Source organism: Dermacentor albipictus, chromosome 4, assembly GCF_038994185.2.
Source record: "Dermacentor albipictus isolate Rhodes 1998 colony chromosome 4, USDA_Dalb.pri_finalv2, whole genome shotgun sequence".
NCBI classification, from domain to species: domain Eukaryota; kingdom Metazoa; phylum Arthropoda; class Arachnida; order Ixodida; family Ixodidae; genus Dermacentor; species Dermacentor albipictus.
Genome location: NC_091824.1, coordinates 138,587,084 through 138,645,046, shown reverse-complemented (window position 1 = coordinate 138,645,046; position 57,963 = coordinate 138,587,084). Strand labels below are relative to the sequence as shown.

At 44.3% G+C, this 57,963-nt stretch overlaps 2 protein-coding genes across 4 annotated transcripts in view; both read right to left on the bottom strand.

Annotated features, from left to right (window-relative positions):
• Nucleotides 1-14,133: 14,133 nt before the first annotated feature.
• Nucleotides 14,134-41,186, bottom strand: LOC135895819 (major facilitator superfamily domain-containing protein 6-like). Of its 3 annotated transcripts, none has more exons than XM_065424018.2 (6): nucleotides 41,070-41,186; nucleotides 30,032-30,176; nucleotides 27,234-28,394; nucleotides 23,337-23,567; nucleotides 21,340-21,498; nucleotides 14,134-17,080 (listed from the first exon to the last, which is right to left on the bottom strand). In XM_065424018.2, the coding sequence occupies exons 2-6, from the start codon at nucleotides 30,135-30,137 to the stop codon at nucleotides 16,983-16,985; spliced, it is 1,755 nt and encodes a 584-aa protein (XP_065280090.1). In that variant the 5' UTR covers nucleotides 30,138-30,176; nucleotides 41,070-41,186; the 3' UTR covers nucleotides 14,134-16,982. The 3 variants fall into 3 exon arrangements, with proteins under 3 accessions (XP_065280090.1, XP_065280088.1, XP_065280089.1); XM_065424016.1 differs by lacking the exon at nucleotides 41,070-41,186 and adding an exon at nucleotides 31,311-31,533; XM_065424017.1 differs by lacking the exon at nucleotides 41,070-41,186 and adding an exon at nucleotides 31,187-31,314.
• A 10,973-nt stretch (nucleotides 41,187-52,159) lies between these two features.
• The window catches only part of Rab27 (RAS oncogene family member Rab27), a 139,933-nt gene continuing 134,129 nt past the window's right edge, over nucleotides 52,160-57,963 (bottom strand). The window contains exon 5 of the mRNA XM_065424015.1: nucleotides 52,160-55,917. The gene's annotated coding sequence lies outside the window, so the exon portion shown is untranslated. The remainder of the gene's footprint in view (nucleotides 55,918-57,963) is intronic.

The window sequence follows — 57,963 nt, the reverse complement described above, 5'->3', positions numbered from 1 at the left end:
TATAGCCACCTTCATAGCACCTTGCATTTCCATAAACAAAGCCAACTTTGAATTTTGTTTCTCTTAAAAAGCGGGCAAGTAACAGTGGCAACTGTTGCATCGAATGATGTAGACCACAAATTGATCTGTGGTATTTGTGCAAGAACAGTGCAACGGTAAGTGCAAAATCTTTAAGTGGAATATGCATGTCCCTGTAATTCCAGCCCTTGCGTTCTGACCTGAGTGCATGCCACCAGTCACAATACTGTTGGTTTTTTTTGCTATTCTATGGGGGTCGGGACACTGTCCGAGCATAAACGCAGTTTCAAAACGGGAAATGGTCGCGTGTACTGTCGTTGGTTTCTTCCTAGTCTGGTAAGTATACGAATGATAGAAGCAAGTAGCAGAAGGGCTCGTGGCCCACGAAGTGAGTGCGGTTCATAGTTGAGCGCCATTATTATGATCAATTTCGTCATTCATTCAAGTGGGGCGGACGAAATGCCAGGACTCGGATGAATATTTTCGAATCGGCTCATTCTTCCCCGTCTCCCAGAATCTCGATTGATTAACCGTATTTATTTTAAAGACCGCCTGTATTTTGTAATGGTGAACTTATTTTTTTTCTGCTTTCGCGTGTTTCGCGCAGAGTTGCCGATCCCAGCGGTAGGATATGGAGTATGCCATAAGGTGAAAAGCGCCCAAGCAACATCCAAGGCGCCAATGACGAAAGGCGAAAATAATTTGACTGAATGAATCGTTAGAATATCAATCCCCTGGCTCAACAGTTGTTACCCTCGTTAACAGTTATCAACTACAAGAGTGAATACACGCTTCTTACGAGACAAGTAAACGTTCTCACTGCTCTAGCATTAGTGATCTCTTTCGATACGATTAGGCTTGCAAGGTCATCCGATCAATGCGCGTGCTGCAAGTCTGATAACGAGAGGTATGATGTAGTATAACATCAGCCTGCGAAAAGGGCGAGTGGGTCGGGCACATCGCCGACAGCATCAGTGCGTAGGCACGAGCGTTTCGTAGCGCTACACCCACATACGTATTGCGTCACAGGTCATTCCGTGATTCGACGAGTTCGGCGCACGAAATTCAAAGACTGCTTATTTTATGCTGTTCTTTTCTTTCCGTCACTAGCGGGCTATATAATCCCATGTATCCGCCGTGTTCTACAGTTCCTATCGGAAATACTTCGAACAAAACAGCACTCATATTTATGCATATGAAATCAATGGTGCATGCCGGACATGACAGTTCGCGTTCGCAAAGCGCGCAAACATCATACGGCGCTTCGTCCATCGATGAGGCCACGTGAACACGGGGCACGCTCGCTGCGTGCATTACAAGAATGTCTGCAACAACCAACACTTAAACTTACCTTTCCGGCGGGAATTCTGAGCGAAACAACCGCAAACTCATCGTAAACAAACGCACATGCGAACAAAACAAAAACACAGCGAGGTTATATTGATATCGATGCTGATTGGGCTGTTGCCTTTAGATTGGGGTGCCAAGCATGGAGAGCGTGGCGTAGCCAAATAAATGCACACACGAGCGAAAAACAAAATGAAAAAAAGTACCAAAGAAGAAATAACAAAGGGCGGAAAAGTTAGTTTTCTCCGAAGCATATGAACGTGTGAAAGAAACTCCGGTGTCTGTCGTGGACTTCCTGAATGGTCGTGGAAAAGAAACGAATGAATGGGCATCATTATTGGATGGTTGGCACCTGTGGCTGGCCCTTTGGCCCACGCTTTGGCCTATGTTGGGCGGCTTTGGGAATTCAGGTATAGAGGCTAGAAGGTTTTGTAATTCAGGTGTAATGGGTGGAAATGCAGGGGTAAGAGGATGATGGTCAGACAGCCCTCTGCGTAGGCTTCACAGTCTGAACATCAAACCAGACTCGTCAACGAAGGCCAGAAGCGAGTTGTGAAAAAATTCGTAGTGCCAAGTGGATTCGAACACCAGCTAGCACCAGACGGAGGAACTTGTACCTCTCCGACACCTTGGCCTTTTTCTTTATTACCGCAGTGAAGAGCACAGAGCAAAACGTTCGCTAACTAGGGTCGACAGCTTCTATTAACTGGATTTGCAAGCCGTCATTAATACTGGTGTCTCATGAGCACTTTAGATCGCGATTGAGCCTGAGATTGGCTCCATCCTGCAGCTTGCGCAAAGTGAAAATTTCGATCCCGAGTATTCCTCATGCTGCCATCAACAAAACCAATAGCGGTCCGTAGCGTGATTATCCTGGAGCGCGGTTTTATATCTGTGCACTTGATGGCAATAATCGGGTGCATAACTAGGACTTGTTTTTCTTTTCGAGTAAGAGTGCACGTTCCTAATTAATGTATAATGATATTCTACTATCTGTGTAAATAACTTTCGTGTGTGATGCTTTTAAACGTGTATCAGTTTACCTGTCGCATGTCGCCATGTACGTATGGTCTCCTGGGCCCAGCTGTCAAGCTGTTTTCTTGCAGCTTTTAGCCCAGGAGTCCAGGCAGGATATTTTCTGGTAAATAAAGATAGTTGTATTGCATAGGATGCATTCTGTTCAGGCCCCATCAACGCATCATCACCATCAGCCTATTTTGTATCCACTGCAGGACGAAGGCTCTCCCTGCTATCTACAATTACCCCTGTCCTGCACCAACCAATTCCAACTAGTGCCTGCGAATGTTCTAATTTCATCGCCCTACTTAGTCTTCTGCCGTCCTCGACTGCGCTTTGCTTCTCGTAGTATCCATTCTGTAACCGTACAACTGCCCATTACATGTCCTGCCCAGCTCCATTTTTTATCTTAATGTCAATTAGAATATCGGCTATACGCATTTGCTCTCTGATCCAAACTGCTTTCTTTCTGTCTCCTTAACGTTACGCCTAGCATTCTTCGTTCAATCGCACTTTGCGCGATCCTTAACTTGTTCTCAAGCTTCTTTGTCAGACTTGATCCAAGTCTCTGCCCCATATGTCAGCACTGGTAAAATGCACTGATTGGACACCTTCCTTTTCAGTGATAACAGTAAGCTTCCAGTCAGGAGCTGACAATGCCTGCCGTATGCGATCCAACCCATTTGTATTCTTCTGTGAATTTCCTTCTTATGATCAGGGTTCCCTGTGATTAATTGACCTAGGTAAACATACTCCTTCACAGATTCTAGACCAGGCACGTACCCAGGGGGGGGCCCGGGGGGGCCCGGGGGGGCCCGGGCCCCCCCCGAAATCATGTGGCATACCCACCCCCCCTCCCCACCCACGCCACCACTCCTCACACATTCCTAAAGTGCCGCCAGATCAATGTTGAGACTTCGCAGCTGTTCATCGGTCAGCATTATGCTGCCTTTTTCACTCCTTTTATATGGCGGTAGTTATCGGCATCTCTTGTAATGTGAAGGACAGTTTTCTCGTAGATTCCCCACCCGCGCGATTAACTCGAGATGCGTTCAGTTGTCACCATCTATTCAACCGTCACGCGCATAGCTGTTGCTTTTGTTAGTTCAGGCTTCTTTGTTTAGGCTGATCCTGAGACCAGGAGAGGGATGCGGCTGTTACTCAGTTGGTCTGTACTCTCATGGAACGAGTTGCGGCCGGACAAAACGCCAATTGCGTTTAACTTATCCCTTTGCTTCATTGTTTCCTTGCGTTACGGCTCGCCGCGACGCTGGCAGATGCCTGGAATCATATACACGTGATATGGGTTAGATAAGGTGGGAAATAAAATAATGTGAAAGAGCGTCCATCCTGAAACCCTGCAACAAACCTTAAACCCATAAGCAAGATGACTGTCGCCCGTTGCCTCGTCCGTTTTTCCCTAACTGTGTAGCACTTTTCGTGCAAAATTGGCAACTGGAAACAAAAATTGCAAGGAGTTGAGAAATTAATTGCGATCTACTAAGGGAGAGAGCCAAGGCAACTACCAAACTGCAAGCAAAAGCAAATAATAAAAAAGTTAACCGTTGTTTATGAGAATATTTATGGATCAACATCTTTTTATTTAAAAAGGAAGCAGAGAAAACGCCGCCGGAAGTGGAGAACAATTACTTGTTTTGAATGACGCTTTTACAGTTATCGGTCGAACCGCCTCACATAGCCACTTCTCTGCTGTGCTTATGTGCGTGTTTTTCTAACCATTCGCAGTGAGCGCAGTACGTCTAGAATCGCAGAGTCCTGCGCTCTACGCGGTTGTATGGGACTGGCGGCCGCACAGCGTTACGCAATTCGCGGAACTGTCAAAACTGATCAACAAGGCGAAAGTAACTGATATTCGAAACTATAACATAAGAAAGACTGAAGAAGCCGTATAAAATGAACGCAGCCTGAAATCAGTAAAAACGAAACCTGGCATGAGAAACCATGATGTATGCACCAAAAGATAAGAAGGATAATATCATCAGCAGTCTCGAAGATATAGTAAAAGCAGCGGAAACATTCTAAGCTGACCTGTATACAGTACCCACAGGAGTCACGATAGTTCACTTAGAAACAGTAATGAACAGGATACAGAAACTCCCCTATAACTAGCGATGAGGTCAGAAGGGCCCTGCAAGACATGAAACGATGAAGAGCGGGAGGATAAGGTGGAATAACAGTCGATTTAATCAAAGGTGGAGGAGATATAATGCTTGGAAAACTGGCGGCTCTTTATACGAAGTGTCTATCGGCTGCAAGGGTCCCAGAAAACTGGAAGAATGCAGACATTATACTAATCCACAAAAAAGGAGACATTAAAGAATTGAACAATTATGGGAGCGTTAGCTTGCTTCCAGTATTATACAAAATATTTACCAGAATAATCTCCAATAGAATAGGGTAAACACTGCATTTTGTCAACCAAGGAAACAGGCTGGCTTCAGGAAGAGATACTTTACGATGGATCACATCCATGTCATCAATCAGGTTATCGCGAAATCTGCAGAATACAATAAGCCTCTCTATGTGGCTTATATAGATTACAAAAAGGCATTTGATTCAGTAGAGATACCAGCAATCATAGAGGCACTATGTAATCATGGAGTACACAGAACGATTACGTAAAAAGCTTGGAAAATATTGCTACATGCGTGAGGCATTTGTTTGTTTGAACGAGGCGCGTAGGCACCATCACTCCAGAAAAGAGGAGGAAGAACGAACTGGGCTCGCGCTGTGAATCTAACCGGTCAGCGCTGCAACCGTTGTTGTAAATATGTTCTGTAAATAGTTTCTCGTGTTACTGACTCGTCTTTCGCGTTAGAATATATACAGACAGGCACGTACCCAGGGGGGGGGGGCCGGGGGGGCCCGTGCCCCCCCCGAAATCAAGTGGCATACCCCCCCCCCCCTCCCCACCCAAGCCACCACTACTCACACATTCCTAAAGCGCCGCCAGATTAATGTTGAGACTTGGCAGCTGTTCATCGGTCAGCCTTATGCTGCCTTTTTCCCTCCTTTTAGATGGCGGTAGTTATCGGCATTTCTTGTAATGTGAAGGACAGTTTGTCACCATCCACCAGTTTGTCACCATCTATTCAACCGTCACGCGCATAGCTGTTGCTTTTGTTAGTTCAACCTTCTTTGTTTAGGCTGATCCTGGGACCAGGAGAGGGATGCGGCTGTTACTCAGCTGGTCTGTACTCTCATGGAACGAGTTGCGGCCGGAGAAAACACCAACTGCGTTTAACTTTTCCCTTTGCTTCATTATTTCCTTGAGTTACGGCTCGCCGCGACGCTGGCAGATGCCCGGAACCATATACACGTGATATGGGTTAGATAAGGTGGGAAATAAAATGATGTGAAAGAGCGTCCATCATGAAACCCTGCAATAACCCTTAAACCCATAAGCAAGATGACTGTCGCCAGTTACCTCGTCTGTTTTTCCTTAATTGTATAGCACTTTTCGTGCAAAATTGGAAACCGGAAACAAAAATCGCAAGGAGTTGAGAAATTAAGCGATCTACTAAGGAAGAGAGCCAACGCAACAACCAAACTGCAAGCAAAAGCGAATAATAAAAATGTTAACCGTTGTTTATGAGAATATTTATGGATCAACATCTTTTTATTTAAAAAGGAAGTAGAGAAAACGCCGCCGGAAGTGGAGAATAATTACTTGCTTTGAATGACGCTTCTACAGTTATCGGTCGAACCGCCTCACGTAGCCACTTCTCTGCTGTGCTTATGTGGGTGTTTTTCTAACCTTTCTCAGTGAGCGCAGTATGTCTAGAATCGCAGAGTCCTGCGCTCTACGCAGTTGTATGGGACTGGCGGCCGCACAGCGTTACGCAATTCGCGGAACTGTCAAAACTGATCAACAAGGCGAAAATAACTGATATTCGAAACTATAACATAAGAAAGACTGAAGAAGCCGTATAAAATGAACGCAGCCTGAAATCAGTAAAAACGAAACCTGGCATGAGAAACCATGATGTATGCACTAAAAGATAAGAGGGATAATATCATAAGCAATCTCGAAGATACAGTAAAAGCAGTGGAAAAATTCTAAGCTGACCTGTATACATTACCCAGAGGAGTCACGATACCTCACTTAGAAACAGTAATGAACAGGATACAGAAACTCTCCTATAACTAGCGATGAGGCCAGAATGGCGCTGCAAGACATGAAACGATGAAGAGTGGGAGGAGAAGGTGGAATAACAGTCCATTTAATCAAAGATGGAGGAGACATAATGCTTAGAAAACTGGCGGCTCTTTATACGAAGTGTATATCGACTGCAAGGGTCCCAGAAAACTGGACGAATGCAGACATTATACTAATCCACAAAAAAGGAGACGTTAAAGAATTGAAAAATTATAGGACCATTAGCTTGCTCCCAGTATTATATAAGATATTTACCAAAATAATCTCCAATAGAATAAGGGCAACACTGGATTTTGTCAACCAAGGGAACAGGCTGGCTTCAGGAATAGATACCTTACAATGGATCACATCCATGTCATCAATCAGGTTATCGCGAAATCTGCAGAGTACAATAAGCCTCTCTACGTGGCTTATATAGATTACGAAAATGCATTTGATGCAGTAGAGATACCAGCAGTCTAGAGGCACTACGTAATCAAGAACTACAGAACGCTTACGTAAAAAGCTTGAAAAATATTGCTACACGCGTGTGGTATTTGTTTGTTTGAACGAGGTGCATGGGCGCCATCACTCCAGAAAAGAGGAGGAAGAATGAACTGGGCTCGCGCTGTGAATCTAACCGGTCAGCGCTGCAACCGTTGTTGTAAATATAATCTGTAAATAGTTTCTCGTCTTACTGGCTCGTCCTTCGCGTAAGAATATATACAGAGGTTCTACAGCTACCTTAATTCTAGACAAGAAAAGCAGGGAGATACCTAGGGAAATGGGTCAGACAGGGAGACACAATTTCTCCAAAGCTATTCACTGCGTGCTTAGAAGAAGTCAAGCTATTAAACTGGGAAGGCTTAGGAGTAAAGATCGATGACAAATATCTCAGCAACCTTCGGTTTGCCGATGACATTGTTCTATTCAACAACAATGCAGACGAGTTGCGACAAATGATTGGAGACCTTAACAGAGAGAGTGTAAGAGTGGGGCTGAATATTAATATGCAGAAGATGACGATAATGATAAATAGCCGGGCAAAGGAACAAGAGATCAGGATCGCCAGTCGGCGACTAGAGACTTTGAAGGAGTACGTTTACCTCGGTCAATTAATCACAGGGAACCCATGATCATGAGAAGGAAATTCACAGAAGAATAAAATTAGGTTGGATCACACACGGCAGACATTGCCAGCTCCTGACTGGAAGCTTACCATTATTATTGAAAAGTAAGGTGTGCAATCAGTGCATTTTGCCAGTGCTGACAGACTTGAGAATGAGTTAAGGACCGCGCAAAGAGCGATCGAACGAAGATTGCTAGGCATAACGTTAAGAGAGAGAAAGAGAGCGGTTTGGATCAGAGAGCGAACGGGTATAGACGATAGTCTAAGTGACATCAAGAGGACAAAATGTAGCTGGGCAGGTCATGTAATGCGCCGGTTAGATAACCGTTGGACCATTAGGGTCCATTAGGACCATTACAGAATGGGTATCAAGAGAAGGAAAACGCAATCGAGGACGACAAAACACTAAGTGGAGCGATGAAATTAGGAAATTCGCGGGCGCTAGTTGGAATCGGTTGGCGCAGGACAGGGGTAAATGGAGATCGCAGGGAGAGGCCTTCGTCCTGCAGTGGACATAAAACATGATGATGATAATGATGATGATGATGATGGAGGTGGTGGGCCCCCCCCGAAAAAAAATCCTGGGTACGTGCCTGTTCTAGACGCTGACGGCGATCCTGAACTCTTGTTCCCTTGCCCAGCTATTGATCATTATCTTTGTCTTCTGCATATTAATCTTCAACCCCACTCTAGGGGTTGAATTCGTTGGTTAAGGTCCTCAATCATTTGTTGTAACTCGTCTGCAGTGTTGCTGAATAGAACGCCATCTCCAAACCGAAGGTTGTTGAGATATTCGCCATCGATCCTTACTCCTAAGCCTTCCCAGTTTAATAGCTTGAATACTTCTTCCAAGCACACAGTCAATAACATTGGAGAGATTGTGTCTCCTTGTCCGATCCCTTTCTTTATAGGTATCTTCCTACCTGTGTAGAAATAAGGTAGCTGTGGATTCTCTGTAGGTATTTTCTAAGATATTTATGTAAGCGGTCTGGACTCCTTGATTACGTAATGCCTCTACGACTGCTGGTATGCCTACTAAATCAAATGCCTTTTCACAATCTATGAAAGCCATATAGAGAGGCTGATTGTGCTCTGCGGATTTCTCGATTACCTGATTAATGACATGGATGCGATATATTGTAGAGTATCCCTTCCTGAGGCCAGTCTGTACCTTTGATTGGCTAAAGTCCAGTGTTGCCCTTATTCTATTGCAAATTATCTTGGTGAATATTTTATATGATACTGGGCCTATAATTTTTCAATTCTATAGCGTCCCTCTTTTTGTGGATTAGTATAATGTTTGCATTTTTCCAGTTTTCTGGGATCCTTGGAGTCGATAGACACTTCGTATAGAGAGCCGCCAGTTCTTCAAGCATTACGTCTCCTCTATCTTTGATTAAATCGACTGGTAGTCCATCTTCTGCTGCCGCTTTTCCCCGTTTCATGTCTCGCAAGGCCTTTCCAACTTCATCGCTAGTTATAGAAGGAGCCTCTGCAACCTGTTCATTGCTACTTTGAATGGAGGTATCGTGGCTGCGTTGGGTACTGTACAGGTCAGTATAGGATTCTTCCACTACTTTTACTACATCTTCGAGATTGCTGATGATATTACCCTGCTTATCTTTCAGTACATACATCTTGGTTGTCCTATGCCAAGTTTCCTTCTCACTGATATCAGGCTGCATCCATTTTTTATGGCTTCTTCAGTCTTTCTTGTGTTATAATTTCTAATATCCCTTATTTTCGCCTTGTTGATCAGTTTTGACAGTTCTGCAAATTCTATCTTATCTCTTGAGTTGGACACTTTCATTCTTTATCGTTACTTGGGAGAGCTTGCTTGCTGGTTGCCTTGGTGCTTTCCCTCCCACTTCAATTGCTGCCTCTGAAGCCAGCCGAGTTACGGTTTCATTCATTAGCTCTATGTCATCATCATCTTTCTGTTCTAAGGCTGCATATTTGTTTGCAAATACCAGCCTGAATTTGCCTGCTTTTACCCTTACTGCCTCTAGGTTGACCTGTTTCTTCTTTACCAATTTTGCTCTTTCTCTCTTCAAATTGAGGTGAATCCTAGCCCTCACTAACCTATGATCACTGCTCTTTACCCTACCTATCACTTCTACATCCTGCACTATGCTGGGATCAGCAGAAAGTATGAAGTCAATTTCATTTCTTGTTTCATCATTAGGGCTTTTCCAGGTCCACTTTCTGTTGCTGCGCTTCATGAAAAAGGTGTTCATTATTCGAAGCTTATTCCTTTTTACGAATTCTAGCAGCACCTCTTCTCTAGTGTTCCTAGAATCGATGCAGTAGTTGCCAATTGCTTGTTCACCAGCCTGCTTTTTCCCCACTTTTGCATTGAAGTCACCCATTACTACAGTATACTGAGTTTGCACTTTTCTCATCGCTAATTCAACATCTTCATAAATCTGATCTACTTCCTCATCGTCATGACTGGATGTCGGAGCGTAGGCTTGTACTACCTTTAATCTATACCTCTTATTAAGTTTGATTACGACTACAGATACCCTCTCATCAATGCTGTAGAATTCGTCAATGTTGCCCACTATGTCCTTATGGATCAGGAATGCTACCCCATATTGCTTCTTATCTGGGAGACCTCTATAGCAGAGAACATATGTCCGTTACTTAGCAATGTATAAGCCTCACCAGCTCCTCTAATCTCACTAAGGCCGATGATATCCCAAACAAATGTCTGATACTTCCTCAGAGTCCTGCTAAGCTAGCCTCACTCAACAGAGTTCGGGTGTTAAACGTTGCCAGGGTCAGTTTCCATTGGCGGCTTGTCCGGGTCCAGAAATTCTTGGCACCCTCTGCTGCGTTACAGGTCTGACTGCCGCCTTGATCAGGTGCTCCGCAGCTGCTGGGGACTGAGGGCCATGGGTTAATTGTAGGAATTTTGAGGGAAGCAGTGGCTGAATACGGCACCAGTGAGAGAGTGTCTTTGTTGAAGCTTAGTGGGCCTTCCTAATTTGGTTGTACCTGGATTAGTATAGCCCCATTCACTCTCGGCATCTTTTGCCGGTGTCGGGCATCACTCCAAGCCCACAGATGTAGTGCATTGGAGGAGGTGAAATTCAAGCTCACCATCGTAGGAAAAAAAAAAATCCAGTGCATATATGTCACCCCAGACGTGTGCATGCCTAGATCTATATATCAAGCTGCTGCCTCAATTTTGTCAAAGAATTAAGTTGTCATTGCTGATAGCATTCTTTCCCACTACTTCTGGCCTTTCTTCTGCTGCAGCCTGTCATCTTCTTTAACTTATGGCATGTACCCATGAAACCTATAATCATCACACTGCAAGTTTTCTCAGTCATGCTGCAGATGCTGTTTTGAGCATCACCTTAGCTGTGTGGGTGTATATGGGCGGTAACAATCCCATAGAGTGCATATGCAATGTGCCCACCTTGTTCTGAGCGACTGGTGAAGATTGCATATTATCCAGAACTGGTCTCATGAGATTGCAAGTCATGTAACGCATTGACCCCTGCCTTGTGAGCTACAAATGTTGGACCATTGCATGTCTTCCTGGGTACCTTCCATGGGTGGTCGGTTGATGTACTTCAAGAGCAGCATAAATTATCATATATGTAAATTTAGGCTATCTGATCTTGGCAATATATGTGTACGTTAGCATCACCCAGTGATAACAGTGATGTCCTATGGATATCCTATGGACATCCACTGCCAATACATGGATATCCTAAAAATGTGTCAAATACGTCCTGTGGACATCCCTCACATGATGTTTTGGGCGCACTTTCAGTGTTCTGCGGACATCCCTTGCATGTCCGCGAAGGACTTCGTGAGGACATAATGTGTATATATTTTATGGACATATATATGTTAGGGCCTTTTGCACAGTGTTTGCTATATAACATCTATTAGGGTCACAGCACATGCTATGTGACAGATGCAACTGGCAGAGTGCCTACGCATCAAGAACAGTTACATTGCGTGCACACGTTATGCACACACACACGTGTGCAGAAGCACAGTGCATTCCTCATTGTTGTGCCACAATGTGCACCTACATCGAGGCAACGGGCGCTTCCCCTCTCCCCACCTCATTCTTCTGAAGTGGTTGCCCTTGGTGACAACCGGGAAAGCTCCAGGAAACTGCCGAACCCTTTCTGTGGCTCGAATAAAGGAGTCCGGGAACACAGAGCACCATGATGAATCCACTGGCAGCCTTCAGAATCCCATAGAACTGCTGACCCCTGCCGTGGAGACCAGTTTTCTGCAGCTTGAACTTCTCTTTTGACGAAAGAGGAAAGCGATGCGGTTGACGTCAGCATCGGTCCTGCCTCGTTCTTGCCGACAATGGGTTGCCCAAAGAGCCGGCCCATTGTTAGAAGGGAGAGTCGCCACCAGCCACACTGTCGGTCTGGTGCGCTCTTTGACTCCGCCACTGTATGCTATTACCTGCTATATAGTACATACTGTACAAAGCTTTTCATCTCCTTCTTGTTGGCTCCAAGAGTTCGTCTCTCGTCTATGAGCCAGAGTCGCAATATCATTCTTCTAGGCCTTCCATCAAGCGCAAGCTTATTGAACTAACTGAAGTTTCCAAAGTAGACAGCGTCATAAAACTTGTAAAGTACGGCGTACACATGAGCTGTAGATACAATAGTTTCACATTGTGATTTTAACATGCGAGAATACGTAAATCTGTTACAAGGAAAGACAAAGCATTTGGAGGACAAATATTCCTGTGTAAGCTGAAAAACGTTCAGGTGGGATAACCTTGAGATGTTATAGGATATCTGAAACAGATCCATGTGTAATATCCTGGAACATTAACTGGACATCTGGTGGATGTCCTATTTGTCTTCAAAACAGTGCATGCTTGGACAGTGGGACATGATTTGGATGTCCTGTGGACGAAGTGTTATTACTGGGTGTGGCTCAGTAGTGGGATTCATAAAGCTAAGCTGGTGTTCATAATCTGGTGGCAGCGTGTTAACATTTGCTTGTTCTGTGACAATATCCATTTAAACATTCCACATGTCACTGAGCATAAGTCTACAGAAACTGGCTTGACAGCATCTGAAAGCCTGTGTCACAAACATTGCACACTTAAACAAAGGAAACCATGCTCAAGTCTGATCACATACTGCACTTACATAATTGAAATATCTATTAGTTTTTTTGCTCTCTTTTAGTCGTGACGACAAATTTTTTTTAACAACAGAGCAAGAGGTCAACCAAAGGTGTATAATTTTGCAGCTTTTGAGTTGAGCTCCGTGTTACTGCGAGGTTTAAGAGGAACCATTAGCTCGAGCCAAACTCCGACGCGGTGTATTCAAATACATGTAAAATGCAAAAATGCTTTTCTGAGATACCCCTGGAGCTATTTTAATGAAATTTGTTGCATTTGAGAGAGAAAGTTAAATTCTAGTGACTGTTGGAGGCGGAATTTCGATTTAGGGCCTGAATTTTCTTAAAAGTATTTTCACAAATCTGAAGGTTCGATAAAAAGTAGAAGCATGAAGTTTAGGAATTAATAGCTCTGCATCAAGAACAGATATCGTGGTTCTGTAAACGGGACTTGTTAGAACATTCAAAGCGGACAAATTTGATATGTGAATTTTTATCTTGTGTGAATTTGTAACGCTGTGTACAAGGGTTCTGCGAAAGCTGTATGTCCATATGACAAAATTTTTTTAGATTCATGTGTAACGTATCTATTTTGTCCACTTTAGATCGCAGGTCTAAATTGCAATTCACAGAATTATGATTTCATTTTGCATTGGTGAGTTAGAACACACATGTATCACCGTACTGGCCCTTCATTCTGCGATTAACTTCTATGGGCTTCACACCTCAACTATGCAGGAACCGAAGAACAGAATGCTGTTCCTCCATGGTGCAAGTTGCTGGCAGGGTGGCCATTTTTACATTGTTCCTGAGCCAGCATCACACCTGTGTGATGCTGCCACCTAGTGAACATCCGGTGCACTGTTAGGAACATTTGTTAGGAACAGCTCTTTTGCTACACATTTGCAGTTTTCACTTGACTGGAGCTCGTATCTTCCCCATTTTCACAATCTTTCATCATTATTTTTGTCACATTTCTTGTCACAGACCAGCATCCAGATCACGCTAACTTAAGTCAACATCTTCCTTTCCTGTAATAATTTCTCTCTTCCCCCTGTATGCATTTGGCAGGACATGCCACTAAACTTACAATAATTATTTGTCATTACCCACAAATCTGGCATGATGTTAAAGTTCAACATTGATTGTTAGCATGTACATAAGCTTGCATCGCTTTACATGCAACACACATGCTACTGTTTTATGCTCCCCCGTTTGAGCTTCAGGAGCTGTGTGTAATTCATTTATGGCCAAACTTATGGTAAAACACATCAAAGAAATGTCCATCAAAAGCATATGCACATAGTAAATACAAGAAAGGTAATAAATCACTACTCTGGCGTCGGTGAAAGTCAGCTTATTTAATGAAATGCGGTTAAATGCAACTGCTCTGCTCTGTGTGTCAGGTGTTATTAACCATTTTACAGATAAACTTGGAAGATGGCTAGCAGTTTTCTATTTCATCACTCATCTGTGTTGACGTAGAAGGAAATGGTGTACAGACTGTGTGCAGGTGTGCGTGTGCATATGGTATATTCAAACATGCAACTTCCATGGAGCCAGCCTAGCCACCAATGTGACTGAACTTTGTGTAGAAGCCAACCTGCTGATATTTAACAAAAGTGCAAACACATGCTTGGTTGGAGAGGCGATTGCAAAGAAGTGGATGTGCAACAGGAAAAGTGGGAAATACTGCAAAGCAATTCAGTGACCTTATACACAACACTGACTTGGGCCCACACGGTCTTGTCTTTGCAGATGCAATTTGCTTGACAAGTGAATGCATCTGATCCCTGGAGCAGTGTGTCACAGTCTTGTTAGAACATTGTAGCTTAGCCATGATGATCACAATAATCATGATAAGCTAAACAATCACATGATGTGCATGAGCCCAGTGCACATACAGAGGTGGTCCTGCTTAAACAAGTACTGTTGTACTTGATTTTGCACTGTGCATTGCTCTATTTCAAGCCCGTGTACAGTCATGCTCAGAATTTGCATCTTCTTGGAAATTTGAACCTTTATATAACAAACACAGGTATAATTATAGGGTATAACAAGTAAGTCCAACAATTCTCAGCAGCATCAAGCAAGCAACAAATATACGAATATATGGCATCAGATGAATATAGAATGTAACAAATGTTTTCGCGTCAGATGCGATATCATTATAATGAGTTCTGGTTGTACTCGGGACCTGCGTTAAAAAATTGGACATTACTGGACAACACAAACACAACTCTTATGCAACGATGATTCCCATTACAATTTAAATATTTATAGTTTTCACATTTTCCAGTTCATCAAAAGTTCCCGCTTTCTTTATAATGCATGTTCATGTTATGTGCTTGCAAATAAGGTGCATTGGCTTTGAGGGGCAGTTAACAGCAAATCAACACCATTGTATCATTGTTAATGTAGGAGCATCAAGTCGTATTGCACCTCAGCATTACACAGCATCTCTGAGGAACACAAATTTCATAACCCAAAATGTTTCACTTGCTCTCATTGGGCACACCAGTGTTTCACAAAATGAAATGTGCAATTTGTTCAATGCTAGGTATACTTAGCAATGTGGTCATATAATTCAATTTGTTACTGGCACTCAGTACATCTCGTTGCAGAAGGCATTTTGTGGCATACAGTTGACATCCACTCCACCTTAGTGGATAGAGCACATGAAGCTTTTAAACTGCTTACTTAAAGGGACACTCAAGGAAGATATTAAGTCGAACTAGACTGAATTTTTGAGCTTCTGTATAAAAGAATTCATAACTTCTAGTGAGAACAGAGCTGTTGTAAGTGAAAAACTGACAAAAGTGCAAAATCAGAGTGGCACAGCCTCTTGTGGAGTATGGTACTTCTTTCACGTGATGTGTGGTAAGACGTCAAGGTACCAGGAAACTGCCAAATCCCACTAGCTGGAAGATGGGACTGAGGCGGGAGGTGGGTGGTTCGTGAAATGCTGCCAATGCGAGTTGAGATAGGAGTAGCTGATTTGCAGATAGCAGCAGAGATGGTGTCGTGCAGATGATGTCAAAGCCTCAGTATTGGTTTGGGCGATCCTAACTGAGAAGCAGCAGCAGGGCACTCAGTGAAAATTTTCTATGCAACTAAGTCGTGTATCGGTACTGTTGCGACACCTGTTTCTTGAACCTCGACTGGCGTTACTATTGGCTAGCGTGGCATTGTCGGCAGGCTGCAAGCGTCTGGTAGACCATGGCAACCAGGCAGGGACGAAAAGATTTCTAGTGCAAAACTTGCACTGCTTATTCAGTGGTTGGTGAAGGATATAGACGAAGAGAATTAATGAAAAATACATTGCAGGGCAGCTTAAATAGGCCCACTAAAACCGTAGGCAGGATCTTGCTCACGTCAATGCCACGTGACATGCACCGAGTCTGGTGGGGGATGGGCGGCTGATCCTTTCTCCTAGGCAACGTTGCACATGCTAGCCTCCTCTGGTGGCAACCCGCGGGTCCTGTTTGGTTCGTGGAAAGGGTTTCCCCTAGAGTCGGACAGTTGGCGGAAAGGGTGCTCTCCTAGAGTCGCACAGTTCGTGAAAAGGGTTCTCCCCTAGAGTCGCACACACACAAAGGGGCTTGTTATCACTGCGAAGCGCCTGCCAGACCGGCAACTACTCGAGACAACCACAGCAAATTAGGGATCCATCCTCCGTTTCGATTAGGCATGGTCTTTGAGCATCCTTTTTGCCCGGGGTGTTGCACGCCAATTGTAACATCACACAGAAAACTATAAAACAGACTGAGAAGCTATTGAATTAACTCAACTTAATATTTTCCTTTAGCGTCCCTTTAACAGCAACACTTCCATCAGTGGAACAAAGGAAACATGACTTCTCGGCATGGGTTATAAAGAAAAAAAATTATATATCTTTGTAACATATAAAGCATTATTCATGACTATTAAGAAACATTTCAGCATGTGGTTGCAGCAGCAATATGCTGCTTTAGTAGGCCAACGTTGAGTCACTGGCTTCCTGTGTTGTGGACATATACACAACAAGCAATGGAATTGAAAACAGACAGTGAAAGCCTCGCTTGAAGCTGGGCTTGGCACGACACATTTTGCAATGTGGAACGGTGTAAACAGTGTGACACCCTCGTGGTACCAGCACACCATGCGAGATCCAGCAGCTTGCTCTTTCAAGCTATTGCACCGCTGCCTTGTTCAAAGCTTTTCTACAGCCTGCTGATCCGAGTGGTCTTTTCTGTTGCTTTTGCTAGACATAAAAGGCTGGGCAGATTCCAGGGCCGCTTCAACAACCACTGTGACAGAAAAAAAAAGGAAGTTCTTTTACTTATTTAGAACATGCTGTGGCTAAATAGACCAAGTGAGGTTACATGAGAACAGGTTGTAATATGTTAACATAGTGGTAGTATACATGAAAGCATGAATAATTCAACATGAGACCAACTTTGATATTAAAGGTAATTGCACAACATTAAAGAAAATGAATAGGGATAGAAGGAGGATGTGCTCAAGCATACAATAAAGGCACCAATCATCAGCTACACATGCCAGATGAAGAATGACATTGAGAAAAAGACTACAGGCAAAAAAGAATAAAACTCATGAGAATGTCAACTAAAAGCCCCCTACTAAAATGGTCAACACAAAAATCCAAAGAAGTTCATGATGTACCGCAATTTAGCGTGTATAAGCTGCACTAGAAAACCTGGGGAGGCTTGCACAGACTGGAGTAAAGTATATACAGTTCATTTCTGTTAATTCAATGCAGAAGGGACTGATGAAACTGACTGACTTATCCAGTTGGTCAAATTAAACAAGATGAAAAAATGCTAGAACGCACTGCTGATTTTGGTAGCATTTTTCCAATTCTAACATTCCCGTGAATCAAATGAGTGCCCAATTTCTATGTGTCCTGAGTAGAAAGCTTCTAAAGCACACCCGATATTTAGCAAGAAAAATGGGCAAGGGTCTAATATGTGTTACAAAACAATGGCAGGCTTCCTAAACACTGTGGCATGTTGGGCTTGTTGGAATTCAAGCTTAGATAACATTTTTTTAGCGCAAGCAGACAAGGGCAGAAGGGAGAAGTGAACACAACGATGCACGCTGTGGCATTCACGTCTCTTTTGTCCTTGTCTGCGTGTGCTACAAAAATTTATCCAAGGTTTTGTGAAATCAGCTTCGTTGCATGGCTTTACAAAAAATTAGTGTTGTGTGGGAAAGCATACAAATGTTGCGAAGGCGGTTTTGGCACCGTACCTGATTGCACCGCGCAGACACTTTCCAGCCAAGCTTTTCCGAAAAAAAAAAAAAAAGCGGCAGAACACATCTTATCGTGACTGCCGATGGTAAAGCATTAGCAGTGAATCAATATAGCGACACAATGTATTGCCACCTTCTAAACGAGATATGTGTAAGGTGTGTGCTGCAGCGGGACTTTTCTTTCGCACTTCCCTAAGAACATTCGATGCCACCGCGAAGCCTGCATGTGGCCTCCTAAATGTATGGCTCCTGAGGAGCGCGCCATGTAGCTACCGGCTCCTCTCTCGCACTTCTTCTTGGGCACGCTGCACCACCTAGTGGCATTGCCGTGAATTTCGAGCATGGCCTCCGAGACGAGAAGCATGACCTGCTAGTTCCTGTGATCACTGAGCAGTGTTCCCTCGCTTGCCACACTTGGCGAGGTGTTCATTAAAGAGTGGTACATACCTAGTGCTTTCATGGCAGAGCTCGCTAAAGCGTTGACATGAAAGGCTTTTATTGAAAAGTGGCATGCATACCCAGTGCATTTGTGCCGCAGCCTGCTAATGTGTCGGGTTGCTGTACTTGAGGAACCCTTGTGCTGTTGGTTCGATTCCACTCAGTATCAGAGAAATTTAAGGGATCTTATTCGTCATTGTAGAGCAGCACATCTCCAGTGCCCCATACCTAGTTACCCTAGTTGATGTCAAAGACATTCATTGAGGAGCAGCACACACCTACTGACACTACTGACACACACTCAGTGACTCAAGCTGCCATCAACGAGGTTTACTGAAGACAAGCACACACCAAGTGTTCCAAGTCTGCGTCAAAGAGTTTCTTCGAACAGCGGCGCCTACCCAGTGCCGCATCTACAGTGACCCATGTTGGCGTGAAAGAGGTTTGTTGAAGGGCGGCACGTGTGAACACATAGCCACATACTCAGTGACTCAAGTTGTCCGATGGTCGGTTTCGAACCCAGTTACCTCAGCACAGCTGTCCAATGTACTAGCCATTCCACCACTGACTACCTAGTGAATCAGGTAGGTGGGAAAATGGTTAGATAAATAGAGAGATAGGTACATAAATAATACAAACACAGAAAGACCCAGAAAACATAGATAGATAGAGAGATAGGTACATAGATAATACAAACATAGAAAGTCCCAGAAAAGTACAGGAAGTACCCTAAGAATGCTAATGCATTAAAAGGCACGCGTTGGAATCGAGTAAATACCGCAATCAGACATTGTGGGCTATGGTTATTTACTGAAAATCTTCCTAGGGCAGACTGAAAATTTGTTTTGAACTTGTGCCAACACATTTGCTGTCCCCTAAGCTCAACCGTGACAGACACTGCCACTAAAGAAGCCGCTACTGGGGTCACCGTAGAGGCCAGGCATGTGTGTGCTGACTGGTCAAGTTCGAATTATCTAGAAAAACCAATTTTAGGATCAAAATAACGGAAGTTTTAACCCATAGACATGCATCGGTACCAGCCAGGGCTTTTGGCTGGGATCAAATGAACCGAAAAATCAAATTATTCAGAGTTGAATTAATGGAAGTGTACTGTAGTAGTTCCTTGTGTGGTAGTGGGAAATACCCGATCTGGGGCATTCACCAAAAATCAGGTAGCACAGACATAAGAAATAAATTTTTTTTTTACACAAATGAAAAATTAATGAGACAACTTCTTTATAGGCAAGCTAGCATTTAAAAAAAAGGAATTTGATAATATAGTGAAAATAAAAAATATGCAGATCCGATTCACTTGTTGGAATCCAAGTCAAGCTTTGCTTTGCTTGGGTGATAGAGTGTTCAAACCAATGCATTTATCAAGGTTAATGTAAGGTCGCATTGAAGGCCACATGCAAGTCTTTTGAGCATCCGGTGCATTACCTTGAGAATCAAAGGGACTGTCTTGTAACTGTTCAATGCAAAGTTTATTTAGGGCCCATCTGTGCCATTATTGTTACACACCCACTTTAGTCAGGGTAGAACGAAGGTGCATGCATGGCATATAAGCCTGCCCTACCAATCCTCATATACTATCCATCGCACAACTACACCTTCCACCCTCCAGTATTGTGAAAGGTGGTTTACTGGACCTTTCTGCCTCCACAGGCACTAAAAAAAGGACCTTTTCCCCCACTTGCTTGCTTTAATCATGCTGGTGAACCTGTTTTGTTGCTGTCAGCAGTCACTATGGTACACACAGTGGCTTCACATGTCAGCAGTACTAAAGCACAAGATTTCACTACAGCATTGCAAGCAAGCAAAACAGAGGTCTAGCATTGCTTGTTAGTGATAATGTGCATGGCAGTGCCTGATGTCTGGTTAAAATTCTAGGCACCAGCAGTTCCAAAGCGTTGCTCATTCTCAGTTGCACATGCATGTTGTCATATTTTATACATGACACACAAAACAATGGCCGGTATGCATAAGTGAGAAATTTTGATGTTTTAGAATAGCATGTTATCCGGCTCACAACTGTGGTTTCTGCCTGTCAGATCATTTCTTCATCTGCACAGCTCGTTGCCCTGGCACATACACATTTGTCTCCTCAGGGTAATGCCTTAAAGTAAGCAGAGTTTTCATGGAATTTCATCTACATCCTCCTCTTTATGGTCTTGTTAAACTGTGAAGTTTGGGTTGCTGTTCTCATTGTTCTCTTAGTGTTCCACTACTGTTGAACCTTGTTATAACGGAGTAGCACTTAACACATAAATACCTTCGTTATAGCCGATATTCATAAGCGTATATATTCATTGCATGCTGATACCAATGATAAATATTTTTTATATTGCTCGTCCTCTCAGTGCTCACCATATCAAGGTTTGACTGCACTTTTTTCTTCTGTATTCACCTACCCATAACACTTCAGTTCTTCACATTCACTACAGTAAATTCACTTTGCAACATCTTTTTGTACTTACTTTTGTGTAATCTAACTTTCACCATGTATGGTCCATAAACTTCGAACTTCAAATGCTTACTGAAAGAGTTTTAGACATTAGAAGTGTTCTATAAGCTTTTATAGTGGTCTTGCACTGAAGAAACAAAGAAACCTCACCTTACAGAAATTAATATTAGTACTTTAGTGAAGTTATCACATGAAAGTTACTTCTTCTTATTGGAGTTTGATGACATATGCTGGCTTTACAACTTCTAGTAACTATAAGTACGCAGACATTAGCTGGTACCAGTTATTTTGCTAACGCATGTCAAATCATAGGTTATTAAGCAAGCACCTAAATATTCAGCACTGAAAACACTCCAACATTGTATTCACATTTGGGAGGGAAAGGCTCACCCTTGTCCTGCTCACTGCTGCTACAGCGTGTGATGAGCTGACCAATCAGAACTGTCAGCACCAGCCACACCAGAGGCACAAAACTTGCAATGAAGTAGGTCTTTCTGGCACCAAAGTAGCTTAAACCCAGTCCGCCCAAACAAGATCCAGCTGCTATGCCTAAAAACAATATGGCACGGAAAAGGGTGTACTGATGAAGTGACATCAGTGTGCTAATAACAAAAGGTACAGCACAGTAAGCAAAATTTCATGTCATGTGGCTAAGTTTCATTTCCACCATTTTCCTAGTATGTGTGACCCACCCAGCACATTTGACATACTGCGTCTTATAGGCAACAGTAACCCACATATTCTCAAACATTCTTCAACTCCACACACAAGAGCTGGCATAGCATGATGATCCTATTCCAACCACATTGTATTTTGTACTTTTAGAGTTATCTCAGTGGCACTCTGCCTATTAATTGTCACCAGGATCAGCTGGCCTAACTTGGATATGCCAGCCTAGCTAGCTTGCCTCTAGAAAATGTATGACAGCGCCGCCACTCGACCTAAGTGTTCATTGTGCTTTAACGACACTCTTCAGTGATTTCTGCGCCAGGATTATGTAACTGCGAACATTCAGCATCTACTGGAAGGCACTAGGAGAGAGAGAGAGCTGTTCCTTGAGCAAATCCTTGTCACATACTGCGTTCAGTGACATAATAATTTACCTGCATAAAATAAAAATAGCGCTTCACTTGTACTAAATACGTAAAAGGAAATACTTGTGCAGTATACATTCTTCTATGGACAGGTACGTATTTTGCACCTAAGCAATACAGCACGTGGTAACTCGCACACATATGCGAATAGCTAAAAACAAGTAGTATGCTAGTAAAACAAAAGAAAAAGAATTAGTACACTTTCATAAAAAATGTTTCAGCTAAGCATCACAACCTTGTGGGGCACAGAATCTAAGAAAAAGCTGAATGTTTCAGAAAACTAGGCATGCAGCCTGGTATTTGGATTTCTACTCTGTACTGGTACATGCTAATAATGTAGTGTTGTATGGTTTTACAGTATTTGGTTTCTTTCAGTATTACAGTATTCTTTTTTTTCTCAGAACCCATGCCCCATAAACTTCTTGGTGCAGACTGTACATCTCATAATAATAATTTATTTCCACCAGTATAACTTTGATGGAGGGGTTGAGAATACAAGCAACTATATGCTTGACAAGGTTCTTGCCCCCTGTATACATCTGGCAGAGGCTGAGAGGCCACAGAACATGATACAACACAATAATTATGCATGATGAAGGTAATTAACAGGTCATAACACACCCTTTTCCTAGTTTGCAAGTGCACTTCCCCACAATGCACTTTTGACCAACCAACAGGAAGGGGGGGGGGGTCATTATTTAAAAACAATGGGCGACTCTTGCATGCCAGTGCTCCACTGTTGCATATTATTTCATCGTGGAAGTAATGTCAACATCTTGCACCTCATAAAAGGGTTCGATCACTGAATTAAAGCCTTACTATGTCGCTTAATTTCGTACCCCCACTATTTTAAGGCATGACCACTGCCATTGGCTTGGCAAACTGCCTTGCAGGAAAGGACAGAGCGACAGCTGAGGGAAAGCTTGGCTGTCACCACTCAATTCTAGACAGTGCTGCTTTGACTGCATGATAGTCAGTGCAGCAGTACTGTCAAAGAGCTTGCACTAAACCAAACACTCAATTACTGTCACCCCCAGTTGTATGTACATATGTCTCACGTTTAGAAAATAATTTATTATGTCACAGAAGCTTAAGATCCAGCAGTGTTTCAATGCTCTCTGTACCGGTCTGTCTGAAGTATGTACGTACGTACGTACGTGCCTAAAGTAAGTACACGGCCTGCCCGGAGCTGGCTTAACAATTAGGGAAAGGGCCTACTTACAGGACCCCCCAAGTACAATGTACGATCTGTCATCACAATGTGACATTTGGTAAAGGTAATCTGAGCCTCACCCAAGCAGTCGAAGACCCCCTGGATAATGCTGAGGAAGGTGGCCTCTGTACCGGGCACAGATATGCTGCGTGCGTAAGAGGTCATAGCCACGTAGAATGAGCCATACGTGGGGCCTTGCAGTAGCTCAATGGCAATGGCCCACCATGGGTCGCGCAAGAATGAGTAGCCCAGGAACTTCAGGAAGAAGCCCAGGAAGGCCAGCCGCACCACATTGATGTGTTTCAGCTTGCCTGAAAGAGATATGTATCGCACCCGATTATGCAGGAAACATCTTCGGCTACCATATGTCTGGCATGGCTTCCATGCACTCATGGCGTTCATGGGTCTGCTGGACTGAAGAGACTGCAGTTTCTCGCATTACCTATACTGAGCACCCAAGTGCAAACAATGATGAGTTGTACTGTTGCTTTCTGCTCTTTTATATGTCAGTTATGGTGCCGCTCCTGTTCCGAGCACCACGTTAACAAGCTAACAACGGCATTTTGTGACAGCAATGGAGTTTTAAAGGAGAGATAGCAGTTTATTCCCCTTGCAGATGGGAATACACATTCAAAGTGTTGCTTCACTATCGCAATAACAGAAAAAAAAAGAACAGGAATTTTCACAACAAGTGACATTTGCCAGGTTTAAGCGTCTGTATAGAATTGCAACGGAATTTCATTTTGCCTAAATTGCTAGTAAGTTAGCAGCATACATTACTGAAGCAATCTTGGCAAAGATGCAGGGCTTGGTAATTGTTTACTATTCTTATTAGCAGCCCTTTAATAGCTTCTAAGCAGACAATGCAAGCACCTGGTGGCTAGCAGCTATGATGCAAGTCCCAGGACGTCTCCTCTGCGATTCTTCAGCGTCTCATGGGCAGCTGTAGGTGGTCCCTAATTTTGGAGTTAATGCCCAGGAGTCCATATTATATTTCCTTATGTCAGCTATGGAAGTATAATATGGATATAATTGAACATGCTCTCAGGAACGGAGGAAGCTTAAAAACAGTGAAGAAGAAACTAGGAATCGGCAAGAATCATATGTATGCGTTAAGAGACAAAGCCGGCAATATCATTACTAATATGGATGAGATAGTTCAAGTGGCTGAGGAGTTCTATAGAGATTTATACAGTAGCAGTGGCACCCACGACGATAATGGAAGGGAAAATAGTCTAGAGGAATTCAAAATCCCAACGGTAACGCCGGAAGAAGTAAAGAAAGCCTTGGGAGATATGCAAAGGGGGAAGGCAGCTGGGGAGGATCAGGTAACAGCAGATTTGTTGAAGGATGGTGGACAGATTGTTCTAGAGAAACTGGCCACCCTGTATACACAATGCCTCATAACCTCGAGCGTACCAGAGTCTTGGAAGAACGCTAACATAATCCTAATTCATAAGAAAGGAGACGCCAAAGACTTGAAAAATTATAGACCGATCAGCTTACTGTCCGTTGCCTACAAACTATTTACTAAGGTAATCGCAAATAGAATCAGGAACACCTTAGACTTCTGTCAAGCAAAGGACCAGGCAGGATTCCGTAAAGGCTACTCAACAATAGATCATATTCACACTATCAATCAGGTGATAGAGAAATGTGCGGAATATAACCAACCCTTATATATAGCTTTCATTGATTACGAGAAAGTGTTTGATTCTGTCGAAACCTCAGCAGTCATGGAGGCATTACGGAATCAGGGTGTAGACGAGCCGTATGTAAAAATACTGAAAGATATCTATAGCGGCTCCACAGCCACCGTAGTCCTCCATAAAACAAGCAACAAAATCCCAATAAAGAAAGGCGTCAGGCAGGGAGATATGATCTCCCCAGTGCTATTCACAGCATGCTTACAGGAGGTATTCAGAGACCTGGATTGGGAAGAATTGGGGATAAAAGTTGATGGAGAGTACCTTAGTAACTCAGGGGACCAATTGCAATGCATGCTCACTGACCTGGAGAGGCAAAGCAGAAGAGTGGGTCTAAAAATTAATCTGCAGAAAACTAAAGTAATGTTTAACAGTCTCGGAAGAGAACAGCAATTTACAATAGGCAGCGAGGCACTGGAAGTCGTAAGGGAATACACCTACTTGGGGCAGGTAGTGACAGCGGATCCGGATCATGAGACGGAAATAATCAGGAGAATAAGAATGGGCTGGGGTGCGTTTGGCAGGCATTCTCAGATCATGAACAGCAGGTTGCCATTATCCCTCAAGAGAAAAGTATATAATAGCTGTGTCTTACCAGTACTCACCTACGGGGCAGAAACCTGGAGGCTTACGAAAAGAGTTCTACTCAAATTGAGAATGACGCAACGAGCTATGGAAAGAAGAATGATAGGTGTAACGTTAAGGGATAAGAAAAGAGCAGATTGGGTCAGGGAACAAACGCGAGTTAATGACATCTTAGTTGAAATCAAGAAAAAGAAATGGGCATGGGCAGGACATGTAATGAGGAGGGAAGATAACCGATGGTCATTAAGGGTTACGAACTGGATCCCAAGGGAAGGGAAGCGTAGCAGGGGGCGGCAGAAAGTTAGGTGGGCCGATGAGATTAAGAAGTTTGCAGGGACGGCGTGGCCACAATTAGTACATGACCGGGGTTGTTGGAGAAATATGGGAGAGGCCTTTGCCCTGCAGTGGGCGTAACCAGGCTGATGATGATGATGATGCCCAGGAGTCATGCAATCCAAGTCATGCATTACTTCAAGCGAGCGGCAATGGCAACTGTTTCTTCAGTTTAAATATAAAAAATCATAATTTTAAAAATTCTTTTGTAATGCATCCACTCATATTTCAAACACAATATTTTGCACATAAGACTGTTTTTTTATCCACACTATCTGAATACAGGCTATTCACGTGGCCTAAAATTTAATTGAACTTGGCCTTTAACACTAAGTGCCATACAATAAAGGACCTTGAATGTTTCTGCTAACATGCCTCAAATAGTATACAGAGAAGAATAATTCTGCTGAGTTTATCCTTATATTACTGCATTAGATGTGTCTGCACTAGTCTGTATCTAGCTTTCCCTTGTCACGCCTTCCACCCACACTACAAAAGCTCATTTCAATATGCTGTGCCTCTCAAGCAATATCGCAGAAATACCATTATCATTTGGAAGAAATTAAGTAACTTAGCATTTGTTTTGCTTAACAAGCACAAGTTACACCAGTTTGCTGCAGTGTGAAAGTGATGCTCTGAAATGTGTACCAATAATTTTATATGCAGAGCGTTAACTACTCCAGTGGTTCAGCTGTTTCTTTAGTTTGTAAGTCTAAAAATGCAATGACCAATTGTTGATTAACTCTTCATTAACTGATGGTAGAAGTGATGCCAGAGCTACTTATTATATTACAGACTTTGTATGCTAGGTGGAAAGTAACAAAAACTGTGGGAAAAAAACAAACAAGTGAGAACGCTACACTTTCACAATTTGAAAAAAAAAAAGAATGTTTATATGACATCCTTAAAAGAAACAACGGGTTTATTGTTAAAAAAAAGAAGAGACAAATGGCTATGGTATTCTTAACATTCTAAATGGGGAACTGGTCGACCACCCAAATATTTTGAGCATTTTAGAACTACATAGATGATTCACTTAGGATGAACTGTGGCCAGGTGTAAACTGGGTCTATTTTTTGATAAACAAACCGAAAGCTAGGCGAATTGGGTGATGCTCAGCAAACCGTTTGTTGAAGCACCACAAAAGCAAACAGCCCAAACACAGAGGACAAAAAGAAACACACACACGCTAACACGGAAATGTGCTGACTAGCAGCTTAAGGTGCTTTTGTTATTTTCTGTAGCAATGCAACAAGGACATTCAGTCGGTAGCCAGCACTTGTGTTTTTTTCTATCATTCTCCTGCCCACTTCTCTCACATCACTGATGCAATGTTTGTTAATGCACACTTACTTATGAGCCAGCCTGAGAGGAACATGAACGGAAGGTCCCCCAAGAAGCTTTGCGTCGCTAAGGTGAGCCCCATGAGCAGCTTGCTGGCGTGCAAGTCTGTGAGGTACCAGTAGATGTAGTACCAGTGGATGCTGCTGCAACTTCCCACCACAAAGATGTCCAGTAGGAAGCACAGGTGCCTCGGCTTTCTCAGCAGGCCACCGACATTACGGAGGATGCTCTGGTTGGACTTGGAAGGCCCCAGCCACCAATTGAAGCCAATGATGCACTGTATTGCCATCAGCCCTACCGCCATGTAAAAGCCGGGCACAAAGCTTTTGTAGCCAAGCCGAGCATTGACAAAGTCAATTAACAATCCACTCAGGGGTGCCATGATGCCCCAGCCGATGGTACCCCAGAGCCTCTGTAGGCCATAGTCCTGCGGTCTGTCGCCGAGCTGCTGGAAGCAGGCAGTGTCAGACAGTGAGAAAGCACTTGAGATGGCGATACGGATCAGACATGTTAGCAGAAGAAAGAGCCAGAACTGCAACGAGTGCATGTCTTCAGAGGCGGTGGCAGAGTCTGCAGCTTTCTCTAGGCACGATGAGAGATCCACCGAACAGTTTGCACTACACGTCACCACGGTTTCCTCGAGGCCGAAACCTGCACTCTGCAGTGACTCACTTTCGTTGTTGACTAGATAAAACTCACTGGGCAGTTTTGCAGGAACAGGCTGTAAACCTACGCTGCGATGGAGTATACACGGCTCACTTACATTATCACGTGAAGTGTGGTTGCCTCTCTGGCAAGGGCATGTAAGGAAACAGTGCACACTTGAGTTCCTAAAGTGGTCGGCCATGCAGAATTCACTCTCAATTCCCAACAGCGAACCTGTGGCGTTTGAGGTAGTTAAGTTCAGCTGTAAACTCAGTCCGGTATCTTGCTCACTGGAAGTTTTCAAAGAAGGCACCGAACTGATGAGCAAAAGGGAAACGGCTTCCAACACAATGATAGAGACAAGCACTGGCGTAATCTTCTGCAGTCTGTCTGAGATGCCTGCCACGAGTGGTCGAACAAGGAACACAATGAAAGGAACCACAGTCAACACCACGCCCACGGAGGCGGCATTGAGTCCCAGTTCGTGCCCGTAGACTGAGAGGGCAGGAAGGATTATAGCAGATGCTGAAAAACAAGAAAGAAGTAGAATAAAGAGACCTATAAAAGTTTAGCTTCATGAAAATACCAGATAAAGTAGGTATAAATGTGTGCTTTACATGTGCTCTGGATTGACTGAACTTTAGCACGCGCAAGCAACAATCTTTATTTTATGTGAGTCCATAAGCCCCATTGTCGTGGCGGCTACAGTACCCACCTAAGTAAGCCATAGTATGTGACAAAGCTGCCCATGTAGTTCATCATGCGGTAATCTTTCCTTAATACAGCAGCCTGAAAACACACAGAATGTACAACCTTCATTTATAGTATGTGGACTGCATATCCTGCAACAGTCAAGCTGATTACAGGCTGTTAACGGGAGTTCCTGTTGCATACCTAAAGTTCCAATGCCCTGAGAAAATAAAGTATTATGTATAGTACAGTATCTGAAAACTGTTACGTGTTTTAGTGTTCTTTTTATTGTATCTTCAGTGGTTTCTTTCATGTGCAAGGAAAGTATAGAAGAGTGGCTAGTGGTTGTAAAATCCGATGGATATACTGAAGCAATACAAAGTTGACAGATCCTTCAATAAAGGTAAAAATGTGTGGTCCCTCAATCTTTTTCACTGTAGAATGGAATATACAGCATTGTAGCACTGTAGTATCACACAGCTAAAGCAGAGAACAAGTGAAGAAGATGGAATAGTGCACTGTGTTGGACATACTGTTAACCTCAGCTGTTCAAATGTTAGAACTTTGGAATGAATTGAAAAGTATGACTGCCACTATTTAATGTTGCACAGTGAATTGACATCTGAAATTCATACAAAGGTTCAAAATTATTTATTTCTGATGCAATAAAAGGAGATGGATACCACAATGTGTACCCACCAGGTTAGGCTCTAAAACTTCAGCATAAATTATGAAATGAAATGGCATACTCCTCGAACATAGCTTTAATTTCATAGTTTCACAATTTAGACGCCTAAGTGGTCTATGGATGAACAACATAGCAGCTACAGTGAGGTGCACTGAAGTAATTTCTATCTTTTGGTTTTGTTCCCATTATGAAGGAAGGAGCAGGTAGTAACATGGCGGGTACATTTTCTCCCAAGATAACCTAAGCCTCAAAACTATAAACATGCTACACATATGTACTACAACTGCACCTAATAAACTTTACAAACACCTACCACCCTGTTTGAACAACGTTTTTGCAACCACCAATGGCTTCACTTGATCTGTTAATTAGGCAAAGTTATAGTTGTAGTATAGCACCACAGCGGCTATGCTTTTGTTCGTGAATTGACATAACAAAATGCCAGCAATACCATTTCATGCATGATATAAGGCTTCTGAGATCATGTGAAATTATGTCAGCCATAGCAAACTTTAGCTTTATGCTGTCTGGAAAAATATACTATATTGCATGAAGTATCTGGTGTCAACAAGCACAGCAAAATCGGGCATTTTTCATTCGGTCACTAATGCAGTGATGAAAGCGCATGCAAATAAATAATAATAAAAAAGACAAAGAAAATGCCTCCCCCCTCTTCACCATTGGCTATCATAAAAAAACCCTTCCACCTTCCACTTTAAGAGTGGGATTCTGATATGTCGACAGACGGAGATAAGACAGCGTTATCATCAGCTGTGAAACTTACCTCCGTAAAGGAAGAAGAAGTTCGCCTTAGCGAACAGGAGACCTCCGTTCAAATGGTGGAATGCACGTGGAGTCGTGGACTTTGGCTCTTCGGATCCAATACCCATTGCAAATGTGGGCTAGAAACCTGCCTTTAATAGTAGCACCTACGAGTAAAAGAAGAAGGATGAGCAGTGTAATTATTGACATAGCAATTATCTGTGTGGTTCCGGATACAATAAACAAGATTTATTAAGAGTAAGCACTCAGTAAGAAAATTGAACTGGACCTCATTCAGAGGCACACATAGACAAATAATACAACCCCTTCAGGCACTATGTACACAACTGTACATGTGAAGATAGTGCAGCATCAAAATCAAGAGCACTGATTGAAACATATTGAAACACTTCTAATTGGACATGTGCTGCAAGTTTGAATAATAAATGTGAAGTGTTATAGTAAAATGAGTTGGAATGTAGATGGCTGGGTGTTTGCTTTCGGTGCAAGTTTGTCTTCATGTAGTGGGTTCACTTCTTCGTTGTTCTCACAATGTTTCATATCAGGCACATACTTCAGGTGTCTGGATAGGTGCTTTTCAAGTACGCTAGACATGAAGTAGTTGATGTTCTCATATCTGATGCATCTGTAAAGAGTTCTCGCATGGAGCTAGTCTACATTCCGTAAACCTGACAAAGCTCACTGGAGATTTGAACATTCCTAATTTGTTTTGAAGCTGTATTGTTCTCATAATTCCCAAGGTACAGGAAAAGTAATGAAATTAAGTTTTTCATTGACACCTGCGCGGGGTAAATTGCTTGTTTTAAGAAACAAGTAGCGCTGCCCAGCTAGCTCATATAGGGTACCACGATGGCCATTCAAAAAAGGCTCATGTGTCCTACCACTTGGACAGCTCGAGAGTACATAAATGTTTCAGAACAGCAGAATTAATGCTTGCTTATTATCAACAGCATTAAAAAACAGCACTAAGTATCTACCTACCTGATTTTATTTCGTTCAATGTGCATATATAACGTGCAACTGATGAATTTCGGATGCAGTGCATTAAGAAAATTCGACCGAAGATTGGTACTGAATAACAGAAAAAGCAGGCAAGCTGTTTAGCATGTAAAGAGCATATCGATAGGACCGCTACTTATATGATTGAAGCACGCACCCGACAAGGTCATTTGTAAGTAGGCTGAAAGGAGCACTAATCACAACTGAAAGCGATCTTCACGTTTAAAAACACAAGCGAGAAACACTTGAGCTGCTTGTTGCTCGCAGCAAAGCGGCCTCACCGGAAAGAAACTTCACTGTTTGCGATGCGCTACTGCACTCGTATACCGCGGCAGCTGTTGCTTGGCTGTTGTCTCATGAAGCTTTCCTCGCAAAAAACGCCAAGGCAGCGCGAAATATGAGCGGCGAGAGAAGCACACGTGCGGACGGGAGGCGGAAGAACGAAGCAAGCCGCGACCTAGCGCGTTAGCGCATGTTGCGGACGACGGACGCTCCTCCTTCCGAATCAAGAGATTACAAAAAAATGATGATGATAACAAAAACAGTTTTTGTTTCTTTTTGAAGCTGACGTGCGCTGCAAAACTGCGGTGGCACCCGTAGCAATAAGAGTTATCGTGATTTTCGGGAGAATCGAGTTGCGCAATAACGGTTGCCCTGACTTTTTATTTTATTCCTCAAAGATGGTCGTAGCAGTGGCGCGCTAGTAATCTCTGAGGCAATACTGCGAGCACTTGTTTGATATGCCGTGTGTAGCACCCGTGTGCAACAGTGCTTTTAGCCTTTGATAAACAAACGATGAAGCGTGTAATAAAAAGGACATTTTTTTACCCACCCTAGTGCAGCTAGTGCAGGAAATCGCCATTAAAAAAGTTGGTTTCGAAAAGGTGTAGCTGCACCCACCAACACGAAGTGATTCTTGGTAGCAGAAGCGTAGCATAAAAACTACACTTTCTACACCGCAGTTTTGATAAGACAGTTACATAGGCTGGCTTTGCTAACGTGTGACGCCAATTTGTCTGTGACTGTCGGCACTGTATGTATACATATGTGGCGACGACAGCGAAGGTTCGCTGCGGGGACGGCAGCGAAGTGCTGGAATGACCAAGTGTCACAGAGGAAGGTGAGCGTATCTTCCGAGAAGATAAAATGATTACACTAACGGATGGTGCATATCCAGACTACGCGCTGTATTATATGAATAGATATGTTGTCTTCATGCGCCGCGCGTTCAGCTGCAGTTTGTATAGATTTGTTGGTGAAAGCAAACTAGTACATTGGTTTTTAGTGCTCAGGCAAGGGTATATACCAGGCGCTTTTTTTTCTTAGCTGCACCAAATTAAAAAATAAAATTGTGTATTGCACATAGTGCAATTGTAACCCTTGAATAGAGTGACCTAATATTATAGTACACTCTAGCTTGAGCTAAATTGCTCGTTGAGGTGCCGCCATTACTTCTATGACACATCGATATGTATATTTAAATAATTAGCACATTTGCACTAATTAACTTATAAATAATTACCTTACAGCACATACCTAAATTTATGAGTTGTAAGCGGTGAGTTCGCCAGATGTATCTGCTCGGAAAGAATTCTCAGATCTATAGCAGTTTCGAGATCGTTTTCAAGCATCTTTAGCATTGGCGTTACAGTTACTTTTGCTTTTCAATGCATACCACAGCGTTTCCATTAAAAAGTAAGTGGAACAACACTGCATTTTTACCGCAAGTTTGGCGGCGCATATCCCGAGACTGATGCCATCAGAATTCGTTTCAAACTCGCTAGCTACAGTTGGTAGATTCAAATATGTGCCCTAAAGTAATTAATTAAAATTTATTAGTGTAGTAGATTAATTATCCAATTAAGCATTTTGATTCCTCGTAGAAGTAATGGCCACCTCATCGAGTAATTTAGCTCAAGGGTTAGACTTGTGCCATCAGCTACAGGCAACTTAAAAAAAATTTGGTACCGCTAAAAAAAAAAAAAGAAAGAAATGTCGCAGTTTCACTTCTCCGCACACTGAGGCTTATTGCGGAGAAGCAAGCTATGCCGAATGCCTTTATGGAAGGCTACGCGGGCGCAGGAGCACCTTCCAAACCGCGTCGCCACTGTGAAATATTGACTGTAGATTATTTATGTCCAACTTCTTTATTGCTGCACAAATTAATTCTCGTGCACACCGTGTCTACCAAACTAATCCACCATCACATATTATAAATTCCGTGTATACCTCGAAAATATCGAACTTTTTTCTTGATTATCTAATGCCGATAGTAGGCGTCCCACCCAAGTCGTACAAACATGAACCAACTAACTTAAACCAAATAAATAAACAATATTAGTAAAACAGTGCAGGAACAAGTACACCAATCAAATGCAGAGAGAAAGAGAGAGAGACTAAACAAGAAATTAATTCAGCTACGGAAGAGCAACAGGACTGAGCACAAACTAAGCATATAAACTAAGTCAGAACGCTGAAAATCTAAGAACGTGAACTAAATACAAACACAGCACCAAGAAGTATAGAAGGCGAAAAAAAAGGGCAGATCCCACGCCCTGTAGAAATCGATGTAATGCGAATCACATTGCAAGTAGCTGGCTTTCCAGCATCGTTAAACTCGGTACTGGGGGCCCAAGGTGTAATCCCACAATAGCGCAGGTATATGTTTCTATTGAATAGACCCAAAACGAGGCCGCGAAGTACTTGGTATGAGCAATCTCCGCTCTGGACAATGACCTTACTCTCCGTCCATCGTGCACAAAAGGTGGGAATAATGTGCCTACCCCAAACGTGTTATAGATAATTTATACCCTTCACTTCAAAGGACTGAAACCACCTTCCGGGATCAGTCAGGTTCAGTGGCATAGTAACGGGGGGAGGGGGGTAGTTGCGTGGGCCTCAGGTGCCAGGTGGGGGGGGGGGGGTGTCACATATGTCTGGAGACCCCCTCTTTTCGCCGGCTTGATTGGGCCTAAACGGTAAAGAATGCTCCGGTAACCAGCAGGCCGAGCTCATGTACACGATGTACCAGATTTGTAGTGCCGCAGAATTGTCGGCTGCAGCTTTATCAACATCCTATATATAATGTAATAATTGCACGAATGCGCAGGCTAAAAAAATTTATTCGCTAAGTGGTCGCTAAACTACTCGCTTTAGCGGAACATTTCATGTGCGGTGCGCTCGTGCGGGGAGCTCATGTCCCACTATGGTTTGTGTGTCGTAAGTATGTATACAGCGTTCCATTTATCAGTTTTGTATCGTTTATATTAGTTTTGTATCAGTTTCGCGGTGTTGAATAAAAGCACTGTCATTAGTCATAGCTAACCGTCTCGTTGTCATTTTGTTGTTGTTGTTATGGTGGCGTCCCACAGGGCGGTGTATTGAGCCCTATTCTCTTTAACCTAACTGTGGTTGGCCCTGCTGAAATATTACCCAAAACAATTCACCCATCAATGTACGCCGATGATGTACCTCAAGCCACAGTTTTCAAACTTGTTGCGACACATCAAGGCTACCTTCCGTCGGGCTTTACACCAGCAGCATGACCACTGTACCCTTCTGGTGCCTACGACAGCCACAAGTACGCTTCACGATTCCGGGAATTACTAAGAAGATTCGTCATACAGAAGTGGCTATACGACAGTTGACATTGTCATTACTGAACGAGGCATATGAACAAAGAACGAGCATTTACACAGATGGATCTGTCTCAGCCACCAGCTCCACTAGCGGGGTTATCATCCCGGCCTTACAAGTCACAATTACGTTCAAAGTGTCCCATATAACGACCTCTATGGCAACAGAACTTGCCGCTCTACGCGCCGCTGTTAATTACATCGCACAAGCCAAACCTCGAAAGTGGGTCGTTTTTTTTTTGTGACTCCAAGTCAGCCCTTCAGAGTTTGCAGTCAGCCTTACGACGCAAGACCTATGAATAACCGGTGTTTGAGACCACAGAGGTTCTCCATCAAGTCCTCATAAACGGACATGACATAATCTTCCAATGGCTTCCGGGGCACTGTGGCATTGTCGGAAATGACCTTGTTGATGATGCCACCCGGTCAGTCCATAAAAAAAAAAAAATATGACACTTTATATACCCTTATCAAGGACAGACGCTGCCAGGGTCCTTGTTTACTTGCTCAAACCAAGACTGAAACTTTGCTTAACACCCCAAATTTCTCCAACTGCAATCTCCACCGGCAGTTAGTCAACGGGACGTGCGTCTGGTTGACCTTCCTACCGTTCCTTCCTTCGTTTCCTCCTCCTCTTCCTGTTGTTATTGTTGTTGTTGTGTGACTTCATGTCACAAATACAGTGTCCTGTTTCAGCTGCACGGAATTTTACAAAAAGGTGAATTTTGTGAGGATATTTCTAGATATTCTATCAGGTTATGCGTCTTTGTTACCACTGGGAACTCGTGCAAAATCAGGGTGTCTACCAACCGGGAAAACCGGGAAAACCGGCAATTCTCAGGGATTTTGAGTAGTCTGGAAAAACTCAGGGAAAACTCAGGGAATTTGTGCTTCTATCAGGTAAAATTAGCTGTAATTTTTTTTAGAGGGTCAAAAGTCGCGGTAATGCTGGCTCGAGGAACAGACAGGACTCGTAACGAATCGTCGTCGGCTGGAGGAGTTGCCAGTGTACAGTCAACGACCGACTTTCCGGATTCCCGATAACTCGGACGGCTTCGCGGCACCACCACGTACCCCAAAGAGTCAATGTATCATAACGTCTGAAATTTCAAACGCAAGAACTCTTCGCCGTCCGATTGTCTAAACGTTTTGCGTGATCGCAGGTCCGAGACGGCATTAATGAAAACCACCACCGCTGCTATTTTGATTACCTCGCCGCCTTGAACCGGTGCTCTCGCACGCAGATCCGCTGGCAGCCGTAACCACCACTGCGGCAACGCTAGGCCTAGCTGCTTCGACGTTCACTGTTAAGCTTCTTGTCGTTCGGTGCCGTGTTTCTTCATTTCTCCGCTGACAGTAATAATTTTGTCTTCGAAGCTCGGAAAGCACGGCGCATTGCATAATGCTCTTTCCCGAAAGTCTGCTTCGCCTCATTATACTCATGTAACGCGGTGAAGCGTAACAAGCGTAGGAAGGGGCAATTGTCGCGGGACACTGTATGTATTCCTTAATTTTACACGTGTGCACCCGCCCTCACCTGTCACAGTAGGAGCACCGATATGCCTAATAAGTGCACTGACAGGCATTCAGAGCTTTTTCAGACGTACATGTGTCGATTTTAGCCCTTAAGGGCAGTCAAAGACATGAATTTATTTTTTTCGGACTGCCGGATTTTTCGGAAGTTTTCGCGGCCCCTAGGGGGTCCGAAAAATTGGACGTTGACTGTAAATTGACCAAGAGTATTCTTCAAATGGTCCGTGGGGCGAACGCGCGGCGAAAGGAGGACGAGAACAGAAAGGATCGACGCACTGAGCAATGAACGGGGAATTAAGTTTTGCGTGATTTTGCGTGAAGGGTAAATAAATGAAAAAAAAAGTATGCGACCGCTTCTTTGAAGGAGCCTGCGCTTAAAAAACAAATTGTTGGCTGATGCTGAGATGCAGGTGTCCCTCATCCAAACCAAAATAAACTCTTTAAAGCAGTGAAACCCAACACTGAGGCGTCTTGCGCGAGCTGAGAGTATGTCAGGACAGTTGCATGTCACTGAGCATGCTATCAGTTCATAGAAATAGCTCATATTCGAAAATATTTGGTTCTGTATGCATCTACTTTTTATTTGTACTAGAGAATGTCCAACTAGATTTGAAAATATTTTCGAAGACATTTTATTTCCTGTGCATTTTAATAACCCCTCCCTTATATTCTTTTTTTTTTTGAATAACATAAACACTACTCCTTAGTATTCAAATTGGATTAAGTCGGTTTTCTTTGAAATTTTTTTCATATGCTTACTAGAGAGTGACAGCATAGGGCGATATGATTTCAGCGCGACTTGACATAAAACATAGTTCTGCATCACTCAGGGAATTTCGCAAAAGCACTCAGGGAAAACCTGGAAAACTCAGGGAATTTGGAAATGTCAACATGGTAGACACCCTGAAAATATGGCAGATAATTAATAAGTATATTTTAAATAACTGCTTAATTAGCAATTATATAGGAAACACTGCAATTCGGGAATTGAGGGCCCAAAGTGATGTTATCAACTCGACAAAAACTTAATTAAACAAAATCGTCTTGGGTGCTAGAGCCTGCGGTACTTATGCACTACGGGCGACCCAATATGGCAGTACCGAAAGAAATATGAAATAGTGCACCAGTGACGTCGATATCTCTACCCTCTCCATTGCGAGTGCAGACCAACAGTAGCGCAAACTTTCGCTGGCACGGGCTTCATCGCAACCTTGTCGTTTTTAGCACGGTGATGGCAGGACTCGACGCGGAGCGTGCTCTATTCTGTTTCCAGAATTCTGTGTCAGAAGACCTATGGGCCCCGGGTGCCGGACGACCTAGCTACGCCACTGGGACTCACGTCGACAGTTCATTATTCCCACTTTCATAATATTTTAAACACAAGCATATATTTACGTTGTTTTCGCTTAATTGCTTGACATTTTTGTTTTCCGGCTTGTAGCGATGCTTTCTCATCGTTTTAGCTATCATTATGTTAAAAGAACAAAGTCTGCATCGTGCGTTTTTCAGTATATTTCGCTCCACTCTGTACTTCCTTGTCCCTGAGGGTAATACAAATAAATAAATAAATAAATAAATAAATAAATAAATAAATAAATAAATAAATAAATAAATAAATAAATAAATAAATAAATAAATAAATAAATAAAGTTGCATTAAACACGGAATTCTGGTATGCTCACCCACTCACCCGAGTTCATGAGCTTAAATATCTTGGCTTGATCATTTCACATGACCTAAGATGGGAATCTCATATTAACAGTATCATACCATCTGCTTTGAAACGGCTATTCTTCCTCAGAAGAAGACTTCGAGCTGCGCCACCGGAAATTAAACTGCTATCATACAACGCATTTATTCGCCCAGTTCTCGAATATGGTAACACAATTTGGTTTCCTTATACACAACAGCTTATTAACAAACTAGAAGGAGTGCAGCGAAAGGCAATTAGGTTCATCTTTAACAAATACAAGAATAGCGATTCACCTACTCAACTGCTAAAACAAGCCGGTATTCCTACTCTGCGAAACCGCGCCAAGCTAGCAAGACTAAAATTATTGTTCCAATTGATACACAATGCATTACGAATAAATAGTTCGTTGTATATATCCCTAGCTGACACCAGACCTTCCCGCCATAAGCATTCATTAACACTTAAAGAATATGCATTTCGCACTGACTGTTTTAGATATTCGTTCTTTCCTCTTGCAATAAGAGAATGGAATAGCCTGGACCCCTTCATAACGACTAACACATCGTTGCCGAAATTTATAACCCTTGTAGAAGAGCTGTTGTGCAATAATTAGATTATGTTAGCCGGAAATAACACCACTCAAGTCATTGTATAAAATGAAATCTGTATGAACATTGTATTTGCCTATGTAATGTCACCCCCTTTTGCCAAATGAAATGTACCCTTGTTTTATTTCCTACCATATGTGTATATCTGCTTCGTGTCGATTTCAAATATTGTTGAAATCATGTAAACCTGTTTTTATCGCTATTTGTGAGTGTATAATATATGCCCAACCTGTAAAAATCCCGCTGGGATTGACAGTATCTGAAATAAATAAATAAATAAATAATACTGCTGTCATTCGTAACTTCGAAGGCTACAAACTTCTCCGAGTGTCGTCAGTTTATGTTTGATGCGCGCACGCTGAGAAGACTCGAAAGGGATCATAATTAGAGGTTTACCGAGAACACTTTTGGCTGAAATGAATTAGTTCTTTCTCTTCTCCGCCGCGCTCAGGCAGATCGAGCTCGTGTTAGTCGCTCGTGTATTCATACGTTACACGTATGCAGGCAAAGTCACTCATGAGTCGTCTGATTAACACTCAGACCCATCCCCGATTGTTAGTCCGCGTTCGACGGGGTCCGATTTCTGCAGTTTCAGTAAGTTCGGTGTGATTTAGTTGAGTCTGAGCGAGCTATACGCGAGAGGTATATCTTGTGATTGAGCCCGAACGAGTTCTGTTTATTTAGATGGGACGTGCAGCACACTGTTGGGATCGGCAGTTCACCCCGCGACACCCTTCGGTCACGGCTCGCGCGATTATGGGGAACGGGCCGACGGCCTCGTCAAAATGGTGCTCAAAACGGCTGATTTATGGCCAACACGGGAGTACCTCTGTCAGGAGAGGTTTGGGCAATTAGCAAAGATACGATCCTTTACCGGACAGCCGCCCAAATTGGCATGTCCACGCCAGGGACGGAGTCAGTGCACGATCGGAGTCGATGTACGCTCCCCATTTTCCCTATTTGAGCCCAGTGATGTGCGTGCGTTCCCTACAAAGCTCCCTTCGGAGGGAAACGGCAACAAGCCTCCGGATTGGTGGGACCTGATGTTATCGGTCTCCTGACACCGGATTGGGGGAAGTGATTGAATAATGACCACGCAGGGCATAAAAGGAGCAACGGACGGCGGGAGTGATCGGCTGCTACAACTCCTTCATGGACTTTTTCTGTACTACCTTGAATTTTCTTGTACATACGTAAATATAAACGTGTATGTAAAGCGTCCTGAATATCGGGACCAGCCCCACGTTCACTTACTCCTCCACGAGCAAAGTAGATTCCACGTCTTCGGACCCCCAGTCGCAACAAAACCCGCAAGTGCGTGTCTGGGCGTGCTGCTGAGCCCGCTGTTGACGACGGACTTCTGCCCACCTTCCCCACGCGTTCTTGTCTTCTCTACATAGGTCGTGCACCGTCAAATAGTTTGTACCCTTAAAAGTGACTGAAAGTGCAAATCGGTCTATAACTCACTCCCTTGCACCCTTGAGAGTCTTAGAGTGAGAGTTTTAAACAGATTTAAGCCCTTGTTCACTTTTAAGGATGTCAGTTTTAAGGGTGCTATGGTGTGCTCCGCGTCCTCAGCTGCCGCTGTCTAGCGTAACTTTGGTCGTCGCAGCTTACGGTGCACAGCGGATGTGCGACGGCTTCTTGTTCTATAGCAGCGAAAATTTCGCTGTCGGAAATCGAGGGACCGAAAGTTAAGGACTCCAAGATCAATGAGGTGGGAAATTGAGAAAGTTTATTAGGCCAGTGATGAGGCCACGAAGACTGCATATCAAAGACTGGTGTTACAGCTTGCTTAACAAAGTGACCTGCGGCACCACCAGGGACGTCATGGGCAGATTCCATAATATTGCGTGCAGCTGTGTAATGGGCACAGTCACAACGTGTGTCAGTTGGCTTTATTCGTACCTTGGCTCGGCCGAGCAGGCAACCACGAACAACAGAATGCTAACATGGGCTTGTTGGTACACGATGAAGTTAAACCGAGTAACTGCTCAAGAGACAGGACAGGCAGGAGTAAACGCGAAACACTTACTTATCGCAAATGAAGAATAGTTCTTACGAAAGTAAAGCTTCGTGAGCTCGGACCCTGATGCGTGCCGAAAAGTGAGGAGAGAGAAGAGCAAACCCCATCGAACTTATCACGTTTCTTCGGAGCCTTGTGCGATTTCGCAGGCATCGTCGAGCATCCGGCAAGCCGAAGGGCCTCGCGAGATGCACCTGCTCAAGTACTTATTCTCGAAGCATTATTTTTGAGGGTCATCCACGTGTAACATACTGTAGATAAGGGTGCTGACACTGACCTAACAATATGATAAACCCCGGTTCACTGCTTGTACAGTACGCTAGCGTTAGTACGATACAGTACATACATACATACATACATACATACATACATACATACATACATACATACATACATACATACATACATACATACATACATACATACATACATACATACATACATACATACATACATACATACATACATACAGTACAGTACAGTACGCCAGCGTTAGTACGATAGCGTTATGCTTTTACAACAGCAGCAAACAACACCGTACTCACCACTGTGGAGAGCTGATAATTTGATGTCCCGCACTTTGGACTTTTTACGCTTCTTTTGGCGTGTCAGTCGTTCACGAAAAAAAGCGAGCGTTGGGTATCTGTTGGCGGGAGAAGTAGGATGGAAGTGTCTGTCCTAAACCCTCACCTGGTAGTGTCTGCACGTCGTGTGGGCAGTCGCGCACGCTTTTTTTTTACGCAACCGGTGCAACCGAGCCGCGCGGCGCGATGTCTCTTCGCGCATCCGCCTCCGCCGAACAAAGGGCATCACGCATCGTAAACACTGCTGGGAAAGCTGACGCGCAGCTGTGCGCGTCTCGTGCGATGCGCGCACCGCCGCGGTCTCCCCGAAAGCGCCACGTGACGAGACGACACAGAAATGCTTAGTCACGACGGCTCGCACCGATCTCGTTGGAACCTCCGATGCCGGCGAAAGACCCCCGGTAAAGCACTTAAGTCAGAACAAACCAACTGAGATACGTTTGGAGGTAAATATTTGACTAAAATATGAATGGTATAGCTGCTTCGACTTCGACTTTAGGGTTCGGTGACCAGATGGTGGGTGTTTCGTCACACGTCACAGATACTTCGTTTCGCCCCTTTCCTGCGATCGCTGCGGCTGTCACACATGACGCAGGCAAAGAAAAAAAAAGACATGCTTTTGTGAAGTTCTTTATGAGCATCATAATCACCGCTAAAAAATGTAAGCAAGTTTCGCTCCGTCTTGACGTCACGATAATGTTGATGACGTCAGGTCCGGCATTTCGAGACCAACTTTAGTATCAAATACTGTATCTTATAATTGTTATGCGACATTAATACTTGTTATCATACTTTTGTGTGCGAGAAGTGAGTGGTAAAGTTAGTTAACGATCGAAAATGTGTCTCGGCACTCCTTTAATGGAACCGGGTGCATGGCAGTGTTGAATTTTTTTACATGCGCACCAGCTGGATGCTTATGGAGTGGCATGCCTGTCAACGTTTCTCACTGCGATCTTGCTTTTTGCTGTGACAACTGTTAGTGGGACTTGCCCTACGCTGTAGTCGAAAGCTCTAACCACAATGTCTTCATCGGAGAAGAAGAAATCGGAATACAACAGAAGTACACAGGAGCGTGCTGGACTGTTTCGGTATCATGTCACCTTCGGTGGGAGTCAGATGTGCACGAAAGTCGTGCCATTATCGTGCCGTTGTCGGGCCGTTGTATTCATTGTTAGGGCATATTATTGCCGTTTGCAGCGGTCTGCTTGAAACGGCCCCTTCAAACATTTCCTTAAATATTCTATTCTTTGAGGAAAGAGATTTGCGTTCGATCGGGAACGAAATTCGGTCGGTTGCCAGCTTGGTGAACGGAACTTCTGACGGATTGCAGTCGACCTTTACTGCAGTCACTGCGACTTTCTATTGGCTTGCATGTGGCAACTGCAGCGTAATTGTAGCTGGTGAATTAGGAAGTCTAGTGACGAGTAACTTGAATCCAAGGAGATGAAAACAGGCGTATTTCGTGCGTGTCTTCGGCGCTCGAGGACTACGCCAGAACGACAGCCCGTATGTCTTTCGTGCGTGCTGTCGGGAAGGCAGCCACGCTTAATGAATGTCGACCTATACTGCATATACCCGTTGAGCATCGTACGCTGTCCAGATGACTCTTTGATTTTCTTGATTCAAAAAAAAGAAAAAAAAGAAAGGCCGAACGAGAGGCTGTTCGTCGAGCTGACGTGACATTTCACAAATGTTCTGAGGTCACTAGCAGACAGGACACCAGCAATCCTTACGAAAAAAAAAAGAAAGAAATGCGTACACCGACGACGTGGTTTTAAGAAGCTGTGCGTCATCCTTCAAATACCGTGCGCTGGGATATTAGTCAGAGCAATGCGCGTGATTCATGCCAAATAAAAAAAAATGCAACGGAGAAGGCCATTAATACGACGTTGGCTGTTAATTAAACATGGTCCGCATACGTGGAACCGCGACAGTCACCCCTTCCAAGACGAAAACGATGGTCATCGATCTGTGGCCCGTGTACGTCAGCCCAGTAATGAAGATGCCGGTATATGCCAGCCGTTTGCACTTTGCAAAGCTGATCACAAGTGTCTTGGGCGATGAGGACGTTGATGCCCCTGGATGACATGCATTCCGTAGTCGGAATGATCGAAAGAAAGTGCGAGGACGGTGTAGCTTTCTCAGCTAACGGCTTTCGCCCTTAGCGAGGACGTAGAGAGGAATGCTGTTCTTTAACGAATGCCGGGGATGTCAGCCAATCCGCAGGCCAGGCATATATGCTACTCCAGACGACAGCCGAGCTGGACAGTCGCGCAGAGACAAGCGTGAAAGCTTAATTTCTCCTGTGACACTGACATTGTGGAGAGAGTCACAAGACTAGAACGTATATGTATCTGTTCTACTGCCTCCACCATCCACCGCTCGAGGGTGATTTCTGGTGGCGTGCCAGGTCATGATTATATGACGATTCCCATGACTAAGGTTACTGAGTTAATGTTTCCGAGACATGATTGAACTGGGTCATAAATGCGCAGTTCAAGCCATCTTACATGCATATATGGGTTTCGGCGCGCAGAACAGGGCCCTCGTTGGTTCGTTGCGTACAGTGTTCCAGTGTCGTCTCACATGCCCTCTCGTTCCTTACCTGCCTTCTCGCGACGAGACGCATATACCCGTATATACCCGTATATAGAAACGGGTATATACCTATACCCGTTTCTTTCATTAGGGTGCGAGAGAGGAGACGCTTCTTCGTTGGGTGAGTTGCCTGTGCAAAGCCATCGCGGCTTGTCGGTCACAGCCAACCAAAGAGTGCAGTTCTAGTCATTTCAGTTACCTGCGTCTATGGGCTGTGACCTCGCAGCATAAACGGCAAAACGCCCAACGATCCGATCCGGCTTGGTCGTCGCAGTGGCCGGCATGTGCAACTAACGGCCGGAACACGCGTCAGGGACCTTGAGATAGCACGACTAGGCGCTGCTAATGCCCAGGTGTCGCGAGCTGGTGCGGCCCAAAGTTAGGGAGGAGGGCGGTGTCAGTTGAAAAAGGATGTCAGGAGCTCAGCGGGCGCAAGAGCGGAGAAGAAGAGGGAGCGTGCGCTTGTCAAAAAAAAAAAAAAGGTCACACGCGGAAATCGTATCTCCGTTCATTTTGATTTGCGTGCTGTACGCACTCAGCGCTTTGCTTCCTAATTCTGATTCCCTTATTATTGCTCCCCTCCCACAGTATTCTCTAACCTTATCGCCACTTTCTATCACCTAATGCTCCTTGCTCTTTGTACTTTCATATACCTTTTCCTGGAACGAAGAACGATAAGAAAAACGACCAGAGCAAATGGGCTCTAGGCAAAATTAATCGCTGTAGGCTTGTTCGTTCAACCGAGTTGTCCTGGCAGTGGTATATACGTCAGAGCAATAACGTTAGGCAGTTCATTACCTTGTTTTGTTTTTCTTATTAAAGCGAAGCCTTTATGTGCGAACCTCGCCGGGTTTCATGGCCGTGGGAGCTGCGTGGCTGTTCTGTCGCCGAATAGGTCAACCAATCACAGCAAAGCACGCGCGCCGTTGGGGTTGCTTGCATCACCACCTCTCCGCACATCCGCGCATATGCTCGCATCCGCGGCTGCATGGTAGTGCGGACGTAAACAATTCTTTCGGACAGAATGGATTCGAATTGTGCCACGTATACGTATGCGCATGCTGCCTCTTTGTTGTGTGCGCCCGCACTTGTGTGTGTGCGCGTATCTGTGCGTGCTTGCATGCGTGTGTGTACTCGTGTTTCGGCTATTATTTTTCTTTATTGCCTGCTAGGCATAAAATAAAAGTAGATACAGTGCATTGTCACTTTTAAAAGTGCTGTCACATCACCTTCAGCACGTAAGGGATTAAAAACGCAGTTGTTTCATCATAGAGAGTTCCCCTAAAAGGGGGTACCACTCAGGCTTTTCAGTTTGAACTGTGTACACTTCTCTCAAGTATTCTACACTCTCAATGAAATACTCTCCTGCCGGTCGCGAATTCAAGTCCTCGTTGCGCTCGGCCATCCGCGTCCTCCACACGCTGTGGAGTACTAGTGCCATGAACATGTCGTAGGGCACACCCCCTACGTTCTTGACAGGCAGAAAACGGATGCCGTACGGGGTAATGGGCAAGTCTTTCTTCAAGGTCCTCTGGAGGATGTCCCAGAGAAAGACTGCATTACAGCAATCCAGAAATATGTGTTCAACTGTCTCCGGCTTTTTGTAGATGATGCAGTCTACAGACCAGGCATTTCATACGCTCACTCGAAGCTTCGCTGTATATAGATTCTAACTCGATGATCTGCTGCATTAAAAAAAAAAACTATACCTGTAACGTTTCCGACTGCAGCAACACGTGTGAGCCTCGACGTGCTCAGCTTTAGCTCGTGCCCAACTCCGACGCGGCCGTTTTTTTTTTTTCGCGAGTTTTTTTTCTCTCTCGGATCAAAAATTTCCCGTTTCCCCTAGACTTTTGCAAAATTTGGTTGTTAATTAGTTTGTCAATATAATTTCTGTAAGAAAACTTGTTTGTATTATGAAATTAGAGTTCAAATTTCATTGTTTAAACTTATCTAGTAACTCGTTCGAAAGTATTAAAATAACGAAGTCACTGTACTTAAAATGAACTGGGGCCCTATAACGTAGAACTATTCCAATATATTTTTATTCCGATCTCCTGACGTCAAATTTGCGTAACCGCCGACTCAAGCATCGGGCGGTTACCCACAGGGTTGTCTGAACAGACAATCAAACGCTCTCCTCGTAGGAGGTCACTTTTGTTTGCTTGAAAAACGAATAATATTGCTTACACTGAGAAGCTTGTCTTATCTAATTGGCTGATAAAAGGCGAGGAGCACGCTCAAGTGGAGAGGGATTTTATGGGGCCGAGTCAGTGCACTGAAAGTCAATAACCGGATGAAGAGGGTGGTGCCGGCGTCTGCGACTGGTCTGCTTTCCCTTACTTAGCATGCGGTGCCTCGTCGAGAATCGCGGTGGCATGCAACGGAAGCTTAAGAATGACGCTAAAACGGACCCTCAGCAAATAATAATAATAATAATATTTGGGGTTTTACGTGCCAAAACCACTTTCTGATAATGAGGCACGCCGTAGTGGAGGACTCCGGAAATTTCGACCACCTGGGGTTCTTTAACGTGCACCTAAAGCTAAGTACACGGGTGTTTTCGCATTTCGCCCCCATCGAAATGCGGCCGCCGTGGCCGGGATTCGATCCCGCGACCTCGTGCTCAGCAGCCCAACACCATAGCCACTGAGCAACCACGGCGGGTGGACCCTCAGCAAAGAAGAGTTGGCAGAGCGAGGTCGCAAACGTGCCGAAAGTCCTCGAAAACGTTACATGGCCCCGCAAAAAGTTTTATTATATCAAATAAACGCTTGCTCTCCGGCAAGTGCGAGTAGCCAGCACCTGAGCGATCGGCGGCAGCCATCTTTTAGTCCTTTCGGAACGGGGTAGCCTGCGGCTGTTCAAAAGAGCATTCACTTTTGTTCGGCATATTAATGCATCTTTAATGCGTACACGTCACTTTGACGCGGAAAGTTTTTACGGTTTTGTGACGTCACGCGACAGGCAGGTGAAGTGGGTGCAGCCCGAAAACTTTTGACCAATAGCCGGGGGGCTAATGGCGAAAAGGCGTCTAATCAGAAATAACAGACAGGTGAAGTGAAAGTGGTCCAAAAAAGCTTTTGACCAATCGCAGGGGGCTGATTACAGAATTGGAATAGAAAAGTTTGGAATAGTTTGACGTTATAGCGCCCCTGATGTCGTAGTGTAAGTTCTTATGCTGAAAACAAAGCATCCTGCCTAAACCATATTCAAAGAAGAAGATGTCAGCTTGTCTATACCTTTTCGTTGTCCAAGCTTGTTTTGCATGTAGAGCAAAGTACCAAGATCACACGGAACCTTATTCGAACTGCAAGAAAGTTGGGTGCCTGGCTTCCCTTACAACATGGAACAGTGTGCCACTTCTGCAATTTAAAAGATGTGAATAATTTATCTTTGCATGCCGTGCACTGATTTACCACCACCAAACTTACCCGCTTACGTGTAAGTGCGTATTTACAGCGGAGCATGCAGATACGTGGCTAATTTCTTTCTTTTCTCCATAACAAAATTAACCCAGACACATGACCACTGGCACGCTGTCCAAGGTTGTCCAAGGTTCCCGGTAAACCTTAATATACGCGTGCGTAGACGGCTGTTTAGCGCCCCGACCACATTGTCACGCTCGGGGCTGGGCATATATCTGAACGCTTACGCCCAGGTTTGTCATGTGCTTGTTTGGTACGTGTTGCAACATACTCTTGTTTCGCCGGTTACAGATGAATACTCCATTCAGAGTACACCGACGTCGACAGCACAGTTAAGAGGTACGAAAGGCAAGAGCGAAGTAGCAGTAATTCCCTAAAAAGCCCAGAACATCCGCACCCCGTCGTGTACTCGGCGAGATGTGTTCAGTGTGCTGCAGTGCGATCAAAAGTCATGCTAATGCGAAGGTAATTTGCGTCGGCTGAAATAAAAATAAACCGTCACGTCAGCCGTTCCACTCTTCCGGCGTATTAGCGTGCACTTTTCCTATATTTTGTCAATTTTTCCCTTTCGCCCGAAAAAAAAAAGGATTAATATCCCTCGATATGTAGGACATTTCCCCAATTGTTGGCAGCACTGTCCGCAGCCAATCAAGTTACCTGTGTGATGCATCCATCGTGGTCTGAAAAATAGTTATTGATGCTCGATGGCTATACGAATATCGGCGCCTATACTTATCTCGGTTGCTCCCGAAGGCCTCGCCGCAACTCCTCAGTCACGCCAGACGTAATGCCAGCCTGCTTCCGAAAAGCATGCGCTGCAGCGCAGCAGTTACAGACGTGTCGTATACGGGCAATGCGACCAGCAGAAATGTCAGATGTCTCACTGTGAACGAAAGCAGACCGACTCACGAAGTTTTCCCACTCTTCTTCAAAAAGGTCTACGCTGTGAAAGTCAATTTGGCGTCCATTGCTCCATTCTGCAAGTCAGGTGACTGACGGTCGCACGGCGTGCTTATGCTTCCTTTCCCCAGCGAGTGCACGCCAGCAGCTGCGGTGTCACATTCTTTCGCCCATATCAAGCGCTGCACGTGTAACTTCCTTGCAATAGGCGCTCGTTCTCACTGGAAACCAACAACAAGTAAGGCCTTATCACAAACATAAACGTGCGCAGTTCTTGCCATCATGTTTCTATATTATTGGTGATCGGGGCGCGACGATTACTCGTACTTCGCAGTATCAAGCAACACACAGAAAAAGAAATTAACATAAATAATTGAAATCTAGAAATTCCTGAATGAGAAACACGCTTATCGAAGGCGCCCGGAGCACGATATTAGAAGGGGCAATAGAATTTTCGAATTTACGTTTTACAGGCGATACTATTAACAAAACGTCTTGCAAATGTGAGAATCCAAGTCGAAAGAGAACCTCAACAACAAACAAACAAAAAAAAAAACAACAACAACATTTTAGCTGTTCTGATTAGAATCATTCACCCCGCCACTTAGAGCAGCAGTTTCTTGAGGCCGCGAAGCTTAGCTATATATGTAGTAGTCACCGTTATAGGCTAAGGTGGCTGAAACTGTGACCGAAAAATATGCAGGGAGGCGAAGTAAAAGGCGCAATGGGACAGGTGTTCCAGTAAAACGCTCAATCCGGTTTATGGCCTCCGCCTCACCCCGTTGTCACTACATTCGTTAAGTGGGGTAAAATGACACATAAAACTTTTAAAACATCACCATTATTGCTACAGCGGTGACCCTGTCCGATACGACGACATTAACCAGGAACGATGGACAACGACATGCACTTTGCCAATCATACGGACTTCACAGGTGTTGCCACTGCGCTGTCTGCACGTTGAGCCGAATTTCGACCTTTCTGGCTTACCGTCTCTGCTCTCGATCTTATTCTAGGTCGAAGCAGGTTTTGTTGTGCAAGCCCCCCCCCCAGTTCGCACGTTTAACGTGCGAACTGACACGTTAAACTCGCACGTCGTGTCCAATTCGCCTACCGAATCCATCAGTCAAGTTCGGGAACTTATTATCACTCCAGTATATCTGAGGCTCCTTATACCGGTCCTTTAGAAAGCGCTGGCTATACGGACTATGCAGCTTCAGAGCAGAAACGCCTCCGACAGCTTCTCGCGCCTGAAAAGCTAAGAGAAAATGCTTTTTTTCCCCATAAAACTTTAACTTCTCGGAACGCGTTCTTCTAACTTTTGCCTACAGCACACGTTGCATATCCTTTGCAGTTTGCCATTATATGACGCGCCGCGGTATTCTTAAGCTCTGTTACATTGCAGAGACGCAAGAAAGAAGGTATGACGTGCCTTTGGCGCTTTTTCGCAGTATATGTAAGACCAAGTCCGCCAGCAACTAGAAATACTCTCCTCCTCATTCTGCCTTCTCAAGTCCCAGACGAACAAGATAGGAATATAGAACTGTTCACTGGCCAAGCTAAGAAGCAAGCTAGGGGGTTTTATGGTTACTTTGCATGTAGTTGAGAATTCTGACAAATTTCATCCTTTCGGAGTTGGGCTACTTCTTTGCACGGTCCGTCTCCTTTATAGTATGCATCGGTTTCACCGAAATATACACTCGGGCATACTTGTCGGTGAAATTACATAGCATCTCCTTGGCTGTCACGGTGAAAAAACAGCACAAAAGAATCATGTTGAACTGCCTCACGCCGCCCCAGAGTGTGATGCCGAGGTTCACTCTCGCGCTTAAATAGGAACTCTTCGCGCTAACAACTGCAAACAAATAGTGCTCGAGGGCAGGGAAGGGATATCCTTTGGTTCAGACACCATAAATGTCATAGTGGCTGATTGAACTAGCTGGTGATACACAGTTCGGAAACAGGAAACAGGCACGAACTGCGTCTGGTTGTAGTCAGCGTTCATTTTTCGTGCTCTTCTCGTGGAACCCTCTTGCCGTACACCTTAACGATTCTACGGCACGCTAGCGCGCACAAGTAATCACAGTCCGAAGGAATTAAACATCTTGATGGGGCAGCGCAGTAAGACGAAGACAGAAGGCAGGAACACACAGGACAGCGCTGAGCGCTGTCCTGTGTCTTGAGTACCGACTCGCCCAAATGTCGATCCTTCTACCGAAGGAATTACCCCACCCAATGCTGCTTAGCTTCGATGGCTCTGACGTAAGAACGGGGAGGGAATAACGGTGCAGTCGAGTGTCTTAGCTTTATATGTCGTGTTGAAAGTTATTTGGTGTGTTGGTTAAAATTGAGTGCGTTAACTGCAAAAAGGTGCTGAGTGTTAATTGAGATCGTTTTGGAGAGATGTTTGTTGGCATTGAGCATTTTAAGACCTTGCTTTCGATCCATGTACGTCTTACAACCACTGCATATGCTCGCAAACTGATAGCAACGCCTTGTATTTGTGTTCCTAGTTTTGTCAATTCATGTGTCCTGTCTTATTTCCTGAGCGGTCAACTGGCGTCTGCTGGGCATCAAAGAACCCAACTCATACGTCACCTGGCGCTCAACCGAGAGAGAGAGAGAGAGAGAGAGAGAGAGAGAGAGAGAGAGAGTTATGTACTTAAGCGATGGCCCGAGGCCTATTTCGGGGACTATGTAAGGGAAATAAAGATGAAGTGTGGCTCCCTATGGAGCTTTCGCACGCGAAGCTCCACAGTGAGTTAAGCGTCCGTTTGACGTTAGCCCGTGACCGGACACAGCCCTCGAAAGACATCAACTCCGTAGGCAGTAGCTATTTTCTGTGACATGCTTTGGTTTCTTTGCTTTATCCGTGTTAATAAGACTTGTTGGTGGGCTAGTTGGTTCATGGTACAAAGTGGAATTAAGAAAGCTCAAGAAAGGACACGGACAAGACTGAGCGCTTGACTGTGGTGTTCAGTCTTTTCCGTGACCTTTTTTTTTTGCTCTCTTAACTTTGCTTTATCTTTGCTAGATACTACTCTACATAAAAAAAAAAGATTTTTTTTTGCTGTGATGCATTTCAGCTAGGTTGTTTTTGCTTGACAAGTGTATGATTTTTTGTTAAATTGCTATTCGTAGTACTCGTGTATTCGTATTTTGCTTTGATCCTGTGCTTGTGATGCCTGCAAATGTACGTCAACTCACTTGCTGTCGAACTCCGCAAACGGCCTTAGCTTCGTCAAGCTGCAGTTATCAGCTTTTCTCTATTACGTCCATATTTCTCAAAAAGAAATAAAAGTGCAATTTAATTAGTTATTGATTTATTGACTGATTGATTGGTTGATGGATTGATATCTTAAATATATGCACAAACATTGGAATCGCGAACAAGCACATGACGCCTCGTTATAAAAATGCAACTTCCTAGCTTTCGTTTTCGTCGGCGAGTTGTATGCATCATTCAACGTGTCTGTCCAGTAAAAAACCAAGCAGAACCCGGCCAACAATGTAGACAGTTGAAGTGCTGTTCATAATATCGGTCTAACGCCAACGATCTAACGGTGTAGTTATGCGCGCAAGTGACCATGAAACGCCATGTGCCTCGTGCATTCCAACTTTGTACCACCGCAAATGGGGAGGACCTTTATGTTCACTTTTATGAAAGGGAATATTTTCACATAATAAATGTAAACATCACTCTTTGCTTTAAATAATGGTAAGTTTGTTTTGACTTTGGATGTTCTGAATACTTTCGTCAGGCCTAAAATTGAAGTCAACCACCGTAGAACCTGAAGGAGCACATTATACAGAACAGTGTCACCGGGTGTAACGTTACGCCGTTGTATGTAACATTGCGTCTGACGTTGAGGAATAACGCATATTACCGCTGTAAATTTTAATAAAATTGGTGTTACCTCGAGGCCCAATGAAAAAATGACGAAGACAGCCGAACCTGCATGCCTGTTGCCATTGTAAGGTAAAGAGCGTCGGTTAACTTTAAAATGCAAGCTTCACGCATTGCTTAGTGTAGCCCTCACGCATTCCTTAGCGTAGCGAACACGCTAACCTTTCCAAGTAAGAAAGATTTGTGGCCTATGCAAGTGCTTCACACAGCTGCAGTGGTTCTTCTTTTGCAATTCATTTTTATTCACACTCAACAAGTATAACAGAAAGTCTTCTCGACGTGCCGCTTACAGCCTCTTGGGCAGAAGATTTACTCGTAACATCAAAGCGAACGCTTCGAGTCGCTTGTGTCTGCGATGCCGGGAAAGCTGTGATCGGGGTCCGCGACAGCTATAGCCCCGCTCCCGTCACGTGGCTTTCCACGCACTTCGGCATGCACACACACAAACACACCAACGATGACGACGATCTGCGCAGTTCGCCTTTCTTTCTTTTCTTTCTTTTTTTTTTCATTACGTGGTCAGACATAAGGGACCGCGTACGCACGACGTCACACCACTGGCTGCACTTACAGGCGTCATACTGTCGGAACGACTTGAGGCACGCAGGGTTTTTTCGGACACCGGGAAGAAAGCGCTTTGGATGCACGCGCGCTGTGAGGATTGCAGGGAGTGACTGCAGAGACGCGGTGGGAGTGGGATTCGCGTGCCGCACGGCAGGGCATGTTGCTGTCACGTGCGCGAAGCTCGTCTTGTCTCAAAACCTCATCGCTCGCGGTGACCGTAGTGTAGGCACTGCTACGCCCCGAAGTTGGTCGCGCAGACCACCAAGTTGCCGTGAGAGCGTGTTGCGGGCATGTGTTACGATTTGCTGAAATCTCGATAGAATAATTGTGCATTGGCGGTGACAGCGCAGCGGGCGAATATAAACGCCACGAAGCTCGTAGAGCCAGACGCGAAGGTCGTCAGATTTGTGATACGCAATTTCACGTGCCTAATAGTCGCCAGCGTGCTTTCCAGTAATTTATGTTCGTTAATTTAATGGCGAGCACGGAACACGGAAGCAAAGCGCAAGCGTTCCTCATCTTGCAGATGGAATACCTTCTAGACGACGGCGCTGTCATGAGTTCCATTACGAGTTCCGTTACGTGTTGCTCGTATCTTGTAGATTTTCGTATAAGAAAAATAACGTGTACGTGGAAAGACACACTCCTGTGTTGTTCGAAGATTTCATTGGCATGCACACGTAAACAGCAACATGCCCTGCCGAGAAGTAAATGCGAGTTTTGTAGGGCAAGGTGTCGCAAGGCAAGGTTTTGCAAGGCGAGTGCAGTAAACAGGAATTTGGAAAAAGCTGTATCGAGATGGGTGAGCAGGCACACAGGTGCGAAGCGTGAAACGCAGGACGAGGTGATTCACAACTACAGGAAGCGTCTTGGTAAAGTGATTGAGAATAGTGTTCTTTGGCAAGGAAATTCGTCTTCATTTGCTCGCGATAGCTCAAGGCGATGGGCTGTTAATAGTTTATATTTTACCAGAATCTACTGCAGAACAATGTTTTTAAACTCATCCGAAACTGCCAAAGGCTCAACATACGGCGTCAATATTTATCAGAAGCGTCTTACTCGCGATGATAACTGCGAACTCATTTGAATTTGGTCTCGCAAAAGCGTATGCAACGATCGCAGCAGTAACACTATCATAAATTCATTTATAAAACTTGCCACTCTTCTAGGCTGAGGTAATTACAAAATATCTTAACAGTCAGCATAGGTGACTAGCATTTGATTTGCTTTATTCTGCTTAGTGTGGTGGATTGTCAGCATTTGTGCAGGCTAATCATGTCAGCGGTATAAACTATCCGGCACGCGGTCACATGCGATGCTCTGTGAGGCGTCTTTTTAAGTGGACACCGGCAATGCGCTGAACAGCGTTTTCGTGGAATGTGTTTTCGTGGCGCCGACGTCAGCGCCGCGAAAACTGTGGCGGCGCTGCGTGAAAACCGAATCCGGCACAGAGAGACCAAGATGTGGCTTTGAAAGATCGTGCAGCGGACCAGTGCCTCGTCCGAACCCTGTTGGCAGCAACATGACACGGAAGAAGAAGAAGAAAGAAAAAAGAAAATAAACTGAAGTGCAATTACAACGTGTGCAGGGTGACACACCATTGCGATACCACACACTGGAAACCGACGTTTTTAAAACAATAGGCTCTCCGACTATAGCAGTGCCGGTGCTGTGTACATGGAGGAGGGAAAAAGATAGGAGAGAGCATTACGTCATGCAGCCAGCCTTGACCAGCGAACGCTCCGTCAAGCTCATACATTTGCTCAGTGGTGGCCCAATACGTCACCTCTCGCGTCGAGATCACGGAGCAAGAATGCAGATTTGCTGAGAAGTTTGGTTCCCTGTACCTATGCCAGTAGTTTTTATTCGGTGACGAGGATGGTGGTGATGATGATGATGATGATGATGATGATAATGATGCTTGTTCAGCTGCCCTGCCGCGACTTTGCCCACAGAGCGCGAACACCGAAACCAACCGACAACTTTGGCGAGTGATCACGTGTTCGGCCAACAGGTTTGGCTTCAGTCTCGTTGCGTTATGCTTCCTCCTATTATTTCCTTCCTCCATGACTGTGTACCCTTGGCAAACGAAAAAATCCTGTATCGAATCTTCTTCCACGTATTTCACGTATAGAACAAAAGGGCAGTGCAACCATACCAGCGTTATGAAGAATAGAGTGTCTGGTCTCTTCAAGCAAATGTCACCCTAGGCTATGAGAGACGTCGCAGTTAATGAATGAAGATCACTTGACAGCACAGCTATGGCTGTTTAAGAAGTGAGTGTACATAAAATTCAAGACGGGTGGCAGATGGGTATACTCAGTCGAATTGGCTTCTCAGACACTGCTGCGGTATATCGTTGCAGTCATTAGCTTAGACAGCTTAGAAGGTTCCATAGAATTGACAAATCCGTTCCAGCGCCAAAAGCTTAATGCCAGACCATCTGTCTCGCAGTGCGGTCGACTTCCTTGTGCTTTTACCCTTATGTATCCTTGCACCTGTATATAGGCACGCTCAGGAAATAAAAAATAAAAGAAGAAAGAATACGGTTCGGCATCCGCTACAAAGCTGCAACACGCAACACCTGCGTCGCCTCCCGCACGCTGGATTAACGCAGAACTGCAGAAACATATCTAGGCATTGTGCTGACCAACAAATAGTATACATACGAACACGTGCTTGATCAAACCGTCGGCACAAACGACAATGATAACTCCTGTTGCACGGTGTGGTGCACCTTATTTTACAGGCTATCAGTGGCAGAAATGTCACAGATGTTAGAATATTGTCGAAAAGTTAGTTTAGAAAGTTAAAACAACACCACGTGATCCTATCTTTGTACCTCGCGCCATAATTTCAGGGGTTGGAAAGAAAAGAAAAAACACACAGCTTCCTGTCTTGCCATCGTGAATGCACGAGAATGTTTAGATTCTTTGCAGCGAGTCGGAGGGGATGCCGGTGCTAATATCAGACATATCTGGTTTAGCTATCCTGACCACCTTAAAGAAAAAAAAAATATAATCACAGAGCAGGTTAAACAATTGGAAAAAAAATGCGACACGAACAAAAAAAAAAGGGGGGGGGAGAGGGGAGGACTAGAAGACCACGGCCTCTTTCTCGCAGCCAATAAAAACACTGGTAAAGCTTGGTCCAGAAAGCCCGACCCCCTGCAAGTGGCCAGCATAAACCATAACGTTGCGCCACACACAGCCAACCAGACCGGCGCCCTGAGAGTCTCTTGGGATTTCTCCGGACACAAAATGCACGAGCTGGAGAGAGATGTGCTGCAGGGAGGAGGAAGGCGCCTCCTCCAGGTGGGGTTCGGGTGATCTCGGCGCTGCCGGACACCAGAAGGGTTTTGGGGGCTTGGCAGCAGGAGGAGGAGATCGCCTCTTGACTGTGGGCATCGTCCCTGCGAGTGAAAGAGTGACATGATGTGATGTGCGAAGAGCAAGTTGGGGCATGTTGATGAGAGAGAGGGAGAGGAGAGGACATCGCGAACATCATCAGCCTGTTTTATGTCTATACCTCGAGTCCGGTGCCTTTTTCAGAAATTACAATCGTTGCAGTCCATCTTAATCTCACTCTCTGGATATATTTTATTAATGTGGTGCGGTGTGGGATATGTACTACCTGTTTGCAATAAGCGCAGTGAGTCTGCCTGCAGCCCTGTTCAGTTTGGAATGTGGCAGTGGGAATCGCCTGCGTCCTAGATAGTAATGTTTGGTAACGTCATTGTAAGTTATTAAACGATCTCTATGTTCCCTGGCTTGATGTTGAACGGCTCGGTTGTGACCATTATGGTTAGCAAGTCCTCGTGCCAAGTCATGAGCAACCTCATTGAGGCTTACCCGAGTCTCGTTCACTTTCCCCATATGCGCAGGAAACCATCGGATTGCAGTTCTCATAATCCCGATGTTTCAAAAAGTTTAGCTGCAACTCCAGCTACGTAGCCTTTATCAAAACCCTTTATAGCGGCTTTTGAATCACTGTTAAAGCAGACCCACTTATTACTCCTGATGGCTAGAGCTTGCCGCTTGTTTCGCCACCGTGGGGTCCTCGGTAAAAATAGTGATATCATTTTGTACGTTCCCTTGAGGATTTGATACAATGGCCGTACATGCTTCTTTACATTTCACCCAGGCAGCATCAACTATATCTGCCAGTTGGTTCGGCTGCTCTACTTCCTGCAAGAGTGCTTTAGCTCTTGTCTTTCTCCTTTCGATATTATATTCTGGATGTATGTTTTTGGGGAGAGGGTTGGTTCTGATCTTATTCCTAACTTCAGTCCTTAATTCTACCTCAGCCTTTATTGGGATTCTTGATATATTCAGTTCTAACCCTATTGTGTGTAATATGTTCCTACCAGCTCGTGTGTTTGTCAATCTTTCGTGTTGCGCTAGCTGTTGGGCCTCCACGATTTTTTCCGTTGTGTTGTGCACCCCTAGGCTCATGAGTTTGTCGGTTGCAGCGTTGGTCGGTATCCCTAGGGCTACATTATCAAGCTTCCTGAGCGTCACACGAAGTTTGTTAAGTTTTGCCTGCTTCCATTTGAATAATCCAGCCATATAAGTGAAGTGACAGAGAGCAAAGGCGTGCATTAGCCTCAAAGTGCTGTCTTCCCCTAAGCCTCTGTGTCTATTGGTAATTCTCCTTAGTAACCTGACGACTTTAACTGTTTTATTCGAGATATGTTGTATTGTTTTACAGTTAGCATTGTTTCCTTCTATGTGATACCCAAGAACCTTGATTTTTTTAACTAACCTATATTGCGGATCCTTCATGAGTGTATAAGCACACTCTTGGCTAAGCTTCCGGAGTGTAACCTCTTGGTTTACGATCTTTTCTGCGGTGTTTAATGACCAATAGTTCTGATTTGGCTGCCGAGCATTTCAACCCCATGTCTTTCAGTGTGTTCCCTACAACATATAAAATTTCTTGTAATCTGGTCTCTGTCTGTCCTACATTACCCTTGGTACTCCATATGGTTATGTCGTCGGCATATACCACATAATGTATACCCCCAATTTTCTCAAAATTTCTTGCAACCTTGAACATTGATAAATTGAATAGCGTGAGTGAGAGCACAGCCCCTTGTGGAGTGCCTCTATTTCCCAAGTTCTTAGCTTCTGATTTAAGCTCTCCCAGCAATGTAGCGGTACAGCGTGTTTCTGAAGTCATGTTTATTAACATGAGTAGTGATCATTCTGAGACTTCCGTTCCTTCAGCTATATGCGACATATATGCGACTATATGTGACATCGTTCCCCTTTGCTATGGCACTAGATTGCCAAGGTCGCCCATGAGCTTGGCGGCATGAGGGCTACTGTATGACGCCGACGCAGTGACGACGATGTAATGACGAAGAAGGAATGATATCGATGGAATGACAATGACGGCAAAACGACAATGAGATCACGCTTCTTAAATGATGGCGATGGTATAACAACGAAAAGCT

Coding starts and splice junctions, on each gene's coding strand:
- LOC135895819 (XM_065424018.2), bottom strand. CDS start 30,137: ATGGGTATTGGATCCGAAGAGCCAAAGTCCACGACTCCACGTGCATTC. Junction 28,395..30,031: donor CTTCTTCTTCCTTTACGGAG/GTAAGTTTCACA, acceptor CTTGTTTTTCAG/CATCTGCTATAATCCTTCCT. Junction 23,568..27,233: donor CCTCTCAGGCTGGCTCATAA/GTAAGTGTGCAT, acceptor TATCTCTTTCAG/GCAAGCTGAAACACATCAAT.